Raw genomic sequence first — 72,089 nt, 5'->3', positions numbered from 1 at the left:
TCTCTTATAATTACTAACATTGGTTAAACTGAACCCTAATAAATATCACATTAGCTATTGAAAAGTTCATTTTCGTCAGTGTCACTAATCCTGCCCTCAAACATCCGCATAAATTATTTCTCCGAAGCGGAAAGACTCTTGCTCTCCTTTTTCCTACAAAAAAGGTCATTGATTGATTCTTACAACAAATAACTTTTACGTGTTTATATAAATAGCACAAAATTATCCTCAATATTTGAGGTCATACCATTTAGTTGTAATTCTATGAATCCAACCATACTGATAATGAGTTTTTAAAATGACACTTTAAATTTAAAAGAAAATTTGTACCTGATCTTAATGCCATCTTTTAAAAAAAGCAGCTGGGAAAATCACGTCCTCTGAGCTGAAGTTTGAATTAACTACAGGCAGCATTATAATATCACTCATCCACTTGCTGCCTGATTTTGGCCTAATAAATGTCCAATTTATTTTTTATATCAGAAATAGATATTTCTAGGGTCTGATGAATTGTATTTAGGAAAGCTAATCTCAACAGCATAGAGTCAAGAACCTCACATATGTGACATGTTTCTGTGTGTTCAAACCTCATTCAGAGGTTTACATTCAGTATTTTTGCCGGAGGAAGTCCAGTAACATTGGCTGTGGCTAAAATAAAACTTAAACCCAAATATTCTCTAGAAATTAGCAAGTTAGGATGATATCACATAACAAAAACTATCCCTGCTATTTTTCTTTGATGAGTTCTATGCAGATTACCTCTTAAATATTTCAGAGCCATAGTATCGTCTGCTTGTTATTGTCTGATGGTGGTCCCAGTGGTTTTACCCTTATAATATTTTTGTAAGTGTGCTTGAACCACGAGCTCTGTACAGCCACAAAAGAGAGAGTGATAAAACATCTCGAAGACTCTTCTGATGCCACAAAGTTGTTCTTGGGCTATTTCTTGATCCATTATGCAAATATTTCAGCTTATTAATAATTAAAATAGCAACACATTAATAATTAGGATCTCCATTACAAATCTGACCTTTAATTGAATTCTATAAGAATCGCCTGAAAAATGAGCCTCTTGATTTATGCTCAGAATAAAGGTTAAACACCGTTTTCCTGGTCAGTGGAGGGCTCCTCCTTCCGCCCAGCGCAGAGCCTCCGAGGGAAGGCGTTTCTGCAGGCATGTCTTCTCCTCGCTACGCTCCGTTTTACTAATGAGCCAACAGCGGGGCAGGCTTGAGGAGCTCACTGGCTGTCTTCTGCTCTGTGGTCTCACCTTCCCAGGACAGTGCGGGAAGCTAACCCGTCCCGAAGGTTTGAAAAACAGAACTAGGTATGAGTTGTGTCTGCACGGATCTCTCCATGAGGCATTTTAAATGAGCTCAGTCAATTCAGACACAGGCCTGGGGAATCCAATCAATCAATTTGACTGCGTTTTTTTCTCATTTAATTAGTCATTGAAGTACAGTGATTGACTGGATCCCGTGTCTGGACACAGCTTTCGTTCCAAACACAAATTCATGCCTGCAGACCCCGCGGAATGGGGTCATAATCTGAATTTAGTTGTGCACCTATTAGGAGATAGCATCCGGGGCCCCACATTGTCAGGACGTCGGGGCTTGTGTCCTGACAGGCAGAGGGACCCAGATGGGCCTTGTCTTTCTTTGTCCTCCACTCCGAGAAGCCCCGCGGTGTCAGCCCAAGCCTCCGGCTCTCCCGCATCCGGCCGTGTCTCCGCACGCAGAGGGCACCAGCTTTGGAACAGTAGGACTCCGATGGAGGAGGGTGTTTTTTAAGTGGGGAAGAGGTGACGTCCTCATCAGTTGCACCAACAGAATGCAGATCTGCTCGAAAAGCAACGCATCCCACAAAGACGAGCGGAAGGCCGGAGGATGGGGAGTGTGCAGGCCCGGCCCTCCCGTCGCTCCCGCGGACCCTGTGCCCAGGCACCCAGCAAGGCAGCCGGAGAAACTCCACCACTGCCTTGTCTTTCTTCCCCATGCGTCACCGGCAAAATCATTCATTCCGTGCAGATCGGTGCTCAGGAGACAGAGTCTGTAACTTAGAGAATACTGCTGCGCGAGAGAAGAGCCCCTGTGGACCAAGACTGGGCTAAAGAGCTCCGATTCTTGTCAAAGAGCTAAGAACGCGGGGTAAAAACTCAGCTCACAGATGTGTTTTGTTTGCTTGCATAGCTCTTATTAAAAAAAAAAAATAATAATAATAATAATTACCAAGTTTAGGTGTGAAAATTACACAGTTATGCTATTTCTAACAATTTGGGGTTTTTAAAAGATTTTTAAAATTCATTTATTTGAGAGTGAGAGAGTAGGAGTGGGGGCAGGGGAGGCAGAGGGGGAAGCAGGCTCTCCGCTGAGCAGGGAGCCAGATGTGGGACTCAATCCCAGGACCCTGAGACCATGACCTGAGCCAAAGCAGATGCCTCACTGACTGAGCCACCCAGGGGGCCCTAACCTATTTGGTTTTTAATTTTTAATCTGGAGCTGCAAGGGAATTACCCAGCACCATTACAGTATTAGAGAATTCGCCTCTGACCTAACATACTCTAGCATATTCACATCACCAGCGAGTTTTACACATTCCTATGCTTTTGTGATGTTAATTCCCCTCCTTTGATTTCTGCTGTAAGAATGCCCTTGGATGGAGCAATTTCACTTCTGTGTATTTATGCAAAGGAAATCAGATCAGTATCTCAAAGAGACAGGGGCCCTCCCATGTTCACTGCGGCATTATTCACAAGAGCCAAGACCTGGAAACATCTTAAGTGGCCTTTGACAGGCAAATGGAGAAGGAAAATGTGGTGTACGTATACAATGAAATATTACTCAGCCATAAATAAAAAGAAGGAGAAACCCTGCTATTTTCAACAATGTGGATAAAACTGGAGGGCATTAGGCTAAAGGAAATAAGTCAGTCAGAGAAATACAATTACTGTGTGATCTCATTTATCTGTGGGATCTAAAAAAGCAGAATGCATAGAAACAGAGAGTTGGTTGGCGGTGGCCAGAGGCCGGGGTGGGCACTGGGGGAATGAGTGGAGGGAATCAAAATCTAGTTCTAGGATGGGACAGAAGAAATGGTGGCTGTAGTTGATAATACGGCATTGACGTTTCTCAGAGAGGAGATTCTAGAAGCTCTAGCACACACAGAAACAGATGGCAGCGACCGAGCCGGGCGCCATATTCCACGTGTAGAAAATCACTACACAGACGCCTTGAATCATACAATGTTGTATGTCAGTCACACCTCAATGCAGCTAGAAGGAATTTTTTTAAAAAATGAGAGAGAGAAAGATGACACAGTGAAATGTGGATTTCTGCATTCTTTGAGAGCAGTCAGGTGATTCGGCAACAGTAGACCCTCGTCTCTGCATAGACTTGACCCAGTCTGCGTGGAGGTGTGTCTCTCCTAGAAGGCTCACAGCAGGTGCACTTGGTTCATTTCATGCTGTCTGTGTGCCTTCCTTAGATGCCTGGATTCGGATCTAGAGTACCGGCTACCAAGCTCCGTGATCTGCCGGCATGCAGACCCGTCCTGCACCACACACGATGACCGTTGCTATCTCTCCTGGAAAGCCATCAGGGAAGAGACACCCCCTATGTCTCCTTTCCGAGATTATCTCGCAGCCTCGGGCATCTACTCATGACGGAGACTTCACTTGGCTTCTCCTCCCTGAAAGGACTGCATTCAATCAAATTCTAGGAAATGCAATAAATTAGTTTTCTCCACGCCTGGATGAAAGAGTCACACATGTCGCTCTTACCTCACTCAAAGAGGAACTTCAGAGTTTACTTGAACAAATGATTGGTTGGTCTCCCTCGCTGAGGGGGACATGGAGAGCTGGCATCTTGAACATCATGCCCTTTCTCACCGCTTCTCAGTGTAATTCCCAGAGACTCTCCCGTTCTGGTCAAAGATCCCTTGAAAATGAGTCTTCCCCAGCTTTCCACCCATTCTATGAATACTTCATTATTATAAAGTTATTAATACTAATGTGGCATTTATTGCACACAATCAACTTTAGATGAGGCCACTTATCTATCGTCCCAGACGAATAATAATTCGTGTTGAACACACAGATAAGACCAGTCATTTGGTTAAATGAATGGCTTCTCTGATGTTCCTCCCAAGAGGCAGGGATGGCCAGGCTGCGGGAACACAGGACTAGCCTCCGGTATGTCTCCCTGCCTTTCTGGACAGGAGCGTGCTAGCCCGTGCACACGTGGGCGGAGGCGCGGGCCACCCCGTGGGCGCAGGCTGGCCTGACCTGTGGTCGTCAGGCGGGGTGGCCCACGTGTCGGCGGTTTCATTACTGTGTTCACATTCTCTACAAAACACCTTTTCCTTTATTCCTGTGGCGCAGGGGAGCGCTCCGACTGACTGCTTCTCCAGATGCTGCTGGCCCAGAACTCCTGAACACGGAGGGCGAAGGGGGCTCAGGGCTCGTGCCCTGCTCTATGCAGTGGTGGTGGGGACGCTGGCCATGGTGCTGGGGGGTGGGGGTGGGCAGGGCCACTGGACCTTGTGTCTGTGACACAAAGCAAGAATACAGCCCCCGCCCTGAGGCTGCTTTGAAGATGTCAGGACACACCATCCATGGAAATACTCTAAATACAGAGAAACTGCACAAAAACTGGGGCCGATATTTGCAGGGTCCGTGCAGGGTGCTTACCATCACGAATCCGTTTTACAATTAACTCATTAATCATGGTATCTGGTATACATCGCAGACACAGCTACTGTGTGTGTGTGTGTGTGCGCGCGCGCGCGCACGCGCGTGCGTGCATGTGCAGAGGGGGGAGAGAGAAAAAACTGCAGGAAATAATCCTTCTATAAAATAAACAAGAAGGGTCGTGCGTCATCAAGTTTCCGTTGAGAATATGTTGTAGGACACCGGGAAAATACCTGAAGATTGTTTCTGAAAAGTCTTTCTCTTACAGAACCTAGGCTGAGCATGAACATAACCGAGTTGTTTCCAGGGCCAGTTAAAAGGTCACCCTTGAGATCAGCAGGTCACAGTGTTCTCACGAGCTTTCCACAAAGCCTGTGGCCCACCGTGTGGGGTGCGTCCTTCCCGCCAGAGCCCCCCGTGCTCCTGGATCCCGCAGGCATCGGCAAGCCCCCGTCTCCCCTCCGCAGGAGCTGGAGCCCAGCCGCCCTCCTCCCATCATGCCTCCGTGGCCTGGGTATCCTCCTGCCTGATGTTTGCTTTCATCACTTTTGCCGAAAACACCAACTGAAAGTGAGACTGGGTAGTGAACGGGTCCAACGGGACCGTGATACAGTCGGTTGTCACCGCACATGCATTGAACCTGCTTTAGCTCTTGTCCTGCTCCCTGTGAGTCTCAGAAACGATGTGGCAAACACAGAAGGAAGCAAGTTCGCCTTCTGTCTTTCACTTCCTACGCGGGCGAATATTTTAACAAACGTGATAGGAGAACCTTGTTCACTTAGTTATCTATGTACATGATGGCAAGTGAAAAGAAGTTAAGAAATTATCCAATTTTTTAAATGCATGAATGCATTAATTGATCCCAGTATGGATTTCTGTGGTCCTACATTGCATTACAAGTTCTGCGTGTAAGAATGCAGGGTCTAAATTGGCTGGATGGCTATAAACATATTTAGTTCATGTTTTGTCATGTACTAATGTGTTTAATTTTTCTTGCTTACTCCTACCAAAATTCCTACTGAATAAAATGTAACCCAAATGGTCATACTCTACATTTTCGAAGTGAGACAAGCAGGACGAACATTTTTACGTCCAGAGGACCTGACCCTCCTACTTTTTTTTTTTTTTTTTTTTTTCCCTCAAGACACGGTCTTCTGCCTAACTGGGGTTCTTCCTGAACCAGAAGAGTGAACGTCTGCGTAGACCCAGCGTGTGTCCTCGCACATCTCGCTGGAGGAGGAGCGGCGGGCGGCCGGCTGGGGTGGGCGTGGGCCTTCCCTGGACCAGAGCGGTGGGGGAGGGCCCGCCACAGGCCGGTGGCTCCTCTAGCGTCAGCCACGGCCACACTCCTCCTCCAGGGCACGCACTATGCCTTGCATCCCCTGTTGCTTGTTTGTTTTACTTATTTTTTCTCTAAGAAAACATTGTTTCAAAAAATTTTATTTAAAACTCAGTTTAATTAACATACAGCATATCATTAGTTTCAGGGGTAGAATTTCGTGGTTCATCGGTCGCATAGAACCGCCGGTGCTCATCCCATCACGTGCCCTCCTGAATGCCCGTCTCCAGTTACCCCACGCCCACCCACCTCCCCGCCAGCAACCCTCAGTCCGGTTCCTTGATTAAGAGTTGCCTATGGTTTGTCTCCGTCTCTGATCTCCTCTTGTTTTTCTTTCCTTTCCCCAATGTTCATCTGTTTTGTTCCTTCAATCCCACATATATTTGTCTTTAAAACTTTCAAAATCAGCTAACCTCAGAATTTTAATAGTTCATAAACAGTTTGCATAATTTGAATTTAAAATAGTAAAATACATATTTTATTCCAAATCTGTAGCATAGCTAAGGAGATTTCCAACATCTGAAAATACTTAAAAGTCCAGTTTTACGTGGCAATTTTTACGACTTTCTCACTCCTTCTTTCTTTGAAAATCTGTAACTTCATACTTTGTCTCAGAAACAATGAACTGCCAATACATCGTACTCGTCGTGTTGAATTGCACATTTATCACCAGCATGGAGTGCGAGAACTGGTGGTCCATGGAGGGAGTGAAAAGCTATGAAGCTTCTGAGCACATCAGTTGGTGGAAGACAGCCACAGAAGATCCGAAGTAAGCTTATGAATAATATAATTTCACACAGGCACAGGTGAGTTTGCAGGAGTACAGATCCAAGAGTCCCGCGATCGCGATGACGGGAATGAGCGAACATGTCTGGCACTGCTACGCGTCACCTCTCTGACCCCCAGTAGCAGTGCTGGGGAGTACGATAATCCTCATCACTACCTCCAGGTTCTCCCCAAAGCTCATCCAACCCGAAGGCTGTGCTTCTGAACTTGGGCCCCAGGGCTCTGGCAGTGGGGCCCAGGCATGTAGTTCTGAAGTAGGGCGCTGCTTAGTAGTGGGCTCGTGGCTGGAATGGATCTCGAAGTGGGTGGGCATGTGTGGAGGGAAGCAAGGCTCTCCCTCTCCTGCATTATAGAATCATCTTCTCTTAAGCCCGTGAGGACAGTGCTCACATGGCCATCCAGACTCTTCTTACCGGACTGCAAACTTCTGGTGCTCCCCGCTACTCTCCCCACAGGATGGCTCCGAGCAGGTCTGTCAGAGAAGCTCGACTATGGGGCAGGTGGGGTTTATGATCTATGCCCCAAACTGTGGGCAGTGCGCGCATTTCACACAGCCGCTCTGTATAGGGTGCGACTTGACGGGAAATCAGCTGGACTCAAAGAACAGGTGCGTCCCAGTGCCCCGGAGCCGTTCGAGGTCTCGTTGGCATGGAGCGCTGCCCCTCCTGAAGCCCAAACCTGAACGTTTCATTCTCCTTTCTCGCCCTGTACCTGGCGGCACTCACATACGAGCGCAGCTTCCTTCCCCAGGTCCTTCATAGAAAGTGCATTTGTAGACAGTTTCTTCACCAAGCCCGCTCTCAACGAACATAGGACTGTCAGAAGAACAGATGTGGGAAGAGTGTCTTTCCACGTGGACTCTGTATTTATGGACGGTGTTATCCGAACACGGTTTCAAAGTAAGCTGTGTTCAGCAGTCACCTGTTGAACGACGCTTTACCTCTCAGAGGCCAGCCAGTATGGAGATCTCAGAACTGTGACACTCATCGATTTGTCCGGCAACTGCGGACGGCTGTGTTCAGACGGACCCACCAGAACCACATTAGGAGCTGGCATAGGGGAGAAATGAAGACTCGTGGCCTCCGTGCTCTGTGTTTTGGGCAGATATTTCTATAGGCAGAAAAGTTGCTGGAAGGAGGTGATCTTCACCGAGACTTCATCAAAGTAGATTATTTCAGAACATCCGAGGGGGGTGGGGAGACAGGACAGCGCACAGCGCCGGGCCTGGCAGTGACATCAGCCACCGCGGGGGCTGGAACGTGGAAGGTCACGCTGCCGCTTGCACAGCTGGCGGTGTCGACGGGAAGTTACATGCCTGCAGCTGGGAAAAACGTGAAATTCCCATAGATAGGTAAACCTAGAGAGTGCTCTTAGCCATGGCCATTTAGCATTCTGATTTTGGTTTTAATAAATGGTCTCCAGATTCAGAATGCAAAGAAGGAGAAATCGATTTTCTCTGACATCCAGGGAAGGTGATTATTTCTTGAAAAAGGAGTTGGAGGACATTTTGTCGACCACCTGACAGATGGATGTACACGTGAATTTAAGGGACAAGGACTTAATAAACTGAGATTCTAGATTGTGTTTGTTAAATATTTCATTTTAACCCGTGTTTACCATGGATCCAAAAATTTGAGGACAGTGATCTTCTGCTCAGCTGGAGGGACCCCACACCCCTGCACTCCTGCCCAGGGGGGACTCCACTTTGCTCACTCAGCAACACCATCCCTCACGCTGGGTCACACACAGCCTCGTGCTGGAGACCCCCTAGAATCCCTTCCCTCAGAAGGTCCAGTCCAGCCTTACCTGGGGAGGAGAGGGAAGGAGCCCCTCTTGCTTCCCAAAGCACAAAAATGACAAGCAAGCAGACACATTGTGATGGGATGTGGGATCCTTTGAGCATGGAGAATTGTGTGAGTGTGTGAGTGTGTGTGTGTGTGTGTGCACGCGCACGTGCACCTGTGCATGTGTGTACATGTGTGGGGCTATTCAACAGTCTAGGACAGCCAACTGGTAAAGAAAGCCCGAGGTTTTATGATCGTAGCCAGTGATTCCATTCTGCTAATTTCAGTCCTCACGTCTCACGCCGGGCAGTAGCAGGAGCTACTTCATCGCTGGGGAAGGACAGGATGAGTCCATCACAGCAAGCCCCTGGAACAGAGCCTGATGGACGGTCAGTGTTCAATATTGCTTAGTTTGGGTTAAAACTAAACTCTGAGAGAAGTCTGAGCATGCATTTCTTTAGACCAACTAAGCTACCACGGTTCAGCTGGGCTTGTATAGGAAACACGCATATAAGGAATACATGTGATGTGTGTACACACGCACCCCACTGGAGTTAGCAGCATTTGTATCCCAATTTTAAATATAGTATCACCTGTAGCTCATGAACAGCAGCTGGGACATGGACTGATACAGTCTGGGCCTTTATGTCTGCTATAAATAAGAAAACTTAATCATTAATATACCAGCAAATTTTTAACGACAACTTAAATGTGTATGAGACAATGATTTTATTTGCTTTTGCATGCCTCTACAATTTTTATCATATTTCATACAGCTGAGAAAATAATATAAATTATCTGAAATAATTTGAGATTCAGATAGTGTAAGGTTCATTCTACAAATAAAACCATGGGATCCAAAAGTAAGTTATCTGAAACTTGCATTGCTGTGTTGGCACTGACATTCTCGAGCTACTTACCCTTGAGCCATTTCATTCGACAGAGAGAAACGTAAGGAGAAGGAGGTAAGGAAATGTCAGATTTTATGTCGCACTGGTAATGGTTCTTCCTATAAGCAAACTTGGATTCTTGACTCATTGATTATTATTTGTGTACCTACTGTGTTCGATGGTGTACTGAGTCTCTGTGTTTCCAGGTAAGAATGTCCTCCAGCTCTGATATTTCTAACCCTTATCAGAGTCCATACATTTCTCTGTAGGAGTTACTTTTTTTTTTAATTTTGGGGGGGAAATCTATCACTTTCTTTACATGTCTTAAGACCACCCATGGAAACCATGCAAGTTTTCAGAAACTATGTAAGTATAGTACACTTCTCACCAGAGAACCACAGCTTTCATCTCAATCAACAGCTCTCTGCTCCCTTACTGATTTTGAGAGTCATAGTCACTTGAGGACAGAAACTATGGCTTCTTGCTCTTTTACTCTGAACCCTAAGCGGAGTGGCCAGCAGCTTGTAGTAGCCCCAGATGTGTGTGTGTTTCAGCTGCAAGAGGACAGCCCGTCTATACTTTGATACAAGGCAATACTGAGGCATTTGATCAGATATCAGATCAGCATCAGAGAAACATGGGTATCAGGCTCATGTCCTGAGCTCCTGAGAGTAATAAAGAGCAGAACATGGTTTTACATAGACGTTTAATGATAACACATGGTTGTTTTATATATATATATATATACATATATATATATATATATATATATAGAGAGAGAGAGAGAGAGAGACATAAATATATATAGGTCTCTCTGTCTCTCTGTCTCTCTCTCTCTCTCTATATATATATATATATCCATATCTATATCACAAATCCTCCCCTTAAACCTAAAATACGATCAAATATGTAATATCAAAATAAATAAAATCTTTAAAAGATATATAACATCAATGATAACTGAAGTCATCATAAATGAAGTTTGAAGAGGTATTTTCTTTTAATCGCTTCTTGTCACAGTTATGAAAGCTATTCCTGATTTGTTGTCTGTTTCAGAACCGAAATTACATGCTAACTAACTGGATTCTGACATATGCAAACTAGTCATAGTCTGGTTTTTTTTCTTTCCATAAGTTGATTTTTTTGAAAAGTGGGAAAATTCTGAATATTTGATGGGAATGTATTACATTTAAGTATCACCAGTCTTCAATAACTTTGGATCATGTTATTTGTCAGGCAAAAGTATCGCAGGTGTGGAGGGAGGGCTCTATGATCATGACGTACGAAGGCCAAGTAGGGAATCCTGGAAAATGTGCACTAATCAGCACAAGGTGAGCTGGGAAGGCGGACGGGCCCGAGATTGATGACACGGTCACAACCGCAAATGCCACAAATGCATCCTGACTTGGAGGACACGATGGGGGAGAATTGCCACCAAGAGGGGGACGCTCTCGCCTGCATAGAACCGAGTAAATGTGAAGCCGCTGATTTGGCTGCTTTATATGCCCTTATTCCTTCATTTCCTTAATTCTAGATTCCGATGCCTGTAGGTATAGCCACAGACCATTCTGGAAAGAAATAAGAATTTAAATTGCTTTTTTGAATGTTTGAACATCTTTTCTACCTTCTCTGGGGCGATGTCCATTTATAAAAGCAACTTAAATGATGCGTGGTGTTCTTTATTATTGATGAAAATAATAGTGACAGAGCCAAAGAGTCTGTTTCTGACTGAAGGTGGGGCATGTGCCTTAGAAGATTTGCTCATCAGTGAGGTCCCTCAGAAGTGAGGTCAAATGGAACTAAGATTTTTTTTCTATTTTTAATATTAAAATTATAAGATTATTTAATTTGAGGAAATGTGACTTTATAAGTACAATTCCTACACCAGATGCAGAAACCACACTTTTGCCAGTGATCCGAGCAGCGCCCACTGTGTGCTGAATGGCGACTTGGAGAGCGGATTTAGTCATTCTTCCACTTGGATCTATCAATTCCACTAAGCTTTGTAGGACAGAGAATACAAAATAATATTTTAAGGAAATTTGATTCTTGAGGCTGTTGTGCTTCCTTCTACATAAATTACCCTTAAACCACAGTGGTTATTGAAATAAAAAAATCCATTTCTCTTACACTGACAGTTCCTTCGGGGGGCAGGGACATTTCCTTCACCGACTTGGATAAGCAGAATTGGCTGTGACACCAATGTGATTATTACAGTCGCGCTTTTTATTTTTAATATTTTCCTCTTGACAGATTTATTTCTTTTCAAATCAGAAATATTTCTTCTTAGCAAAGAATATATAGCTCCCTTATATTTTCTGATACTGAAAATTACCACATGCCAAGATGCGAACATAAGGAAATTGAAGACCTTTGAGGGTGACCTTAAGAACCACAAAGGTGGAGAATTGTGATATAGTGGTTTAGGCAATTTCATTGTAGCTGCTTGGTTCGTGAAAAATGAGAAATAGGTTTTCTATTACTAAATATAATGAATTTCCTTTCTACCTTGTCACAAATTGTCAAACTTCATTAAATGGAAGAAAGATCTGGACCAAACATTTATAGAGGAGTGGTATGAATATCCATGTTGTACAGTGGATAAAAGCGACATAATTTTAGATAACTATTTCATTTTGACCTGAAACTTTAAGCTAATGAAGTTAGTCAATGAAGTCACATTGGACACACTCTGACCTATAAATAGAATATTTTTAAAAGCCCTGCACTAATGGTATAGATGTACACATTATGTCATATATATTAAGTATCACATCCAAGTGGTTCCATGAAGAGGTTAATCATTTTCTAGGCAATCACAGGGGTTTTATTGAGTACCTGCCATGAAACAACACCGGCAATTTCATGGGTAATTACGTACGATCCAATGATCTATAATACCATAAGGAAGAAAGAGATGACAATGTTAAGTACCTGGTCACTAGATGATAGACGCCATTTTATTCAAAGGTCAATAATGTTCAGTGAGTTAAAATATTTGGATCATCTTTGTGTTTCATATCCTCTAAAGGTTTGCAAATTAGCCTTAGTGAAAATAAACCTTCATATTTACTTTTGGTCACTTCATACTTTCAGAAACATTATGTTTTGCTGTTAACTTTCCATCTCCTATGTGATCACCTCTTAAGAGAGGAAGAGTGCTACTGGAATCGGATGACCAAAGTCCCATCCTTGGTCTGTCTGTGACCACCCTGGGCGTGTGGCCAAGGTTCTCAGAGCCCCAGCTTCCTCCTGTGAAACATATGGGAATGACAGTATCTTTTCTTACTTGAAAAGCAAATGAAATATTGGCAGAAGCTCCCTACAAAGTTCCTGGCACATAAGAGGCATTCACTTGTCTGTTGGGTATATACATGTTGTCGTTGAAATCAGAAGGGTTAGAAGAATTCTACCGAAACAGTAGAGATTTGAAAAGCAGATCTGATGGAGCCGTTAAGATAACCAGTAATTCTCAGAAGATGGCCCAGAAGACTGTTGTTACTCTTGGACAAAAAAATGACTAAGAAGTGTTTGGTTATATGATAGTCGCAAGAGACCTGGAAGAAATAGATTGTGTCCCCAACTATTAGTTATGCCGTGAATGTTAGATTTAACACATGTACCTGAGCACGAGACTTTCCTCAAGGCAGATGGTACGAAGTCTAGAGAGCATATCAAGCTGGCTTCACGTCCGAAGGCTCTTTAAGAAAAGACAACCTATGAGCCGAAGAAAGACTAAGGGGGCGGGGGCAGAGAGAGAAAAAAGTGGTTATAGAAACTGAAACGCACACAAACACCACAAATGAATGAAAGGTAAGGGAGGTTGTCCAAGAAATCAGTAAAGCAATAGACGGACATTATTTCGTGCACAGACTTTAAAAGGTCTATTACATAAACATTGTTTCATCTGATCCACAGGTGAGACACGAGTATCTTCAGCTTTTTACAGATAAGATCATAGAGATGTCACGAAACCTGAACTCACTCCAAGGCAAAGAGATGAGCCATGGTTAGAATGGACTGTAATGCATCCATCTGGTGCCAGGTCCAGTAGATGATAACATATTGTCTTCACATTTAAAAAAAAGGCAAACAGAGGAACACAAAATTAAAAATACATTTGAAAATTTAACACTAACATACCCAGTACTGCCATCCATATAGTTAAGCTTCCAATAAATTCTAAAAGCCCAGAATGTCAATTAGCGGCCATTTCAGGAACTGGATCTATATTTGGATTCTGGTATTTAAGGAGCTTTATGAGTCTTTTAGTGTCTAAAATAGAGGCAACTACTTAGCATTTTAAAATTTTTATTTATTTTATTTTATTTTCGCCCTCCTACTGGACCTCTCTCATTTTTTAATCTATTTTTTTAAGACTGTATTTATTTATTTGCGAGAGAGTACATGAGCAAGACAGAGCTCGAGAGAGACCAAGGGCCAGAGCATGAGCAGGGCGGGGAGGGGGGCAGGGCAGAGGGACAGGGAGAAGCAGACTCTGCTGAACAGGGAGTCCAAGGCAGGGCTCAATCTCAGGACCCCAGGACCTGAGCCAAAGGCTGACACTTAACTGAATGAGCCACCCAGGTGCCCTGGAACATTCTCCTTAAACGAGAGCCTCAGACAAAGGACTCCAAGGCTCATGGTCCTATCTCCCAAGTTCTCATTCCTAGCTCACCTACCTCACTCTCCCAAGCACCCATTTTTAAAACTTGACGTCCCTCTCTGTTCATCGTCGGTGACTGGCTTCATAAAATGAGGTTGGAGGCAAACCTTCTTCTTCAATACTTGGGAAGAGTCTGAAAAGGATCGTCATTCTCCATTAAATGCGTGGTAGAATTCACGGATGAAGCCAACGGATCTTGGGCTTTTCTTTTTGACATGTTTCTGATAACGATTCAGTCTCCTTACTTGCTGTTGGTCTGCTCAGGTTTCCTCACTTCTTCCTAGTTCAGTCTCGGTCTTACCTGTGGGTCAGTATTATCCAGGATTGTATCAGTTTCTTCCTGGTTTTCCAGCTGATTGGCACATACTTTTTGATAATAATCTCTTATGACCCTTTGTATCCCTGTGATGTCAGTTGTAATGTCTTCTCTTTCATTTATGAATTTATTCATTTGAGTTCTTTCTGTTTTCTTATGTCAAGCTCAAGGTTTCTCAGTTTTGCTTATTTTTTTCAAAATCCAACTCAGTTTCATTAATATTTTGTGTTTTCCTCTGTTCTATTTCATTTTCTTCTTCTCCGACCTTTGTTTTTTCCTTCCTTCTGTTACTTCTAGCGGTGTTTGTTCCTCTTTTTCTAGACCCTTAGGTATAAATTTATGTCATTTACTTGAGATCTTTCTCTCTTTTTTTTAACATAGGTGTTTATGACTCTAAAATTCCTCTTACAACTGCAGTTGCTGCAACTTGTAAGTTCTGTTACACTTTGTTTTCATGATCTTTTATTTCAAGATTTTTTAATTTCTCTTTTAATTTCATGTTTGAACTATTGGCTATTCAGGAGTGTGTCATTTAATTTCTACAAATCTGTGACTTTTACAGTTTCTTTCCTGTTACTGATTTCTAGTTCACACTGTCGTGATCAAAAGGGATGCTTGATATGATTTCTTTTTAGATCTCATTAAATAACAAGATAAATTATTAAATAAGATAATCTTACAAAAATTATTATGACTTATGGTGATCTAATATTTGATCTATCCTAAAAATGTTCCATGTGCCCACGAGAAGAAGATAGATCCTGCTGCATTTAGGTGAGATATACTGTGTGTGCCAGTTACTCCATTTGGTCTAAAGTATAGCTCATGTCCAAATTTTCCTTAGCCAGTTTTTGTCTGGATGATATCCCCTTTGTTGAAAGCTAGATGTTAAGGTTGCACAGTATGATTACATTGTTGTCTTATTCCTTGCTTTAGACTTGGTGTTATTTGCTTAATATATTTGGATGCTTTGACATTGGGTGCACATATATTTTTGATTGTTATATCTTTTTGATGAATTGTCTCCTTCATTATTATACAATGACCCTTTTTGTCTCTTGTTACAGTTTTTTACTTAAAGTCTTTTTTCTCTGGCATAAGCACAGCTACTTCTGCTCTCTTTTGGCCTCTACTTGCATGGGGTATCTTTCCCGTCCTTCACTGGGAACCTATGTGTGTACTTGAAGCTGAAGTGACTCTCTCCTAGACAGCAGAGAGTTGCGTCTTGTTTTTGTCCATTCAGCCACTCTGCCTTTTGATTGAAGAATTTAATCCATTTACATGTCAGGCAGTTACTGACGGGCGAGAGGTTGCCGATGCTGTGATCGTTGTCAGGCTGGGCTGCGGTGGCTCCCTCTTCCTTCCTTCCTCTTCTGCTCTTCCCCTTTGTGACTTGATGACTTTCCGCAGTGGTGTCTTTGCTTCCCTCCTGTCTTTTGCACATCAACTTTACCTTTTCCGTCGTGGTTGCCATGAGTCTTACATAAAGCATCTTATAAGATACCAGCCTATTTTAATCTGGTAACAACTTTGATTGCATACAAAAGTGTGACCTGTGGATGCCCTTATATTTTGTTTTTTATTTCCACAGTTTAAATCTTTTTATATTACGTATATATTAAAATTCTTGTAGATACAGTTATTTTTAATACTCTTGTTCCTTAACCTTTACACTGGAGATAAGTGATTAACACACTACCATAGGACAGTATAGGAGGAGTGCGAATATGTACTGACCTGACCAGTGTGCTGGGCATGTTTTCACGTCACTGGTCAGCATCCGTCAGCTGGAAGAGCCGTCTTGCTGCACTTCCTGTAAGGCAGGTGTCATGACGAACCCCCTCAGCTTCCGTTTGTCTTAGAAAGTCTTTCTCACCTTCATTTTGTAGTAGTGCTTTGCCAGGTGAAGTACCCTCAGTTGGCAGCTTTTGTTTGTTTATTTTAGAGCTTTGAATACATCATGCCTCTCCCACCTACCTGCAAGGTTTCCACTGAGAAATCTGCTGATAGTCTGGGGGGGGGGGCTCCCTGCTATGTGAGACATTTATTTTTCTGTTGCTGCTTTAAAAATTTTTTTTTTTTCGGGGCACCTGGGTGTCTCAGTGTGTTAAAGTCTCTGCCTTCTGCTCAGGTCATGATCCCAGGGTCCTGGGATTGAGCCTCACATCGGGCTCTCTGCTCAGCAGGGAGCTGCTTCCTCCTCTCTTTCTCGCTCTCTGCCTGCCTCTCTGCCTACTTGTGATCTATCTATCAAATAAATAAAAATCTTAAAAAAAATTTTTTTTCCTTTGATTTGGGATCCTATATTATGTATCTCAGAGATTTTTTTGAGTCGAAACTTTTTGAAATCCTTTGCGCTCCATGAACTTGGATGTGCAACACTCTCCCCACATTTAGGACATTCTCTGCCATTATTTCTTCTTCATTTTTTTTAAAAAAAGATCCTGTTTATTTACATGTAAGCAGACAGAGGGGAAGGGGAGGGACAAGTCGACTCTGCACTGAGCATGGACGCTTATGCAAGGCTCAGTCTCACGACCCTGAGATCAGGACCCAAGATCCCAACCCTAGGATCATGACCCAAGCTGAAACCAAGAGTCAGATGTGCTGAACTGATTGAGCCACCCAGGCGCTCTCTGCCATCATTTCTTTAAATAACCTTCTGTCCTTCTCTCCCCACTTCTGCTTCCAGAACTCGAACAATCGTGGTCGTTTCTTTCATCAGGGTCTGTAGTGCCATCCTCTGCTTGGCTGAGCCTCAAGCTCTCTGTTGAATTCTTCCTGTCAGTCACTACGTTGCTCAGCTCGGGGCCTTGTGCTTGGTCCCCCCCTCCGGTTTTGTCAGAAGTCGGGGGGTGCCACTGACCTGACTCCATGCTTGGCTGACTCTGTGACCAGGCTCCCTGGGCAGGCTTCCCTTATTTCGTTTTCAATATTTTCTCCGCAACCTTCGCTCTCATCTTTCCTTCTGGTGCCGTCAGTATATGATGTCGATATACTAACTGTGCCCCGTGTGTCTCTGAGGCTCTGTCCATTTTCCTCTCTCTTTTCTTTCAATTCTATACCTATTGACCTATCTTCAGGTTTGCTGAAGGGGTAAGTCTTCTTCTTTTATCTGATGACAATTAGATAGGATCTACCATTCAGCCCCTTAGTGAATTTCTCAGGGCAGTGATTGCACTTCCGAAATCTAATATTTCCATGTGTTCTGTTTTTTATATCATCTGAATCCCCTCATGTTGATATTCTCTATTTGATTATCACCACAATCTCATACATTTCTTTTTATTTCTTTCAGCACAGATGTCTTAAGTTATTGGAATGTATTTATAAGTCCTGCTTGGAAACTTTGTCTCTCAGTCCTGAGGTCAGGTGTCTCTGCCAGGCAAGAGGTTTCAGCGCTCTCCATGTCTAGGTAACACTCTGCTATTTCTGTGTATACCTCATATTTTTATTGGAAACTTCATGTTTTAGATAACGTAGTGTACTAACACTGGGTACTGACCACTGTCTCCCTTCTGTAGAGCTTGTCACACCAACGGCTAAAATCTAAAATCCTCTTTGCTCACATTCACCGATGGGCATAAGGAAGAGCTGAGGTTTACGTAAAAACCAAGTACCTATGAAGTCCACATCACATTGTTCTCTGACACTTACAATTAGATGGGAAGGCAGTACTGAAATTTGTGTGAACGAGTGCAGATCCCATTCTAAGAACTCATATTCTGTGTTTATACCACTATTAATACTTTTCTAAGTCTTCTTGGAGTCCCATGGAGTTTTGAAAGAGCTGAGTGTTGACGTACCAATAAGACACTGGCTCATCAGAGAACTTTAAATCCGAGAATAATTAGTGCTGACTATAACTCCTAATAAAGAAAGAAAAGGACAAAGATTTATTACAGTATAAACGTTTCTCAGAGCAACTATTCACAAGGCAAAAATTCAGGGAAAAAATGTAGAGATATTTAGACTTTACTACTTCTTAGTTCCATAAAAACAAGATATCTGTGAGTATTAAGCTAAGGTCACCAAGAGAGTAGAATTGGTAAGATGGCATACATTTGGAATAGCTTCAAAAGCTTTGATTTTATTTTCTCTTACCCACGGGGCCCTCTAGTGGGAAAAGGGCCACCAAGCCTGAAATTGCAGAAAAATCAGGCTTTAGAAAGCCGCATTTTATTTCCAATGAGTATAAAATCTGGGCTTGGGAGAACTCTTTAGAAGAAACCAGTCCTGGTGCGTCTTTTTCCTTCTCAACAATGCATTTGTTTAGGGGGAAAAATCAAAGTTTAGGTAAAAATTATAAAAAACTGACATGTAGGATAAGAGATGCTGTTGCTACAGCATGTGAACATACGATGACAAAGGTCATCATAAAAACAGGTTTACATCTTCAGTTTTCCTAGAAATCTTAAAGTTGTAAGTTGTCTGTTCATGAGGTTTTTTTCTTGTGTTTTTAAAAACAAAGGATATTAATGGCATTGAGCACACATAAAGCATGTCTCCTACATCATCGGCTTAAGATATTCTGAGCCCTTTAAAATTATTGAACAAATATTTGAATTTTCTGTCAGATTATTTTCTCTTATATCTTTTGCATGTATTTATCTCTAACCTGTTACTGTGGAAAATGTCCAACAGGTACAAAATTCCTCCTATTCATTAACTGACTTCAAGAATGATCAGATCATCCACTCCATCTCTCCGTAATAATTCGAAGTCTTGCTAGAATTCCTCATTGGCTGATGAATGAAAATGATTTTCTCTCCTGCTGCCCCACTGCGTGCTGTCCCAAGACCGGAGGACCCGAGTTCTAGACTCGGAGCTCCCTGTCGCTCGCTGGTCCCTCTAGTGGTGACTCCCTGCGCTTGCACATTCTGCCCACCCTCCCCTGCCTGGCGCATCCCTTCCTGGTCTGGCTTGACTCTTCTCCGTGGCTACACCGGAAGGACAGAAGCGGTACCCCACGCTGCTCTCCATGCCCCACGTCTGCAGACGTCCGCAGGTGCCGGGCAACCTGGGAGCTACCGGAGGGACCTACTCTTTTCTCCAGGAAGCTGCCAGAAGGTGCTTCTCATCCTGCTTTCAAGCGTCTGTAGGTCCACCCAAAATAGAGCTTTTTTCTTCTGGAATCCGAGAGATACTTCTTGGCAATGAGGCTCCAAGAGGCCCTTTCCTTCCCGGCAGCATGAGCTCACTGACTCCAGCAAGGGGATGCCCACCACTGCACAAGACCCCAGGTACAGGCCCAGAGGTTCCCCCAGAGGGAATCTGCCCTTGGCCTCCAGCCAATTAGACAGAAGCCACGCAGAGAGAGGACTGGTGGGGAGAAAGCGCAGAGCGCGAGTTCACTAGGGGGTCCTTCCAAGGGAGGCGGCTTCCTTGAGGAAGGGAAGGGCACAGCCGCTCTGGACTGTTCCCCAAGTCACCCCCTGTGCTCGCAACTGGCCCATCTCTGAGAAACCACTGCAGACCAGCCTTGGATCTGTGACTTGGGCTTTACGGCATCTTGGGAACTACAGCCCATGTTCCCCGCTGTGTGTGGGTTCAGTCATGCTCAGCAAATTCCTTCCCTGTCTTCATCAAGCTCCAAGATAACGAGTTCCTGGGAGATCCTCTCAGAACAGAGCAGATGCCTCGCCAGGCGTCCCTCCATGCTCTCCTCCCGGTGAAGACGCTGGGAGACTCCCTAGTCCACGGGCAGCAGGTGTGTGGCGGGAGGTGAGCTCAGGCAGGGTCAGTGGGGTCCCGCTGTGGGGTCGGCGGTGGTGCTGGTGGCTCTCGCCAGCACTCTCCCAGCAGGACCCCAGTGCAGTCCACGAGATGGCGGTGGCTTTCCAATACCTGGGTCAACACAGCAGGGGAATGACCCCAACCTCTGCTTTCCAGGTTTTCCAAAAACCTTGAAAGAACCCAATCTCTACATGACACCTTGCCTAACACTTGTGTTGTTTCTGTCCCTGTGGGGGACACTCTACACTGCAGTGGCGGTTTGTACTGTAAGGTTCACTGCGCGCGAGTGCGGGAAGGAGCGGAGGCCGGTCGGAGGAAGGGAGAAAGGCCCGCGGGGAGGTGATCCCGAGTCCTGGTAGGAATGGGGGCGCTGAGGAGGGCCGGGTTCCTGGGCCACCGGCGGACAAAGTCGGGGTAAGCTGGGACTGACTGGGCGTGGGCACGGGCCGGGCGGCTCCCAGGTGACTGCTCGTCACCCGACAACGGAGGACGAATTCAGCTTTCCTCCTGAACTTCAAACTTGAGGTTTTGTTGAGTCTTCAAAGTGGAAACGTCCCCTGGATAGTGCGCTTTGCCCGTTTTCCTGGCCGAGGGCAGCCGGCGGTGTCTCCTCAACGTCGGAGAACGACCACCGGCTCGGGCGCAGCGAGCGGGGTAAGAGCAGACACAGAAGCAGAGGCCGACGTGGCCGTGGAACGAGCCAGACCCGCCGCCCCGGCGCTCCCCGCGCTTCCCCCGCAGCCGCCGGCCTCACCGTTGGCCGCTCTGCTTCCTGAGACTCTTCTCGGGCCGCTCGCAAGCTTTCAGGGCGCGCCCCGAGCCTGCTCTGCTCACCCCCGAAGGGCTGCGGGCGCACCCGCAGGGCCTCCAGACGGGCGCGAACTCGCCTGCCCTCCGACTCCGCGGACCTCACGTGCTCGCGGCTGCAGGACCGCGCACAGCCCGAGGGGCCGGGAGAGGCTCTGACCCGGGCTGTGTCCGGGGTTCCGCCGTGGAGCGAGTGGGGCAGGGTGCGGGGGAGGCGCACGGGTGCGCACTGGCCTCTCCATCACTCTACCTGCCACAGGAGGATCTGGACAGGGCCCCCGAGGCAAAGCAGGGGTTCCTAGCGCGGGTCAGCAGAGGGAGGCCATCTGCCTGTCGTCTCCAGAGCAGCCTTGCCTGGGCTGATGCTCCAGGTCCCGGACCATCAGAGCCAGACGGTTCCCCAGCTCCCAGTGTGCCACAGACCCTCACTGCCCGGCCCACCCCTCCTGGGGCCGACTTGCCATCTGTGTACAAGGCATTCTAAGCCACTACAATGGGTAGGTCCAGCCTCACTTTGCAACACTCCCCCCCCCCCCCCGCCCTTGCTTGCTCTTCCAAAGTCTACATCTCAGAGAGAATGGGTCACCGCAGGTCCCCGAGACTGCCACATGGCGCTTGACTCTGGAAGGGCAGTTGCAGACACGGGCTGTCTGGCTTCTGGCTGCCCGAGCCTGGGGCGGGTCTTCACACTCCACTCACGGTGTTGGCAGCCTTGAGCCCCGTCCGGCAGGCTCGCTCCTGGCCCCCGGCCCTAAATGCCTTTGCGCATTGTGCGGGGCCTCCTTTGACCGCTTCCCGCCTCCAGGTCGGTCCACACACACCAGGTAAAGCCGGCTGCTCCGCCCACACCCAGCCCCTGTCCCTGCCTGGGCCCCGCCCCGCAAGCCCTTGTGTACCCTCTGCCTAGGTCTCCGCCCTGGGCACGTAGCTCAGGGCGGCAGGGGCGGGAATGGCTCCTTGTTTCTCTGTGTCCTTCCACTTAGAACACTGCCTAGCTCGTGGAAAGTGCAGAATAAAATAAAACTGCTCGCGACCAGGAATGCTCTCCTTCAGGACTTCAGTTTCTGAGCTGGTTCTACTCAAATGAATCCCGATTTCAAACTCTGCGAGTCTGCCCCCACCTGCCTTTCTGTACCTCCAAGGCCTTTCCGCCCACACCCCGCCTTCCCGCAAACTCCAGCCCTGCTCCTTCCCTGGCTGCCCAGTCTTCGGGACGTTTCTCATGGCATCAGCCCCAGTGTCCTCTCCTGTGACACTGCCTGGCCCAGCATCACCGTGTCCAAGAAGCCCTCCTGGCCTGAACACTCTCCCTCTTAGCATCAAAAGAGTCCCGCCTTGAGATGAACCCTAACTTCTCCTGTTTCCCTGACTTCTTCTTACTCCTCTTTGCTCAACAGGGAAGAAATACAGAGTGTAATGAGTCCTTCTATGTTTTACAACATTTAACCCGATATTTAACGCGTATTAAACACCTTCTAAGTACAACACTTCATATTAAAGTTGTGAGAGTGCGGTACATGACAAGTCCCTTCTGGTCTTATGTCCCAGCCTGTGTGATGACGATAGGGCTTCATCAGGCTGATCTGGGGTCTACGGGGTTACAGAAGTGCCTTCTGGGCCATCAGCACACGTCCCTGGGGGCCAATATCCGTGCAGTTTTTAGCTTAGTTTCCGATGCATTATATGTTTATATTCTTAGAAAAATTAATGAAGGCCACAGTGTTTGGGACCAGGCTTAGACTTTTCCAGAAGCTAAATAAAACCTAAAAGCACATTTATTAAGGACCCCAAGCCAGCAGATGGCAGTAGGTTCACAGTTTTGGAGGGAAGGCCCGCGTCCATCGGGATCAGAGCTGAGATGAAGCTGCCGTTTTCCAGAGAGCTCAGGAGCCACTGATGCTGCAGCTAATTTTTCTAATGGAGTCACGCAGCAACAAATGACGGACCAGCGCCAGTCAAACTGGACCGCCGTTTGTTATGTGTTCAATTTCCATTATCGGGGAACAAAATTAAATGATTAAAACCCACTTATCTTCTAACTTTGCAATATTTACCATTAGTGTCTGCATGAAATCGTATTATCTGTCCAAACAGGCAATTGGACTGTATACCGCAGGGTGTACCGGAGTTGTTTTCAAACCCACTTCTTAGGCCACTGCATATTTTGTGCAATTTGGAGCATATGTGTGTGTGTGTGTGTGTATACATATACATATACATATATACGTGTATGTATGTGTATGTGTGTATACACACACACACATGTATATATATATATATACACATATATCTTAGTGATGATTACAATAGCAAGGTAGGCTTGCTGTGATCATTTGCCTCAGCAATGAGGTCTTCAGAGTCAGATAATCGTGACGAAGTACAAGACCTCTTAGAGGGCAGCAGTTCATACTCACTGGAAAGATACTCGACAGCGGCGGCGCTGCTCTGCCCTTGAAGCCTTTGCCCTGTGGAGTGACGAGATCGCAGAACCAGAAGGCAGTTCTGGTTCTCTGGGCTGACAGTGCATTGGCCCTGAACTGTGGTGAGTCTTTGTGCACCAACGTCCCTTCTCAGTTCCCTGGAACAGCGCCCGTCCCCCCGAAAGGTTGGCACGCATAAGCCTTGATTTCCAGGCTTCAGTTCTCCTCAGCTCTGTGCCTTCCCTGGTAGGCTTGACTCACCTCTCTAGCTTGGGTCCCAGCTTAGCTCAAAATGAACCCAATTCTTTTTAATTTGTTCATGGTTTTTTTTTTTTTTTTTTTTCTCCAGCAATGAGGTATATTTGTTTTGCTTTGTTTTGTTTTAGGAGTATTTAGGAGTATTTTGTTTTACCAGACCTCTCATTGCCATATGACCAGACACAGAAAATCCTATTATTTTCAACCTGTCAGTCTGATCAGAGATATATCTATCTACACTAACTGCCTTAATTTTCTATCTCTTTGTTGATGTAGAACTTTAACCTCTTGCCCTGTGCCGACTGAACCTTTCTCTGTTTGAATGCATTTATATTTCAATGTATCTCTGACACACTGATATTAAAATCAATGGTTGATTAAGCAGAAAATGTATCTGAATACAGCTCTACGACCACGACACAAAAGAAATAAAAAGGGAGGAAAACGATAGAAAGTTGAGACTCAAAGACAAAGGACAGAGTGAGGGGATCCGACACGCGTCTCGTCAGAGCTGAGGTGCTGACGGGGAAGATGGACATGGGGAGAGAGCACAGCTATTTATTTATTTATTAAGATTTTATTTATTTGACAGGGATCACAAGTAGGCAGAGAGGCAGGCAGAGGCAGAGAGAGAGAGGAGGAAGCAGGCTCCCCCCCGAGCAGAGAGCCCGATGCGGGACCCAATCCCAGGACCCTGAGATCATGACCTGAGCCGAAGGCTGCGGCTTAACCCACTGAGCCACCCAAGTGCCCCAAGAGAGGATATTTAAAAGAATAATGCTGAGCGTATTCCAGAATTAATAAAAATACTAATTTTCAGATGTATCCATGATCTGACTTCACTGGACAAAGCAAAAGAAATCCATAACCCTGGATGTCTGGGTGGCTCAGTGGGTTTACTTTTAAAAAGACAGTTTTCTCAAAAAAGACAGTTTTCCCTAAAAAAGAAATACCCAACTGCTGGCTTCTCCGTAGTAAATAGGGACATTAGATCCCAGTGTAACGGTGTCTTGAGAAGCTGAACCAAATAAACCAGCTTATGAGTCTAAACCCAAAGAGAGAGGATGACAAAAACGGCATGAAATAAACATTTTCTGGTGATAAAAAGGGAGACCATTTGCTGCCATGAACACGGTAGACGTTTGAGGGTCGTCCTCTAGGAGGAAGAAACAGAAGCCCAAGGCCGACGTCTGAGAAGCAAGAGCGGACGGTGAGCAAGGAAGGTGAGTAAAATCCAGGTGCAAAGTTGCATCTTTGTCTGTCGTGTCGAGCGGAGACTACTGCTGACAGTCAGTCCTACGTTCCGATCCCTAAATGTCCCGCAAGGACAGGGCAGTTCTGGGCAGCAGGTGGTCCCGTTCCCCGACCGTGAACCAGGCGGTCCGTCGTCGCCACTCCTGTGAGCAGACAGCGCGAGGAAACGGAAGAGTCCTGGCCGTGCTGGATGAGCGGCGTCCGAACAAAAGCAGCGTGTGGACAGCTGAAAAGTACGTCCACCCCAGGACCATGATTATGGTCTTTATTTGGGAGAAGAGAAAAGATACTTCCCGACCGAGGAGGAGTCAGCCCTTGCGTCTGTCGAACCCCTTCTCTGAAGGTTCTAGGTTCAGCTCTGCCAAAGACAGGCAGCCCTGCCAACCAGGACCAGCTCGTGGGTGTGTGCTGCCTTTTCTCCGAGTCTGGGATTATTTACAGTTGCTAATTTCCGTAGGTCCGTGTCCTCCTGTCTCGGACATGCATTATCTAAATAATGAAAAATGCAGTTTCCATCTGTGTGTGCTCGTGGCGTAATTAAATTGTGCAGAGTGGTTTGGAAATCCATCCTGAGTCACTCTCTTGGTCGATAAATTTGGACTTCTCTCTACCGTATCATGCTGTCATCTACACTTGTCCCCGTCCTGGCTGCTTCTTATGCTCGTTGTTTGCTCGTTTCCACTTGATTCGGTATTTTCTTCCTTTTCACCCTTCAGGTTTGAAAGGCGTACATGATGCTTAAGGTATTAGAAAGACACACCGTGTCATGTCTCCACCTGTAAGATGGTCTGTAATGAGTCGTCATCTCTCCCTGAGAAGATAACAGTCTGATCGCCTCCTCCTGCCTCATAGCAAATACGCTGGTATGTCAGTTGTCTCCTTCCAAAACTAGAACTTATGAGATAGCCCTAGGATGGAATACAGGAAAAGTTCTCTATGTTCATTGTTCTATTTACTGATTTCATTTCTCATCATTTCTCCTTGTTTCCCGGATTCCCTGATGGTCATCAGCTGTTTCCTTTTACGGGTATTCACTTTAAGGATTAAGGGAGAGAAGATTCCTTCCGATGAACTCACAGACTTCAGCACGGCCTCCTCAGCGTCCGGTGCGCCCGTCGTCCCGCTGCTGGGTCAGCGTCCGGTGCCCCCCATGTCCTGCTGCTGGGTCAGCGTCCGGTGACCCCGTCGTCCCGCTGCTGGGTCAGCGTCCGGTGCGCCCGTCGGCTGCGTCTCTTCTGAGTGTTGTCCACGTGCTTTCCGTCGCTGTGACATCGACTTGCTGTCCCAAACTCTGTGAAGCTTGGCTACAGCGTGTACACATTTGGGTCTCTTTGGCCTTACTTGATGTGAACTTCACTCTCCGTGTGTCAATGGTGCCCACAGATCCCGGCCAGGCTCCAGGGAATGTCGCGGGCGCCCTGCTCTGGCCCCCTGCAAGCAGGGGTCTCCAGCCTCCGTCTTCTCTGCGGCCCTGCACGTCCTCACGGCCTGTCACATGGGGCAGGCCCCTTAGACCTTGCCCCCACCCCCATTCTCTGATTCCTACTTCCTCCAGCGTGTGTGTTGGGTTTCTCGCAGAAGCAAGTATGGATCAAACATTGTGTATGTGCATTTCATCATTAAAGATTTTCGTTTCATTGTTTCCGATATTCCGGCTAATGTCTTATACTTTTGCCTCTAGCTCATTTTTATGGATCCTGTCTTTTATTTCTTTATATATTTTCCATAATTTCTTCATACCCTTAAACCAAGCAAGTGGAGAGTCTGAGGGGGAGAGTGATGCTGGGCGCCTCTTCTCCCCCCAAGGGCGCTGTTTCCCATCTGTGTGGCGACCCGGTCTGTGCACGGAGCTGCTGGGGATGTGGCTGGATGGATGCACAGGTAGACGTCAGGGCACCCCCAGACCGTGGGCAACAGGGCCGTCGCCCCAGCATCCTGGCCCGGGCTCCCCCTGCCACACTCCACCTGACTGTCCACAGGGAAAACGCCCTGTGCTTTCAGCAGCTGCGGCCACAGCACAAGCTCCTGGGCTGTTTTGTGGCTGCAGTGGCCATCCCCCCCGTGGCCCCATGTTGTGGGCCCCGTGCCCGTAGCGGAGGTCGGCTCTTCCTCACTGCAGGAGGGAACAGGCCTCACAGTGCCGTGGGCTCCATTCTCCCCGGTGGCCGTTAGAGCTCAGGCTCTGCCTCTTTGACCCGCACCCTCTCGTGGTCCTTCACCGAGCGCCTGTGCACGTAACACACCTGAACATGTCTCTGATTCGCCCTCGCCGCCAGAGCGCGGGGCTAACGGTGAGCAGCACTGTTTCTAGGATGACAGCTGTTTTCCACGAGCGTTACAACAGAGCTTCCACTTTTTCCCGGCATTCGTCGTTGCGCGGAAAAGTCTTAGCACCTTAAATGTCCCCCATTTCCAACTACAGACATTCTCTTACCGTGCGTACCCGAGGGTTGCCGCGTCTTGATGCCTGTCGGATTTCATATGCTACCTGGGTAGCCACATCTCCCACCAAGTCCAGGAAATTCCCAAGGGCCATCTCCCAGATCCCAGCTTGCTTTCTTCCTTCTAGTTCTCCCACCAAAGTAATTTGGAATCTTTCCTTTGTAGTCACTGTTGCTCTTAAACTTTCTCCCGTAAGTTAATCTCCCATCACATTTTATAGTTGCACACTTTGTCCTGGGTCGTCTTCGCCCACTCGGGCTGCTCTAACCAAACACCACAAACGAGGCGTCTGGGACGACGGAACTCCGGGTGTCACAGCCCGGAGGCTGCAAGTCCAAGGTCAAGGCTCTGGCCCCCCTGGCTCCTGGGCGAGGGCTCTCTGCCTTGCATTGCGCCACGCGAAACCTCTCTCCTCACACTCCCGCCTGCCGTGTGCGGGAGCTGCGCTCAGCTTCTCTGGTCCTCCTGCTCTTGTGGTTTTCTGGGGATGGTCTTTCATTTACCTACATACTCGTGTGCGTTTTCAAATGTGTGTTTTCGATATGATTTCTAAGTTTCTGTCATAGAAGGGGCACATCATGGCCGATTCTAAGCTCTGACTTTGCTCTGTAGTAAGACATCCTTTTTACGCTGCCATCCGCGACGCAGGTACACACACGCGCACAATGGGCTGCGTTCGGGTATGTGACATTTTCTTCCCCTTCCTCTGCACTAACGCGGTTGCTGCCGATCAAACTAATTTTATAGTCCATTCGCGGCTCCTGACCCACAGACTAAAGAGCACTGATCCCTCTTGCTGGTCTGCTGTTGTGTAATTCGCTCGTTTACTGTCTGCTGGAGGCTCCACCAGGAAGAGTGGGAAGCAGAATTAGCCAGAAGGAAGAGTTAGCCAGGTGGGAATCGGACTCAAGGAGCAGACAGGGAAGCCCTTGGTGGCAGGTCTCTGTGAAGTCGATCAGGACAGGGGGCAGAGGAGGCTGAACTCTCCTGTTTCTGGCCGGTGTGGCTTGAAGCTTAGAGGCAGTGAGGCTGATGCTCAACCTTCAGTCTTTGCTCAGCCTTGAATGACAGACACAGAAGGAAAGTAGAGTTCTGACTATGTCTCCCCAAGCAGCTGAGCGGTGGTGCTGCTGAATAGAGGACTCCGTGGACGATCACTGGACCTCTGACGGGCACGGAGGCACCCGTCTGACCTCCAAGGATGCGGTGCTCGGTTCTCTGGTGCCACATGATACGTGGATCTCACAGCCCATGCAGAAAACAGCTGCGTTTTCCATGGGCACCAGAATCACTAGAAAGGTTTGCTCGTGACGGACAAAGATCAGCCACGATTTGGGGAGCCCCAGGCTCAACTCAACTGCTCTCAGAGCTGAGAAGATAGAAGCCGCACAACTGAAACACATTCAGGGCGCTGGGATGTTGTTGGGTGGGGCGTTCCGCTGGACTCCGAGCCTCGTGCATGCCGGATCTCTGAAAGAGCCCACCCCGGGCTGGGGAATGTGTTTTTCCTGTCCTGAAGTTAACAACAACGTTATAATTGGTTCATTTTATGTCAGGTTTGTTCCAGAGGCTTTTGTGGCATTCCGTATGGTGTTTACCGGAGTTTCATGAAGGAGTTTCCACTCCGCCCTCTCTCACAGTTGGAGTGTGAAGGACAAAGAGTTTAAGACAGTCTGTGGCATAGATCGGATGAAAATTCAGGTCATTGAGACCCAAGGAGAGATACTGAATTCTAGGCTAGCCTCCTCTGATGGTGTGATCTTCTCAAGTCAAAAAGTCCACACCAGCAACGTGTTCTTACATGTCCAGAGAATTGCAATGCTCTACTACAGAAGTGGTTTGAACAGAAGTCTTCAAAGATGCCCTTCCTGGCTATGAACTGACCCGCACTTCCTTCCTGGGTGTCTGGAGACACTAGACTCACGGCTGAGCCCATGCTTCCCGCAGCTGCTGGGGGCTTTGGGGAGGGTCTGCCGTGGCTTGCCATGCCCGCCCCCTACCAGGACAGAGGTCTTCACAAGATTGTACAGAACAAGGATCACAACAGAGGACTCAAACCAGACTGACAGCAGAGCCTGGACAAGGGCTTTGTGGACACCCTAAAATGGGCTGGTCAGCCACACGTGGGGGTACTTGTCACTTGGCAGACTATCCTGGATTTGATCTTGGCATTGACATTTTAAATAAAGTCTCCAGGGGTCTGATACTCATGGTTTACAAAGATGCGCGTTATTAATCTTCATAGACATTAGAGCAGGTGTAGCTCCCCGTTATCAGTCATCATGCCCAGCAATGGAGGCGAAATCATCGGCTGCATTTAAAAAGAATCACATTCTACACACACACAGATATTTCCACAGAAGGGCAGCTTGCCTTATTGCCATCACGAACGAAGAGAGACGGGTCCCAGCCCCAGGAGTCCCAAGCAGCTCTGGGACAGTTGGTGGCCTCCACTGGGGAGGGCCGTGTCCTGAGGCACCCATCTGCATCTGAAAGGGGGGAGAGAAACAAAGTGGTGCATTCACTTCTTCCATTTCCCCCCAAACTTGGTCAGCTTGATCCTGTTGGGGAGGAAGTGACAGGCACAACTGCAGACGAGACTCCAAGTTTTGGGTTTATTTTGAATGGTTGTCTCTTTCTTTTTAGTATTTTGTGCTGCTTAGTGTAATGGTGCCGGAGAGCCATTAAGACAGTCATTTGTGTCTAGATGTGAGGGAAGATGGCATAATCATTTTACAGATGAGAAATCTATAATAGAAAAAGAATGTGATTTGCCTAAGGTCACAAACCGAGCCCGAGCTCCAGTCTGAGGAGCTCATCTGCGCTTGTCAGAGAAGCGATGTCCGTGTTATGGGAAATGGAAGAATGCGCATTAGCGTTCCTTGAATTGACTCAAGAATATATTCAAATTCTTATGCTTAGTCAAATCTGTAGCTTGGGGAAATGAACGGGCGGTTTGCAGGATTCTGTGTTGGGAAAGTAATGTCTGAATTTGTTTTCCTTGTGGTGTTTTTCTTCTCCATGTCAAGTCAGTTGCCCATTTTCGAGCTAATCATCTCAAAATGTTATTCATTTAGGACGGAATTTAAAGTTTTGATGGGGAAAATAATCGTAATTTCTAATGTTTTTGAAATTTTCAGAGTTTCTCTTCAAAACATAGCAGATTGAAAATACAGTACAGGCTAAACTCTGTGTTTTCTTATCTTTCATTGCTCAGCGATCACTGTTAAGTGGAGGGATTGGTTTCAAAGCTATAAAATTACCATAGATTTGAAATGCAAGTGTTTTAGGTTCCAGCACTCAAGGCCATCCCCCTCCCAGGCCCATAATAAGTGTGACATAAATGTCAGTCCACGTGGCCAACAGGCCAAAACTAATTTCCGATTTCTGTTGCCTCCTGCCTTGGCCTGAGCAGAGGATGTGATTGCTGCCCTCGGGCCCAGGAGGATGTCACGGGCAGACAAGAGTATAAGAACTCGCCACGAGAAAGCCGAGTTTGCCGTATGTGTGTTTGGGATATTCCAAGAACAAGAACCTATTTATATCTGGACAACATGAAAACTTATGTTCCCTCATACATTTTAGGATTAATAAGCTTAAAATAATTTCTAATGGGTTTTACTACAATAAGAAAATATGTATCAATCATATCCTTGTATTTTCCATTATGAACCAAAGATGACGGAACGACCAAAATAGCCCATTTACCTGGCATGTTCGTGACTTCCAGCGTCCCTAAGATTTTAAAGGTTTTGGGGAATGGGTTTGTTATTAAAAAAAAAAAAAAAACATACAGGATGTAAGTACAGATTAGAAATTACTCTTCGCCCATTTTTAGTGGTCTGGAACAATGTCCGTTTTATCATATCTAATAGCATCCTTGGTCAAAAACAGGGAAGGCTTATATAGTCACTCAGTCTAACTCTCAAAACCTGAGGAAAGGGTTGCCAGAATTCACTGGGAAGTGGTGTAACATTGCTGAGTCTGGAGATGCCTGGACAAGTCCCTTCTGTCCCCAAGTCCAAACTGTACACTCTCGGAAACTTTTTCTCACATTTCATATGCAATCTTCAGGAAATCGTGTTTCTCTGCCTTCAAGGATCATCTGAAATGTCTCCGACTGTTTCCACGACAGGTGGACAGAGCCACAGCCCCTTCTGCCGGGCTAGCGCCCACCATCTGGAAAGTTCCTGGTTTCAGCCCTTACTGTCCTACTGCCTCTTCCCAAAGGCCAGCCCGAGAGGTTCCTGGAAAATGTCAGCCGAATCCCGGCACTTTCCTGCCCTCCATTTCCGAGCTAGAACAAACTTGTGTTCAACGGGGTCTGACGGTCTCTGGCTTCTGACCTCTAACCTCGCCCTCATGTCCCCATCACCCCTCCCTTCTCCAGCAAAATGCCTGTTTTGCCATTTCTCAGATGTGCTGTCCTCTCTCCCTCTAATAACTACCTTCTGCGAAACACACTCCCTCCAATATTTGCACGGCTCACTGCCTCAGACGTCGCGTCCTGGGCCTAGGTCCTGTGTTCATCACTGGTGCATCATAAGGTCTTAAACAGTGAAGCTATCTGAACCGTGTATAAGAGGAGGGCGGAATACATACTAGCATTGTTAGTAAAAAAATATGTCAGTAGTTTTTGGTAAAGTCAAACCAGCTTCTAGCCTGTAGCATTTGTTTCTAAAGAGTATTTTAAAACCGAACTTCGAAGAGAAAAGTTTGAGAAAAGAAGGAAACCTTGTCACGACCAGCTCCAGGCGGCAAGGGGAGACATGAGCTACAAGGGACCTTTGCAGTGTTCCCGGATGAAAGCTAAGTGCAGAACAGGCAAAATTAATTAATTAATTAATTAAAAAATTCATGATTGGCTTATGCAAAAGGCTATTCACTGCCATCTGTTTTATTGTAACAGGGCTGAAATAGCCCCATCCGTAGGGGACAATGACACGCTGTGGCTCTGGAAGTAAAGGAGAGGAGATCCCTCCTTACTGGGGGAGAGGGACGTCCAGGACACCGCGCTATGTGAGGGCGGCCGGGGCTGAACGGCGGTTAGTGCCTAGAGTGGGACCCGTTCCGCGTCTGCAGCCTGTTACGTCTGTGCACACTAAAGTAAGACCTAAACTGGTGGGTTGAGAACAAGAATTCTATTTATCTACTGACACTGAAGAAAATAAAAATTAATGAGAGAAACCAAAACTGTGCAAATGTTCACCCATAAGGAAAGAGAGGAAATAGTGGAGAATAGACACTTTATTGTCTACATTTTAATATTTAGAATCACATACCTGATTTACATATTTAAAACTATGAACATATTTAAAACACACACACATATATTTCAACATATATAGAGAGAAAGCAAGAAAATTAATATGAAATTACTATAATACATTACGTTAGGAACAAGCCATTTTCAGCAGCATGGAGAGTTCTGTAAAGGAAGACCCAGCAGGGGAGAGTGAACGCAGGTCACAGCTCTCGCGATGTTAATTCAACCCGTGACTTTGCCGGGATGGTCCCTTCCTTTCCTGAAGATCCATCAGTGTAACCTTCTCCGCTTCTCATAAGCCAGAATTCAGACCTTTTGTTTTTTAAAGAACCTTTTTTTCACTGCTCATCAATGTTTTAGAAGACTAGAAAATTAAGTAATTATGTATGTTGTATTTTGTTTTGTTTTGCTTTGCTTTATTCGTCACTCTGTGTTTTTGCAATGATTTCTCCTCTACCTATTAGCAAGCTCTTCTCGCCACGTCAGGGAACAATTCCTTTTCTCCCTGTTGGCCTTATTTTTAAATGTTCTATGTTCAAGTGACTTCCTCCTAACAAGAGAGGTTCAAACACACTTGGCTTCTACAAAATCCAGTGAGTCCTATAAATACAAGGTCCATAAAGAGCCCTGTTGCAACATTGTGTCAGTTAATCAGAATCCGAACTCATGCAGCCAATCCGCAAGGTCACTATTGCAGAGACACGTGCGCTACAGTCAAAGGTTATTGTAAAAGGAGAAATTACAGTTTAAAGTCTGTCTGAAACTCTTAGCAAGGTCTTGCGGACACAATAAAGCAAATTAGGTTAATATCACACATCATAAGGAGATTAAGTTCCAAAATGTATAGATGGATTTCTTTTATAAATCTTTCTTTGAAATCTAGATAAAACCGCCTAAGATATAATTATGATTTAAATAAATAATCGTATTAAAAATGTGACATAAAATATTTGCAAGATATCCCAGATCTTTCCCATTTTGTGCAGATTTCTAACCCAATCTGTGATTATCCTCTCCGACTTCTTCAGTACGAGCCACAAAACAAAATGGAACAGGAATCAATGTGATTGGGAAAATTAAAGTGGCCCTTTTTCAGAACTAAAGATGAATTTTCAGTGGGAATGGGAAAAGTGCCACACCAGAAGCAGGGGTAGACATTTGCAGATCAAAGGAAACCGGTGATTGAAAGCTTGGGGGTGGGGCTCTCTGAGTCCACCCGCGTGGACGTGCCTGCCGCACAGGTGACAAGCCCCAAGACCACATTAAGTGGAGAGTGTCCTGGGGGCTCTGGAAGGAGCAGACACGCAGCCCCAGCCAACACTTCCATTTCCTCCGGCGAGGGAGCGTGTATGAGTCAGTGCGCCACGGGCACAGAAGCTCCCCAGCCCGCTGTGTCGTTAATATTATTTCCCATAAACCTGCTCTGTGGAGAGCTCTGATCCATCGTCCGGCTGTGGAGCCCTCCTGGGGCAGACACGACTCTCCCCTCGCCACCTGCTCGCTGACTCCCTGAAGGACACCGCGCCTGGCACAGACGGGATTAACACAGCTGGTGACGGAGAACTCGCACGTCTCTCACGCAGGGACTCCAAGTTCAGAGCCTTGCTGACAAATCACCCACAGAACTAAAGAAAAAAAAAAGAAAGAAAGAAAACTTCTAAGACAATGAAAGCATCTAAAGCGTATTTGACAAATGTGGTGTGCTACTCCGACACTCAACGGTGACACTTCACTTAATATTTGAAACGCTGTCTCTCCCGAGAGCTGTGTCCTCTGGCAGATCGCGTATCCGCATTTCTGTAAAATCCTCTTTATGAATAATATTTCTTTTTTGAATAATATTTTCTGATGAGAAGATAAGTATATGCTTATTTCAGGATATTTAGAAACATTAGGAAAATATAAAAAAAAATACGTGATCGAACATTAGGAATCAACAACCATAATTAGCATCTTTGTTTTCCTCAAATCTCCTTTCTTCTGTTCGAATAGGTACATATCTGAATGATTTTGTGATTCTGAAATATGAAAGTGAAGTGTATGTTTTTCGTTTCTGGGATCACGAATATTTTCTGTTGTTACTGGAAAGCATTTTAAAATTTTTTTTTTAAAGATTTTATTTATTTGACAGAGAGAAATCACAAGTAGATGGAGAGGCAGACAGAGAGAGAGGTGGGGAAGCAGGCTCCCCGCTGAGCAGAGAGCCCGATGCGGGACTCGATCCCAGGACCCTGAGATCATGACCTGAGCCGAAGGCAGCGGCTTAACCCACTGAGCCACCCAGGCGCCCCTGGAAAGCATTTTTAAAGGACTGTTTAATATCTCCCTATGAGAGGAAAGACTTGCTGGTGTTGTAAGGGATAATGACGGTGCGATAATTCAACTTCAGGTGTTTTCACCACTGGAGGTGCATATTGGAGCAATGTTCAGTGTTCGATGACAGCGGATTTGCTGGAAGAAACATGAGAGACAGGATGATGAGGGACAAGTTTTCCCAAATGTTCATGATCGCTGAGGCTGGAAGGTTGACTCCCGTTCTCCGCAGATCTGTTTGCGGCAGTATTTATGCGACGTGAGGATCCAACTGTGTCCGTAAATACAGTCAATTACGCTCCTGCTTTAAAAAGAACTTTCTGTTTTTTCATGTCTAATAAGTCACTAATCTGTAAATGATGCACTGATTTCTAAAGTAAATTCCTGATTCTCTACCTGTTCTGTTGACTACCTACGTCTGCATCAACACTGTCCCCTTTCAATGGGACAGATTTGAGTTAGGGTTAATCTGATGAGGATAAGCCTTGCATCACCTGCCGCTCACGCTCCTGTTTGGTCTCCGCACAGTGTCCTTGGGCCTCGCCTCTGACCTTCGGCCTCTGCCTCCTGACTTTCCGAGTGACGCTTGGTGAGTTCTCCGGCGGGGAGAGAGCCGTCTCCTCCTCCTGGTTTTCTTCTCACCTCCGGGGTGCTGTGGCCTCCTCTATTTGGCAGAAAGACGGGTCGAGTAGCACTTGCTTTCAGTTTGCTCATAACTGAACGAGGAGTGTCCCCTCACGCCCTTGGCTTGCTCGGCACCCAAACGCGCGGCAGGGGCCTGGCCTCAGCCTCCCCACCCTCCGCACGGCACCTGTCTCTACCACCGGTGCTCTGCTGACTCGAGAAGCTCCCCAGCTAAACCCACATCCCCGAGCAACCTTGCCGGCAGTGCTCTCGGATGGAGACGGTGTCTGATTCCCCCGTCTGGTTCTCTTCCACTTCGGAGTAGGACCCATATTTGTGAAAACCCATATCCCCTAAAACCAACACGCTTGGTGCTTTGCTACAGAGCGAGGTTTAAAAAGATCGCCCTTTCCAACAGTCTGAGAACACTCAGGCCTCCCTGCCTCCCTGTTGTTTCTGGGAGTCGCCGTTTTCAGTGAGACTCTCTGTGTGTTGTTGTGAACGAGTCCTCACACGTTTAGCAACTGCCAGCGACGCGGGAGTGGGTGCCCGGGGCAGCTCGGCCCTCTGAGCAGCGTGGAAGGGGAGGTGGGATGCCGTCTGCACGAGCTCTCTGCCAAACCCAGTCCCGCTCTTATAGGAATCTGTCCCTTAAGGTGGTAGGACCATCGTCCCCACTCCCCTGAGGCAGTCAGCACGCTATGGCTGCCACACGCCGTGCCACGCCACACTCTGTGTTCAGAGCCGGACTCGGGATCCTTCTGACTCTCGGGATCCCCAGCTTCCCCTTCTGTTAGCAGCCGGAGAGAACCCATCCTAAGTGGCTCCCGGGCACAGGTCAGGCCCACTCAGATAACCCCCCATTGTACATCACATGCCTTACGACAGAAGTCGGTCACAGGACTGATACCCATCCCATCGCCCGCCCCAGCGACATCGTGCAGGGTGAGCACGTGCACGGGAACTTCGGACACATGGTGGGATCCCGAGGAACAAAGCACCCGCAGGGTACTGGCTGAGTCCGTAAGCGGTGGGTATGAAGGCAGGCTGCCCGAGAAGTATTTGCTTCTGGAACTTCTAATTCGAGCTTACGGCAGATTCACACGCAGTGGCAAGAAGTAACACACCAGGACTGCGCAGACACAAATGCCCAAATCCTCTTCTTTCTGTTTCGCGACCTGCTGCATGCACGTCTGGAGCGAGGCGCTCCAACCTGCGCCAACAGGGCAGGGGCGAGGTAGGAAGGGAAAGCAAATAGGACGAGAAGAATGCGTCCGAGTCAGACCTCGCTAGGGCTGCTTCGGAGCCGCTTGCCAACGTCCATTTCCACAATAAGCTCCGGGCACAGGCTGGGCTACAAAGTTCCAGGAACGTCCCCCGTTCCCCTGGGCCATGAGGCTGATCCAAGCAGCGTGGCCGCTCGGGGAGGAGCTAGGAGAGCTCTGCGGGCGAGAGGAGCTGTTTGCACCGAAGTTTCCAGGACTCCGCCGCGCAGTGTCCACTCGAAGCTCCCAGCCATCCAGAAAGAGTAGGAGATCGTTTCTGTCATCTTAAAAATTGTACAAGTTATGTTTAGTGATTTACTTTGTAAGGTTTGGTGAGCGAGGACAGAATAACACGGATAAATCTTCAAACATTTATTTCAGGATTTCTGTTTCCATTATAATTACATATCTGCCAAAAATTTTATTGTCCTATAACATTCTGAAAGTAAATCATTGTCTTTACTGTGGAAAATTAGAACAATTACTAGATATGGTCTCTTGAAGGGAAAAGAAACAAACGTAGTGTTCTTTGGAATAAAGAAGACAGCTACAAGAAAAATAACTAATAAACATAAACGCTCGAGCTCATGAGTGTTAGGAGAGCCAGGGTTCTCCGCCTCCTTGGCACCGCGGCGGCTCCGGGGCCCAGCACCGCGCCGTGTCTGGTGTGCAGATACACAACAACGTGTGTGTTTGGGGTGAATTGTGAAAGAAACAAAAATGTTTGAGAACAAATCGTAATTACAAATTGAAGATCTAATAAAACAACAGAAAACTTCATAGAATTCTCTCAGTAAGATATAGAAATCGTTAAAAAAAAATTGTCCACAATGATGCCGTATTATTCTGTTCTTTTTTTTTTCCAAATTAAAATGAATAAAATCCAACATAGAAAATGCATTAAAGTCTCACCGTTTTCCAATCTAATATATGAAGAGGAGAGCTTCTTCTATTTTGTTGTTGTTGTTGTTGTTGTTAATCCTTTGGACACAAAGTTCAATAAATATTTAATTATTAATCATTTTAAGGTGCAGACTTCGAGCCATAAAATTCTGACCTCCCCTTTGGATCGTCTCACCCTGAAAGCATATCGAGTGATGGTTTTGCCGCTCCCGTCGGGTCAGGGCACCTCACAATGGATATTGATCACCATTGGCAGAGCTGGGGAAGAGCCCGGAGTCATTGTAGGGCCATTCATTTGGGGCTTTTAGAAATGACCTTCAAATAAACTTGGGAGATTGGCCGTCAGCTACCTCCAATTGCTATTCTTCCGAAGAATCCGCTAGATGTCCCTCTGTCAGTTTCCATGGAAACAGCCGTGCGGTTATTTCTCCGCAGAATCTCCCACCGTCCACACCGTTTCCATCACACGCCACAGGTAGATTCTCAGTAAGACGCATTGTTTTCATAACTGTGGAATGTACGCCTCGTAAGAAATCTGTGAAGTCCAGGAAACTTAAGTATTTTTTTTTTTAACTTTATCATATTTTGCCGATGCTTAGATGGATACCCTCCCACGGGCGGCACGTGGCAGACGTGTGAGAGGTAGCGAGACAGAGAAAAACGGACACTGAGACAATGAAAACACAGATTACTTGGGATTGGTTTTCCTCCCCAGAATCCTCCCAGTGACAGGAAGAATCTCCTTTCATTCCTGGTACAAGCGGCTAATCGATTTTCAAGGGTTACAACTCTCCCCAAACAAAATAAAAATACTGCAGATAAGAATATCACACACTTATTTGTTTTATTTAACGGACACAGTATCCCCCAGTGCAGTTACAATGTACTCTTGGAAACATCTGGCCTTGCCCAAAGAAAGCAATTCTCTCGGGCTAAGGAGGTTGAGCAACCGTTTATTTACTTATGTTTATTAAACTGTGTTCCGTGCTCAGACCCCACCAGGCTCTGAGACAGAAGCCTTCCACTGAGAGCGGATTCCCTCTGGGACCTTGGGAACCAGCTGGAAGCACGAGGGCCAATGAACAAAGCGTAGACAGCAGAACGAGTGGGTGCACGGACACCGTGACTTCGGCTGTCCTCAGATACTGTGCAAACAGAGAATGCGGTGATGCATACCTTGCGGTCAACGCCTTCTGTCCTGGGAAGGAAAGAGGGGGCTGCCACGGTGTCGGAGGAGGAGGCGGCAGCGCTCCTGCACCCAGGAGACGAGCATCCCCGCCCTGGGCCGGCAGGAACACGGTGGGGTTGGGGGAGAGCAGGCCAGGCTGGCTAAGGCAGGGAGCAAGTCAGGAAGTCAGAAAGGGAAGGGGCTGCCTCGCATTTTCAGTCATTTGGATTTTATTTCCGGCGTGGTGAAAAGAGCTTGGGTCTGTCTGTGGGACTTTCTGAGGGGACAGGGGGTGAGTGTTCCCGCAGAAGCCGTCTGGCCGCTGAGCGGAAGTGCGCTTGCATGAGGCAGACGGAGGCAGTCAGTGCAGCTTGGTCGTGCGGGGACGGGGACTGAACCAGGGTCGGGGGAAGAGGACGTGAGGGCACATGATGGCTTGGTGACATTCTGGAGCAAAGGGTGACAGAGACTGTGGGCGGACTAAATGCAGTAGGGTGAGAGGAACAGAGGGAAAGGGGGCTCCGGGCTCCTCCGCGAACGCTGGAGAGGTAGCAAAGGCGCCTGCTGGGACCCTAAGAACATCCGTTTGAGGGTGTGCGCCCGCCCAAGCACCCACCACGGTGAGGGGCCGACACCCCAGACAAGGGAAGCTTCTGCGACTGACTCCTCCAGACGCCGGACCCTGTATTTCAGCCACACACGGGCACAAGCCTTCGGTGTAAAATGGTGTTCGTGGAAGCAGAACACACAATCTCCGAGCCCCCGAGGTTGGAAATGAAACACCTGGTGAACACGAGCACACACAGAGCCACAGAAGAAGCCACCAACGTGTCAGGAAAGTCGCAGGAAACCAGTCCTTCTTGTAGAGAAGAGCACAGTCGTCAGGAACATCACACAAAGGGCTCGGGGAGAAAGATGATGCGTATATGTGAGCTTGCGAGAACCTCGCCGGCCACTTGGAAGACTCACCCACGGGCGTTTCTCCAATGGCAGAAGCAGAACAAATCACTAAACCATTTGTCTATTCAGTTCCTTCAGAAGCAGATTTCAGGGTTTAAGAGAGCTCCATGTCCACCTTTTTTGAACGTTGAATTATATTCCATGACGAGGTGAGGAGGATTTCAGATGAACTACTCACGGTAGCAGCAGGGTCCCTGTCCACACAATGACGCTGCAGCAGGGTCCCTGTCCACACAGCGGTGCTGCCGGGAGTGCTGTCGGCCCTGACACAGGGGGAACCAGGCTCACGCGGGGACACAGGAGGAACCCAGGCTCACGCGGGTGCTGTGCTCCGACGTCTCATTTGCTGGGCTCAGCTATTTTAGAACAAACTCATCCTCTCTCTCCCTCCTTCCCTCCGATCTATCTTTCTATCATTTCCAGTTATCTGGTGAAATGAAGAACCCTTTAAGTGGGAAAATGACAAGCGAGGAGCTTGAAGGTACGTTGGCTTTTACCTCGGGCTGTCCGTCCTCCCCAGAAACCACGCGTCTCCCTAGACCCACTTCCTCTTTACCCTCACGTGCTGCTGCAAGCGTGTGGACAATTTTCCAAGGTCCGTCGGCGGCCAGTGCCTTAAAAATGCAAGGAAAACCAAAGTGGGAAACACCTTTTCTGCCCGGAAGCAGAGGGTCCCTGACGGCCTCGGCCCCGAGGGAGACGAGAGAGCGGGCATTTCTGCAAACGCTCCCTGAGTATGGCACGATCGTGGCAGGAGCAAGTCGGGGGCAGCGCGCGAAGCCTGGGGCTCCCGGCAGAAACGCGGCCACCCAGATGCCACGGCAGCGTGCGTGTCCCCGTGGACGCCCTCCTGGGTCACACGCCTCCTTTGTCGCATCGGTCCTGGGAGCACCTGCTCCTGACGGACATGGTGTTCGTAAGCCCTGGCATCCGCAGCCAGGCTGGACTGCCCGCGTGGATCCGCTGCCTTCCTGGAAAACGACGTGGCTGCCTGTATTAGTTTTCTGCGGCGCCGTAACGAATCGCTGCGAACCGGGAAGCTGAAAAAAAATCTCAAATTTTTATTCTCCCTCCGTCTGGAGGACAGAAGTTCAAAATCCGATGAATTCAGTGATTCCGTGAGATAGGACGATCTTACAGCTTATCAACCAAACGTTTGAGGGTAGAGGTGCCCCTACGAGTCACAGGCACACGGAGATGCGCCCGGACCGGCCGGAGCAGGCCGTCATCATCTCGGCCCAGAAAAAGTGTCTTCAGAGTTCCGCACGTTTTCCTCAGGGTCTTCTTATAGCGCTAGTGTTTCCGGTATTTGTGAGAAAGTTGGAGTGCCGTGATGTGGAAACCTTCCCACGCTGGCACGTCACACGGGAGCGATGCTGGTTGTCTGTCGTCGTGTAACGGCCTCTGCCAACGCAGGGAAGGACAGCCCTGTCCTTCATGGCCACGCGTCATGGTGCTGGGTGGGACCTGGGCTCAGCCAGTGCCTCCCTCCCTCCGTCCGATGGTCCCCGCGGATGCGCTGCTGTAGCAGAGCGTGAGTCACATCGACGACTGAACTCACGCGCCGCGAAGCCTGGGGGACCAGCAGCGGGGGCCGGGACAGCAGGAGCCTCCGTGCCTGTCCTCCCGCCTCCCCAGCTCTCCCCTTCCTCTTCCCCCCTCTCCGACCCTCCGTCCCACCCTTCCCCGCCCCTCCCGAGCTTCTTCTCACGCTGCTTCTCCCAGGCACTTCACAGAAGAGGTCCTGAGCTGGACACAGAGTGATGGTGGACGCGATCCCCAACGAGATCCAGGAGAAATCACGGTGAGATCTCGTGCGGCACAATGACGTGCATCTTTTTAAAAGTGGAACGACATGCAGCGCTGACCGTGGCGTAAGGCCATCATGTGTTCTCACCCGCGTCGGCTGGACGTCGTATAACGATGAACAAGGCTGGGGGACAAGGACAAGCGTTTCTGTATGCGTCGGGATCACTCTGCTCTGGACACAGCTCCAGCTCTCGGGGGCTACCCCAGCTGCGTCCGGCGGGCCTGCAGGAAGGGGAGAAAGAGAAGCCGCCGTTCCCCACGCCGCCCCGGGGGCTGCTTTCCTGGGGGCACCTGAGCAGACACTGGGCCAGCAGGTCAGGAAGGAGCAGGTGCAGGGGACCCGGCGGGAGGTCCCAGCAGCCTCGGGCCAGCCTGGCCTGGGCCAGACGGTCTCACACCCGTTCACACAGGTGCGGCGGCCGAGACACAGCGTTGCCTAGGCTACACCCATGAGGGTGTCCGTCACTCTTTGCTGCATACACCCATGCCTCAAGCATTTATTTAATGCCTACTGTATGCCAGGCACTCATCTAACATGGGAATTACTAACAGATGAGATGAAATAATGAACATAGAACCAAAACACGCCGAGCACAGAGGCAAGTCGCAAAATAGAATATAGCGTGTTATCCTGCTGGTGGTCCCCTCAGACACGGGCCCGTGCGGAAGTCACGGGGTAGCTCATTTGTACCGATGATTGACAGCGTTCCTGTCTCACGGATGGGCTCCCGCTTCCTGTGTTTCTCTATCGTTGGGTTGTTCTTTAACTGAACAAGCAGAAGTTCCGTCTGTGACAACCTGACGGTGACCGAAGAAAGCTGAGCACAAGATGAGGGAGCCAGGGCCGGGGGCGGAGCGGCGGGTCAGACAACAGGGCTCTGCGCAGACGTCTGGTCCTTCCCACAGCCCGAGCCTGGGGGGTGGGGGCAGGGCAGGCAGCCAGGCTCCGGCCCAGGGGCTCCCTCCCCACACAGCCCCTCACGTGACAGAGTCTGCCCAGCCCCTCAGAAACCGTGTCATGGGCCAACAGGGGATGCTGAACCTGGAGATCCGGCCTTTTACACACCATGTTTTCTTGTTTCTGATCATTATCGTGATGTTTTCATGAATGGAAACCTCCTGATATTCCCGCTCCTACAAATAAGGAACGAGGCTTCTCCGGGATGGTTTTCCTACTTTCTCAGTGTCCCTGAGGCGGAGCCGGAGGGCAACTCTCTGGAATGTCAGGGACCGACCTGCCCGGGGCCGCTCCCCGCTCCCAGCACAAGCGCGCCAGGTTCAGGCTCAGGCGTGCCCTCCTGACCGTGTCCGCTCATGTTTACATTAGAAACCTCTCTATCTTTTTTGCTCTTGCCAAAATTTCCATATTTTCTAGGTGTCCTTGGAAAATGTGCGTTGGTCCGAGAACTCTCAGTAGTTGGGTCCAGTAGCTTCTGAGGCACGGACCCGACATGGCTGAGTTGGGATTCAAGGAGATGTCCCCACAGCGGGAATCCGTCCTCGCTCATGCCTTGGTCCTGGTGTGTGGCACCCGCGGTGGTGATGGTACTTCTCCGATGTTTCTCAGAGCACATTTCTGAGAGCTGCAGTGTTAGCTACCATCCCTCCCGCTTCAGAGTGATGTAATTGGGACTGTTGAGACGTTTGAAATATGGTCCAAAACCCAGAAAGGAGTCATTAAAGCACCTGCCAGGGCCACACACTGTGTCAGGTGCAGGAGACCCAGACAGAATGAAGGCTTGTCGGGCCCCGCGGAGCTCTGTGTGCCCACGATAGAGCAGACGGGCAAGCCAGGGCTGCGGGTTGAGTTCTACTCATCCTTATAACAGATGCGACAGGCTTGGGCAGTGCGGATGGTTTTCGGAACGTCTTCTCCGTCTTTCCGTTTGAGAAGTAGTTATGCTGCTGGGGGAGGGAGTCTTAAGGCCGGTGGGTGCTGGCAGGTAACTGCCCCCTTGCAGTGGGGACGTCCCCAGGGTCAGATGCTGCGGGCCAGTGACACAGCAGCTTACAGGACCCCCTCCCCCAAACCCAGGGCCATCTAATCTCTGAAGGAAAAGGTCCCTAAATAGGTAATTTGCCCCACAAGGGAAAAGGGAGTTACCTGCCTGAAATCCTCCCCACCCATGATTCTGCCCGAGGCCCCAGCCCTCAGCGCCCGTTAGGGTGACACCGTGGAGGTCTATGGCAGAGGAAAGCCAACTTTGTGAAGGGCCAGAAGATGGCTCGCAACAGGCCCGTGTTTCGTACGAGGGAAGGGGTGCCCCAGGAAAGGCTTCCTCCCTGTCTCTGCGGAACCTGGTGATAGAGCTGCGGGTGTGCAACGGATCGGGACGTCCTCCAAGTGCCGCCAGGACGCCATCGCCTGTAGCCGGCAGAGTGCAAGACCAGAGGCAGGGTTTGAGATGGTCACTTGGACGGGACCTAAGGCTCTCTGTGCAAGGACTGCCAGCAGCTCTCGAGAGCAAGCCCAAGAGGAGAGTGTGGCCGGGTCCCAGAGGGTCAAGTGGGGGGTGGGAGGTCACAGACAGAAGATGCCCGGAGCGGGCAGAGCCTCGTTTCCAACTTGTGAGAGGGAAGTCCTTCCAGATGTGAGACAAGTGTGACCGTTTGCTAAATAAAACGAAACCCATGGCTGTGAATATTTATTTAAAAACTGATTTCTACTTAATATTATTTAGAATTTTATAATGAGAAAGGGTCTTATTTGTATAGCTTTTACTAAGAGCAAATAGGCTTTTACAATTCTTTAAAACCATCAAACAAGCAGTATTTCTCGGTACAATATTCAACATTAACTGGATTTCATTTCGCTTCATTCCCTTCTACTGCTGCTTCATAAAACTGGAAATTCCTCTGCTCTGCCAGCAGGGCCTGCCCTGCCCTCATCCCAGACAACTCCACACGACTGCTCCGTGTCCACTCCTGTCCGTGTGTCCACGCACGCCGGCCTTGGGAACGCCCGTCACTGCTCATTGCTCGCTCCTCCTTCAGGTCATCCACGGGGACATTCCCCACGAGCGACGCAGTCCCTGTGAAGGGCTCCACGCCTTGCCCACGGCTGCGCACCCCCAGCCCCTCACCCCCACTGGCCTCTGGGAAAGCCCGAGTTTGCAAGCAACGTCTTATGACTTAGTTTGGTCAACAGTTTTATTCCTTCCTTTTTGGAGGCTTCATGGTCTGACTTCCAACTTTTGGTTCCCCTTTAAAGGATATTTTAGAATATATTGCCACTTTAATACAGCATGTGCCAAGTTATTGTTTCAAGAATTGGCCTCAACCTCAAAATCTTTCTGAAGTAAGTCTTGCACGGACCTGAGAAGCGCAGGGGGGATCCCGCAAAGATCCCCTCAGCCAGCCGCTCTCTCCCTCCGTCACCTCGCTCTGTGTGCTGCTGCGTCTCTTCACGCTGTCTCTGTCGCTCCGCGGGGACATCTACTCATCTGCTGTCAAGGTCTCAGATCCTTTCCTGAGCCAAGGACAAGTCCGGGGCCATCTCCGTTCCGGCTCCTGTGCGCGAACCCCAGGCTTCCTCTCGATTCTTGGGGTTTCCGTCCCTCCGCTTCCATGGCCCGCTGGCTCCCGGGTGGGGTCTGCGGCTGCGCCAGCCCCGGACAGGTCAGTGGCGGCTGCTTCCATCGACCGTCCTCTGACTCCGCTTTCCCTGCTTCCTTGAGTCAGATTCCGACACCGCCCGTGTCTTTCCAGGATGTTCTTTCTTGCCCTTGGCTCACCTTGCAGGCCTGGCTGGGAGCCAGGCAGGCCATGTTAGCAACGGGAAAATAATGTGTGTGGCTGTGGTGTGTGGTTTTGTGCGAGTCTGGCGGGGAGTCTGGCCGTGTGAGGTCCCAGGGACCAGGGACCTCAGACCCCAGCAGGCACTTGCCTCTGCCTCCCAGCTAGGGGCTTCCCTCCCTGCCCTCCCGGGGCACCCACCGTCCCAGCCCAGCAGGTGTGACTGAGGGGAAGAGTCGGGGGCATCTCCCTGCGTCTCCTGATCAAGTCTCAGTCCCTCGGCGGCTGTTGGCGCCTCCAGCCAAAACCCCTCCAGGAGCCTATCCACTGTCCTCCAGCCGTTTCCTGAAAGCCCTGCACCTGCACCATCCGTGCTCTCCTGCCGGTGGGGCGGGAAGGTTAGAGAGTCTCACCGGGTAGAGACCCCTCCCCGCTGGGAGAAAGTTCCGGGAAACTAGCTTCCCTCCTCCCTCCGTCCAGTCAACCCTCTGCTCTTCTAGCTGCATTGTCGTCCCTCCGGGAGCCAAACGCTGCATGTCATCGCCTAAGCCCACTGAAGTGCAGCTCTCCAGGACGTGTCCCGCCCCCTACAAGGGCTCACAGCCGTCCTGTCAGGGGTACTTCACCGCAGACAGAAACATGACACACAGTCCGTGTCCCATCGCTTCCAGGACCCCTGACGGGCAGAGCTTCCTGACACTACAGCTAGTTGAAGCGGGAATTGAAAACCTGCGAATACACCTTAAAAATACGGACAAGGGTGTATTGATAATTCCACAACCAAATTCCATCGGCTTGATTTTCTGTCACGGTTTTATGTTACACTCTTGGAACTGTGTTATCTGTACCTCATCCTGTGTTTCTTCTTTTTTCTTTTTCTTAAAACAGGCCAGTGGCATCGTCCATGTGATGAAACAACCCTTCAGGGCTCCCCTGGCGGCCCGCGGCACGCAGGCGAGGGCTACTGTCGCAACTTACTGACGAGGAGCCGCGGGCGGTCACTCGGCCGGCCCCAGGTCACCGGCCAGCGCGAGACCCGCGTTCCTGCTGGAAGCGCGGGCTCTGTCCCGCCGCGCCCTCCGCGGGTTGTGGCGGCTCCTGGTCTAGCACAGCCTCGCGCTGAGGCGCTCGGGCCTGGGCCTGCTCCGTACGTTTCCTGTTACCGTGATTTCAGGGGGAAAGGTCGTACCTATTGGTGCCTGGAACACCAGCGACCCCTGGATCGCGGCCGGCTCCCCTGTCCAGCCGGAAGCCGGAGGCTGCCCTTAGGAAGCATGTGGTTGAGGACGCAGGTTGATTAATATTTGAAATAACAGGGCCGTGCTGTCGTCTGAGCGGTTGAGATGCACCTGTACTGCCCTACTGACTTCCGTGCCTGACTTCTCGGACGCGAGCGGCGCAGGGGCAGAAATCCAAGCAGCCACCGAGACCGCGTCCACCTCCCAGGGGCAGAGCCAGAAACCTGCGCTAACTTCTTGCTTTGTTACATCTGCCTCGTCTGGACCTTATTCTGCATTTTCCGGACCATGCGGAGGGCTCCTTGCTCGGAGCGACTGGTGACCGGAGCAGGAGGCTGCGTCCCCAGCCCAGCCCCGCGTCCCCCGCCGAGCCCCATGTCCCTGCCGCGGCTTCTTACTGAGTCTTGTGACCAGGTCCTCTGCCGCTTTGTATTAAGAAGAACAAAAACCAAATGTAAGCTGAAGTCCCTCTCGATATTCCTTAATAAGAAGTTAAAAAAGGAAACCCCAATCCCTGCTCTGTCTACAAGGATCACTAAGACAGGCAGCAAAAAGTCACCAAGGCAGGCTTTGGGCTCAGGCTTCTGGCAGGCGGTGGGAAGCGACACATGCCCGGAGGGAGCATCAGGGGGCAGAGCTGCCAGAGGACAGGCTTCCTCCAGGCCCACCGGACACACGTCCCCACCCAGCGCAGTCCCCGTGGGATTGCAGCTCAAATTGCTGCAAAGTGCACCAGGTAATCTGGGGGGAGAAAGACAGTTTCTCTTTACACACAGGGAGAGATACTGATATGCATCGAGTGCTAAATTCACATCCGCACAGGTGCACTGACAGCTTCCACGCATCCAGATAACGAGCGCAGAACTGGAGTGGTTGGGCTTATAATTCAACCAGGGGAATCTATTCATGCTTGTTGTCGAGGTGGTGACTGAAATCCACGTTCTGAGTCAGTATGGACACTTCTCAGCGGGGTTATGTAGCTCACCTCATTGATTCATTTTCCCCTAGCTTCTCAAGGAAATTCTTGTGAAAATGCAGAAAGAAATACAATACAACAAACACTACTGATACAGCAGGGTCTACTCACCCTCATCGGGCCAGTGAGAAAGCTGCAGCCATCAGGGAAACACAACGCCCGGGGCGCGGCTTCAGGGCTGACGGAAAACACTGTCACGGACGCAGGGGACCCCGGGGGCTCACGGCGGAGTGCTCCCAGGAGCCGGGCTGGGTGCTGGGCTGAGCCAACGTCCAGGGAGCGGACGGTTGTCCCAGCTGCTCCGGGGCGGGGAGCAGAGGCAAGGCTGACACAGAACGCTCACACTCAGGAGGTGGGGTCACGCGCGCTGATGGATCCAGGAAGCACTTACTTCTTGCCAAGAGAAGAAAATCAAGGTTCTATTACTTCATCGAATGTTCCACCCATCAGATTCCCCAAAGCCAACTCAAGTCCAGCAGAAAACATCATAAATGTAGAATAGAAAAGTTCTAGTGGAATGAGCTGTGGTTGTCACACTTCACACACACACACAGTAACCAGCTCCTGCTATTTCGGGGACAAAGCTCATGCTGACATTGAAAGGAAGAACCCCGGCGCACTTCCCCTCAGTGTTACTCAGCATCACACAGATCTCAGAATGCCTGAGCTTTTGAAGATCTTTCTTTGTCAACCAACCCAATGTCCTGCAGTGACTGTGGACATGTTTTAATTGAGCCCCTAATGTCGCTGTCATTTTGTTCAAATTAGTTGGAAACTTTTAGTTGGAGTTCCCAGAAATGACATGACGGAAAGCCTCTCCATGGAAACTGGATCTCAACAATGGCTGTGCCTGCGAAGCAGTGCAGACACTGAGCAAACCATAGTTCAGTGAGATTTAACTTTGAAATTCTATAATTGTGCTTTGAAACATACCAACATAGAAAGAATCTTTCACTAGATCTCCCTTTTATTTTATTTTATTTTATTTTGTCAGTGTTCCACGATTCATTGTTTATGCAGCACACCCAGTGCTCTGTGCACTCCGTGCCCTCCTCAATACCACCACCAGGCTCACCCCCCACTCCCCTCCCCTCCAAACGTTCAGTTTCTTTCTCAGACCCCACAGTCTCTCATGGTTTGTCTCCCCATCTGATTCCCCCAATTCTCTTCTCCTCTCCTTTTTCCAATGTCCTCTGTGTTATTCCTAATGTTCCACAAGTAAGTGAAACCGCATGATAATTGACTCTCTCTGCTTGACTTATTTCACTCAGCATAATCTCTTCCAGTCCCATCCATGGTGATACAAAAGTTGGGTATTGTCCTTTCTGATGGATTCAACAACTCAAAAAAACAGAAAATCACGTCAAAAAATGGGCAGAAGGGGTGCCTGGTGGCTCAGTGGGCTAAGCCTCTGCCTTTGGCTTGGGTCATGATCTCAGGGTCCTGGGGTCAAGCCCTGCATCAGACTCTCTGCTCAGCAGAGAGCCTGCTTCCCCCTCTCTCTCTGCCTGCCTCTCTGCCTCCTTGTGATCTCTGTCTGTCAAAAAAATAAATAAAGTCTTTTTTAAAAATGGGCAGAAGACATGAACAGACACTTGTCCAATGAAGACATACAAAAGGCTAACAGACACATGAAAAAATATTCATCATCAGGGAGATTCAAGTCAAAACCACACTGAGATACCCCCTTACACCAGTTAGAATGACCAAAATCAAGACAGTAAACAACAAGTGTTAGAGAGGATGTGGAGAAAGGGGAACCCTCTTACACTGTTGGTGGGAATGCAAGTGGGTGCAGCCACTTTGGAAAACAGTGTGCAGATTCCTTAAATTAAAAATAGAGCTTTCCTATGACTCTGCAATTGCACTTCTGTATATTTGCCCCAAAGATACAGATGTAGTGAAAAGAAGGGCCATCTGTACCCCAATGTTCATAGCAGCAATGGCCACAGTCACCAAACTATAGAAAGAGCCAAGATGCCCTTCAACAGATGAATGGATAAAGAAGATATGGTCCATATAGATCTCCCATTTTTAATACTTTTTTTCTTATCAAAGTATAATTACATACAAAGTATAATTCACAAAGTATAATTAACATACAGTGTCCTATTAGTTTGGGAATCCATATGCTTCAACAGTTCTATCCATGACTTGGGGCTCACCACCATCAATGGGGTCACTTTGGTTACCCCATTGTTTGGTCACCCTGCTCCAATGAGCAGGGAGCGGGGTTCTTATTTTCCACTAGAAAAGTTGAACTTGGCATATGTCTGTTCTATACTAAGTAGGACCAAATTGAGAAGGTCTGTGATTTTGCAATGTCTACATTTAATGAAACATTGAACAAACATAACTAAACATAAATATTTGGGAACATTTTCCCTTATAAAAAAATCAAAGATGGGGCACCTGGGTGGCTCAGTGGGTTAAAGCCTCTGCCTTCGGCTCAGGTCATGATCTTAGGGTCCTGGGATCGAGCCCCACATCGGGCTCTCTGCTCAGCGGGGAGCCTGCTTCCCCCTCTCTCTCTGCCTGCCTCTCTGCCTACTTGTGATCTCTGTCAAATAAGTAAATAAAATCTTAAAAAAAAAATCAAAGACAAAAGGTGCTTTTCATGGGGGCAAAACATTTGACCAACAAATATTTCAGCTAAAATATTGACATATTTCAATAAAAATATTGAAAACACGTAGAATTGGAAAGGTCCTGCTGTGGGTGGCCTGGCGCCCCCATACCCAGCGGGAGAAACTGCTTTTATTAAAGTCAATTCAGTGTTGAAAATGGCCAAACTGATCCCTGGACTAGGTAACTTTGAAAAGGAATGAGGTATTTTAAGAGGAAAAAAAATTATAGATGAAATTACAAAAAGTATGTATTTTTTAAGAAAAGAGAAATGACCCAGTATCTGAGCAGACACAGCCAGAAACCTTTAAAATTAAGTGACTATGTAAGAAGAAACATAATTCTGAATGTTTTTTTACTTCTCAAATAATAACATAAGGAAGCAATTTTTATTTTGCTTTAATCTACCTGAATATGTAATACTTTTTAAAACAAATACTTCAAATTATATGATTTTTAAAATTTTTTATTTCTTTTCAGCGTAACAGAATTCATTATTTTTTCACCACGCCCAGTGCTCCATGCAATCCGTGCCCTCTTTAATACCCAACATCTGGTTCCCCCAACCTCCAACTCCCCACCCCTTCAAGACCCTCAGGTTGTTTTCCAGAGTCCATAGTCTCTCATGGTTCACCTCCCCTTCCAATTTCCCCCAACTCCCTTCTCTTCTCCATCTCCCCATGTCCTCCATGCTATTTGTTATGCTCCACAAATAAGTGAAACCATATGATAATTGACTCTCTCTGCTTGACTTATTTCACTCAGCATCATCTCTTCCAGTCCCGTCCATGTTGCTACAAAAGTTGGGTATTCGTCCTTTCTGATGGAGGCATCATACTCCATAGTGTATATGGACCACATCTTCCTTATCCATTTGCCCGTTGAAGGGCATCTTGGTTCTTTCCACAGTTTGGTGACTGTGGCCATTGCTGCTATAAACATCGGGGTACAGATGGTCCTTCTTTTCACTACATCTGTATCTTTGGGGTAAACACCCAGTAGTGCAATTGTAGGATCATAGGGAAGTTCTATTTTTAAGTTCTTGAGGAATCTCCACACTGTTCTCCAAAGTGGCTGCACCCACTTGCATTCCCACCACCCCTTTCTCCACATCCTCTCCAACACATGTTGTTTACTGTCTTGTTGATTTTGGCCATTCTAACTGGTGTAAGGTGGTATCTCAATGTGGTTTTGATTTGAATCTCCTGATGGCTAGTGATGATGAACATTTTTTTCATGTGTCTGATAGCCATGTGTATGTCTTCATTGGAGAAGTGTCTGTTCATAAAACTGGAGGCATCACGCTACCTGATCTCAAGCTTTATTACAAAGCTGTGATCACCAAGACAGCATGGTACTGGCATAAAAACAGAAACATAGACCAGTGGAACCGAGTAGAGAGCTCAGATATGGACCCTCAACTCTATGGGCAAATAATCTTTGACAAAATAGGAAAAAATATACAGTGGAAAAAAGAGAGTCTCTTCAATAAATGGTGCTGGGAAAACTGAGCAGCTATATGTAGAAGAATGAAACTCGACCATTCTCTTACACCGTACACAAAGATAAACTCAAAATGGATAAAAGACCTCAACGTGAGACAGGAATCCATCAGAATCCTAGAGGAGAACATAGCCAGTAACCTCTTCGACATCAGCCACAGCAACTTCTTTCAAGATATGTCTCCAAAGGCAAAGGAAACAAAAACGAAAATGATCTTTTGGGACTTCATCAAGATCAAAAGCTTCTGCACAGCAAAGGAAACAGTCAACAAAACAAAGAGGCAACCCACGGAATGGAAGAACGTATTTGCAAATGACAGTACAGACAAAAGGTTGATATCCAGGATCTATAAAGAACTCCTCGAACTCAACACATACAAAACAGACAATCATATAAAAAAAACGGGCAAATTATATAATTTTAATAATCTTAGCCCTTTATTTAGCTCTTGGCTTGGTTGTCCAGGTTGGGACCGTAAATTGACCCATCACTGTGGTGACAGGGCAACAGCCCAGCCGCAGATGAAGTGGTGCCCTTCAGGTTTTATGCTCTTGTTCCCAAGTGGACGCTGCAACAGGGCTGAGACCTGAGTTGGACATTCTTGGTCCCTTGGCCACCGTTCCCTGCTGTGAAAATCCAAAAGAAGAAACAGATGCCTAAGGCCACTTACCTTTAAATTCCAGAGAAATGAATTTCTAGGAACGTATTGTGCAAACCTGCACACTGGGAGATGCTTCTCTGATTTCCCTCCCAATGGAAAGCATGGGACCACGTGGTGGGATCTCCGCAGAGCTGCTGGTCCCATTCCGCGAGCTCCGGACGCGTCATCAGGGCCTTCCACGCTGTGTCCACACTCTCGACCCCCAGGACTTCATTTCCACATCGATTCTTGTAACAATGCATTTAGCACTTGGGAGCACACAGGCCTCCCCTTACTCTTCTGACCACTTTCTGGGCGTCCAGAAGAAACCCACTCCTACTCAGCCAGCACTGACGGGAACGTGAAATCCCCCACTCAACTGCTGCTGGGGTCTCGGCTTCCGGGTGGTAAGACCTCACGTACGCTGGAGCTCCGGGCTTGGAAAGCATCTTTCACAGGAATGTCCCGTTTTCCCATTTCACTGCCGCCGATGCCCGGGGAATAGGAGAGGTGGACGCGTGCTCGCACAGACACGCCGTGGGCAAACTCTCGGGATCGCAGCTTGGTGTGTCTGCCTCTGGTTAGCCACGTGTCCAGCCAAGGTCGGATCCAGCCCAGAAAGTCCTTAATTTTAGTCTGGGCTGTGCCCTTTCCAGATTTCCATGCTTCCTTCCAGGCCTTTTAACAAGCACGCAAACCCACTCTCTGCCCCTGCCTTGACCTGCGACCTTCCCGCCTCACCCCGCGTGGATCTTCCGACGCCGTAGGAACCCCGTGCCCCTCCTCACCCCTCACGTACACATGCCGTGTCACCTGCTTTGATACCTTCTTTCTCTCCTCTTAAACTCCCTCTCAAAAATTTGGCTCAAAAGCTATGTCCTTTCCAGAACCTTCCAGAACCCCCCATCTGAATTGCTAAAGCAAATAATATCGAGGGACTCAATTTGGCCGTGATTTAAAACTGGATGGCGACGTGTTTTGTTATTTTTCTCTCCATGCATTTTTATCGTGTTTCTTAGATCAATCCTAAGCTTTTCCTCAGTAGGAATGTTTTGCATTTTCTTTGAATTTTCAGTGACCGCAATATACAATGTGTAATGTATAAGTTATCATAAAGGAGCAGAGGAGGTGCTCAATAAATCTTCACTGATTTTATTTAACATGGAAATGAGATTTTTCTCACTGGAAATAGAATTTCCTAATAAGATGCTGGCGTGCTTTGATTTTTTTTTTTTTTTTTTTTAGATTTTATTTATGTATTTGACAGAGAAAGACACAGTGAGAGAGGGAACACAAGCGGGGGGAGTGGGAAAGGGAGAGGTAGGCTTCTCGCCAAGCAGGGAGCCCGATGTGGGGACTTAATCCCAGGACACTGGGATCATGACCTGAGCCGAAGGCAGATGCTTCATAACTGAGCCACCCAGGTGGCCCATATGCTTTGATTTTAAAAATATGTCTCTTCTAAAACTTTCTAAGATCAGGTAATAACCGCTTGCAGTTATCTAAAAGACAAAAACTCATCTCTTTCCAAAAGTGGAACAGTGTAAAATGTAGGCAGAACTTAACCTCTGTTCCCCAAATGCCACGATCAGAAATCGAGCCGTAGATAATCCGACACCTGGTTGCTGTAGCTTGGATGTTTCCAGTAGACGGTTCTCAGCAAATCGAGAAGTAAGACAATGGAGACTCATGGACCAAAATGCCCCCTTTCCTGCCGATTAAGGCAATCTGGAGGACGAAGCTTAGCCACGGGCCGACGGAGTCCCCGCGGCCCTGAACCAAACCCCCTGTCCTTGCTGCTGTGAACAGCCGGGTGAGGCGAGGGGCGTTGCAAATGGCTCGGGTAGAGGCGAGGGGCCCGCGCGGCCGGGAGCCGTCACAGGTGTCGTCGGTGGCGGAGCAGCGGGAAGGGCACCACACTACACCTTCTTTCCCGGGAAGGAAAGGCCTCTGGAAGCCAGCGGGGTCTGGAAGCACAACCACAGACAGGTTCTGGGGCTCAGGGAGCGACTCACAGACGGATGCGGCTCGGCGCAGCCCCCATGGCCCGTGTTCTCAGGGACACTCCAGAGCCAGCTGGACACTCCGGAGGGGCTGGCTTCCCTGCCACCCTGCTCTGCCCTCTCTGCCGCTCCCTTCTCTGCACGCTGTGGGCTCCCCCGGCTGCCTGCTGCACTGTGCGTCTGACGGCCTCTTCGGTAGACGCGCATCTCCTGTGCGCTTGGAATGGACTAGATCACCGGGTCACAGCTAACGGAAGAGAATTCGACTGAGGACAGAGCCACGGCAGCCCTGAGAGCTTGTCTCTGCCTACTCAACTGAACTTTCCCAAATATGGAACACAGAGAAAAAACCTGTCTTACTGCAGATCAGGACATTCTGCGTGTCTCGTAAGGGAAAGAAAAACCAAGTCATAAACGCCAGTTTCCACCCCAAACGTATCCTCACGTCATCGTAGAAATCTGGAGGGAGAACGAAATGACTCATTGCAGAATTTCTAAATATACATTCTTCATGTAGCGGCCCCTGGACGTAATACAAATCCTGATACGATGTGAGGCAACCTGAAGTGTGCATTTGAGAGAGAAACCCGTTCTCCCACCTCCGTGCCCACCACGGACCTCCCTGGCCTGGTCTGTGGCTCGCGGGGCTCCAAGCACTGCGCGACCTCTGCGCTCTCTCACGTTGGACGTGCGGCCGGCAGCCTCCGTTCAGGCGCTGAGGTGAGGAAGGCGAGCTTCGAAGTCCAGCTCGGGCGCTCACGAGCTGCGGACAGGATGCACAGGGTATTCGACAGTAAGACGGAACCACGGTGTCTGTGTGGAGCCCCGCAGACGCCCCCCACACCCTTACTTCACCAGCCGTGGTCAAGGACGTGCCACGGGGGAAACGTGTCCGCGCCCCGCCGGCTGCTGGGGGGAAGCGACCCCGGCGCTCCCCTGGGGCCTGCTTTGTAGACCGTGCTCTGTTCGTCCCGCACACACCGCTTCCCGATGGTTAAACAACAACAGTTTCCAGTGAAATAAAACACAGACACGCTCCCCGTGGTCACCTCTTCTTAGCAGCAAGGGAAGGAGCAGCGTCTCTTTCTCCTTGAAGCACCGAGTCCACGGTCTCAGCACAGGGAGGAGGGAGAAGGCTCGGGTTCGGCGGGCCGAGGGCGACAGGTGCAGGAAGCCTGGGACACCGCCCGGGGAAGGGGAGTCCCAGGGTGTCCGGGCTGGGCATCTTCTGTCTCCCCAGCACGGCGATGAGCCTCTCCCTCCTAGAGGGGAGATGCCGGTGCGGAGACCGGCGGGAAGAGCCACTAACGCCCTTGGTAGATCCAGCGCTCAGGTCGGGGGAGGTTTTTCTCGCAAGTGTTTCTTGTGTCTGCCTTGAGCATTTTGTTGTTTCCGAGTATTCCTGAGACGGATTTCTCAGTCTCACGCGCCTGCTGCATCTGCGAGAGCTTCTCCTGTCCTTCACAGGGTGACCAGCATGGGTGTGCGTCCGTCACATTGCTTTTTGCTTGGCAGGGTTCCCAGGGAGCCACTCTCCGCAGGGCACACGCGCCAGCCCTTCCCCTGGCGCGGAGGCTAAGTGGGGCTCAGAAGGGTCGCACGGACTTCCCGGTCCAGGCCGGCCCTCCTTGGCCTACAGCCCGACTCCGGGGTGCATGTGGTCGGTTCCGTGCCCGTAGGAGCTCAGATGGTTTGCGAGGAGGGACGGTGAATGTAAAGGCTTGGTACAAGCAACAAGTATCCTAGGGTAGATCTCACTTTTCCTCATGCCCCCTCCAAGCCCTCCATTGTCCTGTGGCCTGGATGGCGGCTCTTCCAGATTTGTGGAACCTTAAATAGAGATCTTACAGGGAATCTTCAAAAGACAAATGCCAGCAAATGTAAAACACAGACAGACGTGTTAGCCAGCTTGGCTGTGGTAAGAAAATACGGGCTGACGTCAGCCTCTCACAGTCCCAGGGGCTGGAGAGCAACACGGGCCCCCCGTGTCCTCACATGGCAGGGACAGGGAGGGGGCAAAGGCTCAGATCTCTTTTTAGAAGGACATGCTAATCGCCATGACCTCATCCAAAGCTAATCACCTCTCCCAAACCCCCCTCTTAATACCAGCACATTTGGGATGAGGGCGCGTGTGAAGCTGGGGACACAGACCGTCACCGATCACACACAGATACTTGATGTTAATTTTGGTTGAAGAGAGAACACGGCAAAAGAAACCGACTCTTCTTCATAATCACACCTTTAATAAGCTGCACTTGAGCTGATCCCGGGACTGTTTCTGTCCTGAGCCTGATGTGCTGTGCCAAGGGTTTTGAACACATTCCCCTTCAAATTCTCGTGAGCACGGGAGAGGCTGGGAGTAGCTCTCAGCAAGCGGCTCCGGACGGCGCCTCTGTCAGTGGGGCCGGAGAGGCTGCTTCTGTCTGCCTCCATCCTCGGCCGACAGTGCTGTAAAGTTACCGCAAGGAAACAAGGGGAAGCCTGACGGGCAGGCAGGACACCTGCTGGGTCTGGCGGGACAGACCACAGGGACACCCGCGTGCCCCACTGCCGGACCTCCTCTCCAGAACGTGCACATCTTCACACTCAGTGCCTCTTAGAGTTTGTGCAAAAACATTTCTCCTCATAGGAAACAGACAACAGAGTTTCAGCGAGTAATTAGGATTTACCTTCCAAATTATCAAAAAGATGGATGGAAAGGAAAGAGGCCAGGAGGAAGGGACACGGTGTCCTTGGCAGGGGAAGTGACCCCAGTTCTGCAGCGCAGACACAGCCATCAGGGGCACGACGGCGGTGGAGATCTGCCTGCTTCCTTCTCTGCATGCCCAGCTCCCTGGATGGCTCCGAGGGCATGCGGTTGCCATGGCAACAGCAGGGCTCCAGACCCCGTGAGAACAGGCTACTGACTGTGAAATCAGGTGGAAACTCCATCATCCTGGAGTTGGGTGGCAGGACACGTCCTATGGGAAGCCAGCTCGAATGATGCCCGTCTGCTCTGTAAGACTCATGTCTTTCTGCTTGTCCATCACAGACCCAGGCAGATTACAGAGCACAAGGCCAGAAAGTCTGAGCTGAGTCCCGGTCACCACTGCCAGCTTGGCCCCGGTGAGTGGTTGACCCCTCTGCATCGAAAAAGGGGAGGTCGGGCTGTCTCTGCTTCCTGGATGGACGACCCAGGGAGGACTTTCTCGCCATCCAGACACACTGGCATGCAGGTAGTGCGCGTACAATTCTGCCCGAGGTGAAGGTGAAACATCACTTCTTCAAAAAACAAAACAAGCAAACAAGCAACAACAATAACAAATCACCTCTTGGTTCTTTGGAAAGTTCGTATGGTGAGGAACCACATACCGAAGGCAGAGACACGCGGAAACCCGACGGCCCAGGGGGACAGGCCTGCAGGAGACACGTCTTCTCCAGGACCTCTCTCCTTCTTCCCAGCCACAGGCCAACCTCATTCGCCCAATGGCCTCCTTCCACAGGACAACGCTCCGTCTCTGCTCGTCCACAAAGCTCTAACCGTGTCCTAAAACCCCACCTCAATGTGACTTGCTTTATCAAATTCTCTTTCTGACTAGGTGCACTCCCACATTCCCTGTGCCCCCAGCCTGCCTGCTGACTGGCGACAGTCTCCTGTTGACATTTCACTCCGGACTGGAGGTAATTCATCCAGTTCCACCGCTCAGGCTGTGCCAGAGCCGCCGACAAAGCCAGTTCACAGACCAGCCCAGTGCGCCAACCCCACGACAACTCAGCAGTGGCTCTGTGTCCCCTGTTCCTCCAGGCAGGTCTTGGGACTCTTGCTGGTTGACAAGAGGTTCTGTGCCTGCTGCCCCACCCCCCCATCTTAACCGCGAGGATGGATAGAGTCAACTTATTCTGCAACGGGGACCTCAAACCCCCTTTCCTGCACGTCACTCAGCAGGATGGGCACAGATTTTCTGGCAACACTGGGGCACAGATTATAGAAATAGGAGCAGCCTCGGAAAGTTCAACAGAGTCACGCTATGAGCATATGGAACCAAGATGTCAATGGTGTTGCTGTTCAGAATTCTTGGGCTCCATGTCCCAAGATTAACCCATTGTTAACAGACTGAAGTTGTGATGATTCTGGAACCTCTGACAGGGAGAATGTGGAGGAAGAGAGAGAGATGTCCGGGATGCGCCAGCCGTGGGACCTATGCTGCTGCTCCTCAGTCCCCAAATCTTGAGTCGGGAGACCCTGGTGTGGCCTGGGGTCTGGAAGGGATCGTCCTCTAGAAAAGTCCTCTGACTGGAAGTGGTGTTGGAAAGTCTAGGCCTTCACAAGAAGAAGAGTCATGAGTCTGGGCATTGAGGGACTGGAGGGCAGGGTGTCAGTTAGTAGTTACGAAACTCATAGTAAAATAATCACATCAGATTTAGACGACCACACGCACCACTATGCCAAGATTCGCCGGCGTTTGACCCCTGTCAACAGAGAAATAAACGATGTTGTCTTTGACTTGCCATCTTCTAAAGAGCTCAAGATAAAATTGGGAGATGAAAAACGTTCAGAATGTAACTGTTTTATATTTGATTTTCACAAAAATGACCAAACTTTCTATAATTAAAAGACATGGACCAGCCCCAAAATCTAGGTATGGAATCATTCCCATTTCAGAAAGTTCTGGGCATTTCTCCTGGTCACAGAGTAGCCAGACTGGTCCATGGTCTCATCGTGAGCAGGAGTCCTCCTAAAGGTTAGAAGAGACAAGATCAGAAAATGTCCCACTGTGCCTGAAGCGAGGGAGCCGAGGCTGTGGCAGGCTGTGGCAGGCTGCCAGCAGGGCCGCCATGAGGCCGGGACCCGACAGTCCCTGCGGGAGGAACGAGAGGTAGACAGCCCAGAGTATCACAGTCCACGACCCGGCCCCTGCCCCTCCCCAGTGCCTCCCACCACGGTGGAGCGAGTTCACAGCGCAGCTGCTCAGGGCACCCGAGCCGACCCAGCTCACACCTGGGCCCCGCCGCCCCCAGCAGTGCCGGCAGCATCGTTGTGACCAACCACCCGAATGGCGGGAACGTCCCCCGCATTCCATCAGGACTGGGGATGCCCGGGTCAGGACGGTCCCTCTGGGGCCTCGACTAACCCCGATGGCCACACAGAGAAGAATCGCGTGCTGAAGAAGTGACCCTGCCCTCCCCCCTCCCAGCCGGCAATGGCATCAGGACAGTCATGTTGCCACGGAATGTCATTACTGTAGGAATGGGACGTAGTTTCAGAGGGCTCGGATCTGTGTCCTTGGCAGTGTCCAGGGAGACACAGCACTTACCAAAATCAGAAAGTGTTCATGAGATGGGAAAGGTCCACGTGGTAAAGGATGATAAAAAATGTGGCCACGAACCCACGAATCTCGGTGGAGGGACGATCAGAAGCCAGTGAGGAGAAGCCGAAGGGAGTCCACCAAAGTCCGTCCGGGAGACGGAGCCCTGAGATGGCGCACGGAGGGGCTCACAGGGGAAAAGAGGGGAAGGTTTTCACAGGAAAACAAACAAATCCCCTAATCAATTCTTGATAAAGCGATTGAAACTGTCAAGTCTAAGACTAAGTTAGAGAAACGGTGACGAGACGGCGACATGGACACGAGCCGCTGGACGGCCTTCGCGTGGGCCGCGCTACGTTCGCTTCAGTGTCTGTGAAGCGGCGCGTGCGTATGGGAGAACCTCGGCGAGGCGCGGGCGCGTGGTGTGGACTCCACCGTAGCGAGGAGAACCGTCCACGGCGAAGCCACGGAGTGTGGCAACGATGCTGGCTCACGGTGACTAATAAAGGAAATTGCTAATAATGAACGTAAAGTTTATTAACGTTTGTGCACCAGAACAGAACACGGTCGCACCGTGATCCGAGGTCGCACCGAAATCCCGGCCGACGAGCTTCATGTTCACGGCTCCGGGAGAGGAAAGCCGGTGAAGTGAGACGGGGCTGGTGGAAGACACGGCCTGTACACGCGCTCGCCACACAAATTCCTCTCCTTTCTGGACGTGGGGAACGTCTCCTTCTTCACAACTAAGAGCAAGTAAATAAGTGAAAAGATCATCTGCACATCAGGAGAAAATATTTACACATTTACCTACCTACTAAAGGTGTTAGTCCCAAAATACATACGGAATTTTATAACTAAAAGATAAGACAACAAACTACACGTAAGTGGGCCAAAGAGTTGAACAATTTACCAAAGAAGATATGTGACCCCCCCCCCCGTACGACAGGAGAACTGGGGTCACCAGCGCCGTTGGACAGAGACCTGACGGCTGCAGTGACGCCCACAACGGTGCCAACGGGCTCGAGGGTGGGACACTAGTGGATATCTCACTCATGTTTAGTGGGAACAGAGGAAAGATTTTTGGTTTCTTGTGATGTTAAACACGCACTTACTGTACAATCCCACAGTCCCAAGCTTGACTTTAACTAGAGAAATGGAACACGTGTACACAATTAGTACACAAATGTTTATAGTAGCTTTGTTCTTAATACATAAAAACAAGGTACAGGGCGCCTGGGTGGTTCAGTGGGTGACGTTCTGCCTTCGGATCAAGTCATGATCCCGGGGCCCTGGGGCCGAGCCCCACAATGGCTCCTTGCTCGGTGGGGAGCCTGCTTCTTCCTCTGCCGCTTCCCCCAACCTGTGCTCTCTCTGTGTCTCTGACAAATGAGTAAATAAAATCTTTAAAGAAACAACAAAGTGAAACCAGACCTGCAGCTGAACCACACTTTCCGGTGTGTCCGCCCACAAGCCGATGCTTCCCAGCGACGTGGAGGACTCACGAGGCGATGCTTCCCAGGAGCACCGGGAGCCTGAGGGGTCTCGAGAGCGAGAAGCGAAGTGAAGAACTCTGCGACGAAGACGAAGTGTCTGTCTGTCTGTATGTCTGAGAGACACAGAGAGAGAATCCTAAGCAGGCTTCACGCCCAGCATGAGCCCACTCGGGGCTCGATCTCCTGACCTGAGAGCCTGACCCGAGCCAAACTCAACCAGCGGAGCCACAGCCGTGTCCTCGGGATCCTTTCTCTCTGGAATTGTAGATCAGCCCACGTGCCCGGGACAGCAAACAGACCGTGACTGTCGGGGTTAGGGTGAAGGACGAGGGAACCAGGGTGACGGAAACAGGCGGGTCAGGACGCAGGTGCCAGACACACGCCGCACATCCATGGAAACACTCCTTAGTCCATAAACTGAAAAATGGGGATTTTTATTATATGCAAATTACATCTCAGTTGAGCTGACACGAATGGGACGTGAATGCGTATCGCGTACGTTTTAGACATTGTCTGTAATTGTCCTTGCATTTCATGTCATAAACCCCAAAATTACTTTGCTAAGGAAATACACATGCCTTATTCTCAGGGTGCACAGCCGTGCCACAGAGCGCGACCTGAGAAATGGTGCACGAAGGCCTTGCGAGACCGAGAGCAAGCTGGGAGCGTCGCGCACGGCCGGTGCCGACTGCTGATTCCAGAAACCCAAACACGCGTAGATGTGCTCGAGACAAACACGCCAGAGACCCGGCCGAGGGCGGTGGGCGGAGGCTACTGTGTGCAGCAGCTAGGATTCCCCACCGATGAGCCTGCGGAGCCGGCGAAGGCGGTGTTGAAATGAGCAGTCTCGGAGCACGTCCGTGCATGGGACGCAAGCCACCCCCCACGCGCAGCGACCAGGGGACGGAGGTCTACACTGGGAGGCCAGACCCGGCTCGTCTGCATCTCAGCTGAGCTGGATTTAAGACGGGTTTTGGAAGTGAGATCATGTCTGACAGGCCAGGGCCGGTGACAAGTCACCTCCGGAGAGCGAGGCTTTCCCCTGGGAGCATCGCTGGGACAGATCGGCCCTGGCACATGTTTGTGGGAGGGAAGCCGACGGGGTGGGGGGGCACCAGCTTGCAGAGCCACTTTCCCTCTCTCCTGCTAACTCCTGGACGCGCAGGTGGGCCCGAGCCCTGCAGTGTCCCTCCTGCGCAGGGAACCCACCGCCTGACCGAGGGGGGCAGGCAAAGCCCCACGCAGGGCTGAGCTTGCTCTTTCGGAGAAGGAACAGCGTCTGACGACAGGGCGCTGCCTCCTCAGGGCGCCGGGCTCTCTCTTCCTGCCGCTGAGAGCAGGTGCACCGAGGGAGCCCTCACCCGCCCACACGCTGTCTGCAGGGGCATAATTTCTTCCTCGAGCACTGATTCAGTTTGCGAAGAATTATTTTAATAGGCAAAGGGCAGCGTTCTCTCCCTCTCGAGCCCCAGAGCCTCAGCAGGTCATAAACTCACGCACCGAATGCAAGGGCAGGGCGGTCACTGCTAAGGATGGGGGTGCCGTAAGCGACAGAGCGGCCCCGGGTCTCTCATTACGGAAGCTGGCTGTCGGCGGCTCTGTCGGCGGCTCCCTTCAGCTCTCCGCAGTGGACCGCTCGCTCCCATGTCCTGCACGGGGCTGCATTAAGAATGAAGTTGGATTTAGGTGTTTCCTGGCTGAGATTCTGAGTCACGTGACTGAGCCACACACAGAAATCTCATTTACGCAACTGACGAATTGATGGAAATAAATGACTAACGAGAAAACGCTCAGAGGCCTGGGTCAGGAGCTCTGTCCCACCTGGAAGGAAATTGCAGGAGGAAATGCAGAGCTTCCCCGGCCCGAAGCAGAGATTCTCGTTACTTTAGCCCGGCAGGGAAAGAGGCAGGAGGAGTGTGGCAGGCCTGCGCCCGAGGTCCTGGCAGAGACCCTTCGCCAGGCAGCACCGACGACATCCTCCGGGCACAGCAGGCTCGGCTGCGGAGACACCGACAGGCCATGTGTTTGGCCACAGGTTGGCCGCTGCTCCCGGCCACGTGGACCTCCATCAGCACGATGCTCTCCGCGGGGCCGGCACGCAGCCCCTCAGCCACCTAACCAGAGGCTTCTCTGGCCGCCGCATGCAGACACAGCTCTGCACTCAGGCCTGATCAGAGCTGGTGCTTGTGGCTAGAAGGCCAAGGTCACCGGAAGTCCTTCCTCCGACTCAAGGACGCCCACTTATCCCTCGCGGTGCATCTCCTCCTGGAGCGTCAGCTCCCGGACAGCGGAGAGACTGATGTCCGTGCGTCCTCGAGGTGTGCTGGCCCGTCTGACCCTCTGCTGCAGCACTGCTCGGCTTGTCTGGGCAGCGATGTAGGAAGTGGGGGGCAGCCCCCGCCCTCCACAGCCCTGAGCCCACTCTGACCTCACTTGCCGGGAAGGTGAAGCTTCCTCCTCCCCCTTCAGAGGTTTTCACTCACCGAACCCCGGGGCAGGCCGTAAGCATGAAGGGACAGACCTGCCCTCAGCCCTGGGACAGTCCTGCCCTCCCCCTGGGGCCGTGGCCCACTGGGCTGGGAGTTCTTGAGGGATGCTCTGGAGACCCCCAGAACAAAACCAGGTGAGTGTCCCTGACCCTTGAGAGACCGAGTGACATCCTGAAAGCACACATTCGAAACCTCCGGGGTGAAGCCTGGGCCCTGTATTTACAAGAACCGTAGGTGAGTCCTACAGAAATTCGCATCTGGGAACGTGAGCACCTGCCTTTGGCCCCGAACTCCCTCACCTGGTTTTAACACTGGCGCCAGCACTTCGCCAGCTGGCTCCGTGTGTCCCAAGGTCAGCTGCACATTGCCGTCACCCAAGGAGCTCCCAGAAACCTGGGAGACCTGCCCCCTCCGGCACAGCTTCTGGGGTGACTGGCCTGCGACGCGGCCCCACTCCGGAAGGCCTGCAGCCGGCGAGAACGCTGATGGGATTTTACGTTTATCTTCAGCCGGTCGTGGCTTTTACGCACTCAGGCAAGTTTTATCTCTTCCTATTTTGTTTAGAGTTTTGTTTGTTTCTTTGTTTTTGTTTTTGTTTTTTTTACAAATGCTGTGAATTATAGCGCACGCTTTTGGCCACCAGTAGATAGAATCATAATCTCCCGTGTAACGTGCCAAAGCACAGAGCGTGATGTATTTTCTAATACTAGAGTATACCCGCCTTCCACTGAAACTTGCTGTATGGTCTGTCCCGGGTGGCGGCACGGACCTGGTGGCCATGTGTCCCACATCCAGAACCTCCCCTCCGGGTGCTCTGTCTCCCTGTGGCAGCGTCGTGGACGTGGATGCTTCAGTTTCCGAATTCCAGCTCAGAGGGGACAAGAGCTCTTTCTTCAAAGCCCTTTGAGGAATTTACTTGAAGCAGTATAAGGAGTTTGGGTCGGTGCCGGGCACGTGACAGGACCCCAGGAAATGGCACTGTGGCCCCCATCCCCATGGAATGTTGTGTTTCTTCTAGAAATCCCACAGGCAGGTTTCCCCTCACGTTCCACGGAAGGCTCTTTGGTCTGGTGCCTGCCCTCCCCCGACCTCACCCTGCCCTCCGCCCTGGACCGCAGGTGCTCTGATGCCCCCATGGGCCCGTCAGGCGGGAGAGGGGTCCCGGCTCAGTCTGTGGGGAGTGCGGGCAGGGACAGGGTCGTGCGTATACCAACCCTGCCACAGCTCCACATAGCCATGCTGGTGGACATCCGTGGCTCAGGGGCGAGTTCACAGCCAAGGGGAGCCATAACTGAAAATGCACGGGGTAGACAAGCCAGGGCAGACGCTTCCACTCCCGAGATAAACGGAGAAAACCAGTAGCTTTGGGCAGAGGCCTGGAGAGGGCTCTGTGGCTCATCCCCCGGAGGAAGCTGCATTATGTGACTCGAAGGAGTTTAATTCTCTGCATTTCCCGCCATGACCAGGAGCATTATTTTCTTCTGACCATTTTAAAGGACTTTCCCAGCCCATTGAGGACAAGGACGTTTCAGCCTGTCTGTTCTCCTCGGCGTCTTCACGCACAGGGAGGCTCCTTAGGAACCAGGAAAATTCAGCGGAGCCTTTTTGGGGGGAATGTTCCCGCTGCCATCTGCTTACCTCGTCTGTCACCGGCCCGTCGGGTGAAGGCCACAGGGGTGTAGTGTGCCGAGAAGGAGCCAGACGCGTAGGGGTAGGAGAGCCTAGAGTTTCAGTGGCTTATAGTCCACGGGAAATGAGGAAAACCGCACTTTTCTATGTTTACAGTAACGAGATTGTCACATAATGAGTAGATACCGTACTTATTTTGTTAATTAAGTCACACATATACTTACGCATTTCACACAACGGGCAACGGATTCTTTGTAAGAACTCAAATTCGCAATTTCGACTTGTTCAACCCACAAGAAATTTGGTACAGTTTTTCATGCATTCCCAGGTAACATCTACAAATATCCGTGGCCTGCGTGAACGATCGCTAGTAACAATGCTCCGTGTTCACAAAGGCCCGACGTTCTGTGGTGAAACAGTTTCCCAGGTAATCACGGTCTGGGCAGGAGCGGGCTGCCCGCTCCGCTCAGACAGGAGGGCTGTCCTCTGCGCACGCCGGTCTCGCTCTTCATCAGAAACAACGCACTCGCTGATCGTGTGGCGATGGAAATGGAAACCTCAGGCAATTCTCGGGATGCTTTCCCATGAGATACGGGTCTCTGTCCTTTCGCGCACGCCGAGAATTGCATTTCTTGGGTCTGCAGGAGAGAAAACATTCCCATCGCGTCAGGAAGCCGGTGGAGCCCCGCTGGCGACGAAGTTCCCACCTCCCGCGTGTCCCGTGAGCACGTGAACAGAGGCTCTCAGTCCACGCGGTCACGTTGCAGAGGAAGGCCAGTGTGCTGAGCAGGGACACGTCTGGGGGAGCGTGAGAAATCACTCGGCGTCTCCCTCGTGAACTGGAGGTGACCCAGGCTCCCACGACTTCACATCCCCGCCTCGTTCCTTTGCACTCACCAGACGGAAAGCAGTGAGTCATTTCTTTTTCTTTTTTTCCTAAAGATTTTATCTATTTATTTGACAGAGATCACAAGTAGGCAGAGAGGCAGGCAGAGAGAGAGGAGGAGGCAGGCTCCCCGCTGAGCAGAGAGCCCGATTCGGGGCTCGATCCCAGGACCCTGAGACCATCACCTGAGCTGAAGGCAGAGGCTTTAACCCACTGAGCCCCCAGGCGCCCCGGCTGAGCCATTTCTGCTCAGACTCTTCCGTCCGCCCTCCCGTCCCCATCTGGGCGGTCATCAGGATCTGCCAACAACGGCCCATCTCAAGTGGGTTTTCTTGCTCGCAAAATGTCAGTCATTTCATGTGAAATGTAACAGCTGCGTAGTCCATGGGTTTGGGTAAGTAAACCATGGCCTTGAAGGGGAATATTAACGATTTTCATATGGAGAGTTAGAATTGTTGAATACGCTTGTGTTCTGGAAGAAACTAGTGGACTCACAAGCAGTGGTAGACGGGGTAAGCGCGAAACGGAAGCACGAGGACAGTGAAGCAGAGAAGAACGGGCCTATTTCGGAAGATCAGCCCTTGGCCTGCTTCTGCCCCAGTGCCTTGAGACGCACTCCTCCCAGCCTCCACCCTTCTCTCCTTCCAGGGACAATCCCCAGGAGCCCGAGGCAGCGTCCTTCAAGGGAAGTCAGTGAATGCTTACCAACACCTGTCCCTCTACGGCGTCACCGGAGATGGTCCTAGAACCCAAGGTCCTTCTAGGGACAAAGCAGACAGAGTGTCTTCCCACAGCTGCGCGGTGCGGGAAACAGCCGCAGACCACGGGAGCCGCCGACCCTCACGCTCCCGTTGCCGCCGCGGCTCCTGCGTCCACCAGCTTCGTGCCCTCATCCTTCTGCGGTCTGCGGCGCTCCATCCCCTTCCACATTCCTCCCCACGGGTGCTCCTACAGATGCGGCACGTCCTACGCATCGTGACTGCAGAAAGTCAGTGGGGGCTACAGTGACCAGGCATGGCCTTCAAAGTGAAGCGAGCACACAGCCTTCCGGGAGCTGGGCAGCTCGCCCTCGGTGCGCTGAGGCAGGACCGCGGGACTGTTCTCAGAAAGCCCCCGCCCCACTGACCCTTCATCCAGCAGAACTCCCTCCCGCGCTATCCATTTCCTCTGCCAGCGGCCCATGTGTCCACACACTCGGGGCCATTGCCGACTCGGGGTCCCCAGACTCAGCCACCCCAGCTTCCTTCCAGCCTGTCCTTCCCAATACTGCCCCGGTGGAGGTTTCTGGACTCTGCCGCCCCACCCTGTGTCCGCCCACACCTGCTCCTGAGCCCTCCCCTCTTAATTCCCAAATCATGGACCAAATGTCTGGCCTAAAGAGTCATGTCAAGAGTAACGTCAGTCCCCCGTTCCCCTGCACACCAACAGCCCGGATACAGCACCACCAAGGTTCCACGAGCACCCTGAAAGGCGAGAAGCGGAAGGCAGCTGGGCCCCCAGAGCACTAGGAAATGGGACCTGGCAGCAGGAGGCCTTTTTCGGAGAGACTCATTGTGCCCCAGTAGCACCGCGGGATGGACCAGGGGTTGCGGGCGGGCCGGAGGGGAGCAGTCGCTGTGCAAGCAGGTGAACGGGGGCCCTACTCCAGCAGGGAACAGCAAGTTGGAGTGGGGAGCTGACCTCCGTGCCCTTCCTGGGAGCCAGGACTCGCCTTGGTGGGAGAGGACACACCTCCTGTCCCCAGGATCCCATTGCCCCTTCCCAGCACCCGGCCCCACTCCTCACCTCCAGTGGGCATCCAGCCGTCTCGGGCTGACCAGTGTCTGCAGCCCCCGGACATGCGTGCTCCTCCCTCACCACGTGGCTCCCACAGCGTCTCGGTGCCTGGGGCCGGGGTGTGCCTGCCCGGGCCTTCCTTCTCGTTACCCACCACCCCTCACATCAGGGGTTCTGTCCCCAGTGGAAAACTGCCCGTCCTGGGCTCTCATCCCTCCTGTGCTGTCCCCCGAATGTACCGAGGTGTCCCAGAGAGCTGTTATGTTTATCAGGACTTAAGCATTAATCACGTTTATTCTTACTAGCTTCGTTACAACACGATGACATTTTCCCATTATGAAATTCACATTTTTTAAGATTTTATTTATTCATTTGAGAGAGAGACAGTGAGAGAGAGAGCATGAGCGAGGAGAAGGTCAGAGGGAGAAGCAGATTTTTAAAAATTTCTTAAAATTCTTCACATATTTCTTTTCCCTTCATCTTCTCTCTGGCTTACCTCTATGTTCCCACTTAAACCTTCTAATGAGGAGCCCTCTGACCCTTAAAACCCCTCAATTACCTGATCTGCTATATCTTCCAAAAATAGGGCGGCTTTCCCACCCCCAGTGGTCTTCCTTCCCAAGCTGCTTCCTGGCAAGTGGATGAGATGGTGAATGTGGCCAAACACCTGACAAAATGTCTGTGGAGTGCCGAAGAATCATGACTCTTACCACTTCTCTAGCTGGTAGGACGCTGAGGAGGCTTGTTATGTAATTAGGATATCTTCCTTTACACACACCCCTCGATTTTTATTTTTCCTACCGAGGAACTCTCTTTTCACTTTAACAGTGAAAACCCATGAATTTCATTAAAAACAGTCATCAGGAAATGACCCTAATCATTTTGCCCCTGGATGGCAAAATCATCCTTTAGTACTACCTGGTAGAAAAGAGCTTCCTAATTTGCATTCAGTGCATTTGTATGCCTTCCGAGGAATATTATTTTTAACAGCAGCAACTTGAAATCCATCAAAATGTTCAATATTAGAAGAATGGTTAGAATTAATTTCATTTTTTGAATTACAGGAAATATATAGCAAGCACCGTGTTAATTTGGGGACTTGCTATGGTCTAGTTCAGAAGGTAAGATCATGTTATCCCTGCAATTAGATAAAAAAGCACTAAGTGTGTCAGACTGTTCATTACCAGATGCTTTAAACTAAACACTGGTGTGAGTGTCACTCATTACTCATCCAGCTCCACACTCTATCCACGTCTGTCTGCAAACATTCCTTGAACTGTGTAAGCGAGGCCCCAGAATGCGAAAGAACCCATTTGTGGACGTGTACTAACAGGCTCTTCTGCCTGCTCCCTCTTCCTGGTGGGTTGTCAAGGAGCTTGACTACCTCAAAACTATGTGTGGTCGCCAAACCACCGGTACCATAGCAGAGTGTCGCCAGCTCCTGTGAGGAGCCTGGCACTTGCTCCCATGTGCGAGCCGGCGCTGCCTCCAACCACTGTGGTGTAGAAATGCATGGTGCCAATAGTGGGGTGGGGTTCTGACAGCAGCCCCCAGAGCATCTACAAACCATGTGACCAAGCCATGTGCCGGCTGCACCGCAGAGTCCTAGACCTTTTTCAACAATAGCCCCATGGAAGATCTGGTGAAGCCTGTGCACGCTTCTAGGAATAATGTGTATAAGTCCATAAACCAAGATGTACAGGATTACAAAAGAAGCCAATTGTATTGAAATCCAGTTATCTATAAAGAGGTAACTCATGGAATGGGAGAAGATATTTGCAAATGACAGTACAGACAAAAGGTTGATATCCAGGATCTATAAAGAACTTCTCAAACTCAACACACACAAAACAGATAATCATGTCAAAAAATGAACAGAAAACATGAACAGACACTTCTCCAATGAAGACATACAAATGGCTATCAGACACATGAAAAAATGTTCATCATCACTCGGCATCAGGGAGATTCAAATTAAAACCACATTGAGATACCACCTTACACCAGTCAGCATGGCCAAAACTAACAAGACAGTAAACAACGAGTGTCGGGGAGGATGTAGAAAAAGGGGAACCCTCTTACTCTGTTGGTGGGAATGCAAGTTGGTGCAGCCAGTTTGGAAAACAATGTGGAGATTCCTTAAGAAATTAAAAATAGAGCTTCCCTATGACCCTGCAATTGCACTCCTGGGTATTTACCCCAAAGATACAGACATAGTGAAAAGGAGGGCCATCTGTACCCCAATGTTTATAGCAGAAATGGTCACGATCGCCAAACTGTGGAAAGAGCCAAGATGCGCTTCAACGGACGAATGGATAAGGAAGATATGGTCCATATACACTATGGAGTATGACGCCTCCATCAGAAAGGACGAATACCCAACTTTTGTAGCAACATGGACGGGACTGGAAGAGATGATGCTGAGTGAAATAAGTCAAGCAGAGAGAGTCAATTATCATATGGTTTCACTTACTTGTGGAGCATAACAAATAGCATGGAGGACATGGGGAGATGGAGAGAAGTAAGTTGGGGGAAACAGGAGGGGGAGACGAACTATGAGAGACTGTGGACTCTGAGAAATAATCTGAGGGTTTTGGAGGGGCGGGGGATGGGGATTGGGTGAACCTGGTATTAAGGAGGGCACTTTTTGCATGGAGCACTAGGTGTGGTGCATAAATAATGAATTCTGGTACACTGAAAATAAATTTAAAAAATAAAAATTTAATTAAAAAAAGAAATCCAGTTATCTATATATAAAGAAAAGTATTTAATAATAACAGATATCGTCTGCCCATTACATAATAAGATCTAGCAATGAGCCTTATCCTCCATGACTACCATGAAATTATCTGCAATTTCCATTAGGAACAAAGGGATAGATGCTGTTTTTAATACTGTGATTTGTTTTCTATGTTTTAATACTGTGATTTGTTTTCTACTAAAAGGAAAGGCTGGATTTTCAGTTGAAATTAGTAAAAACAAGGAGACATTTTTTTCCCCATCCAAGTTCACAGAACCCTCCACAGACTCAGGATGGGGTGCTCTGTGGACACCAGGTTGAGCATTGCTGCCTGCTGAACCACATGTGTGTCCTTTCCTTGAGTTCCTTTATGGTTGGCCACAGCAAGCTTGCCTTGTGATTCAAAGTCTGATAAAGATGTGCTCTGAGTAGAAACCTTTGATTGTCCCAGCTTTTCCTAGGACACATGTATGAGTCCTTCCCCTCTGGCACCATGTTCCTGGACCAAGCCATACACCTGCCCATTCACCAGGTGTGAACCTTGTGGAGGCCTCCTGGCTGAGAGATCGGTGGCCCATCCATCACTTGGGTTCTTCAAACATGTCCAGATGTCTTATTCCCAGGGTTGGAGAGCAAGTTCCAGCCATAAGCCTGACTGAAAACTTTTAAATAACCAAGAAAAATGGATGAAAACGTAACAGAAGGAAGAGAGGTGTCGACCTCAGGAGAGTAATTCTCCAGTGATCTACCACAGGAGGCTGGAAGGACCAACCAACCAACCACAGCAAGACTTGTTTTCGTCTTGAGAATTTGTCACTGTAACTGCACAGCTCATCCCTGCGTGGGAATCCAGAGCTTGGGGAGCTTTAGTCTAACAAATCATCTCCACCTCACGGAGAAGACCAGATTCAAAAAGGTGCCTTCCAAGCAAAGGATGCAACATTTCAAAAGCTCAAGAATCATCCCCATTTTCATTCCCTTTTTGCCTACTTCATTTCTTAAACAACTTCCGATAAACAAGGAGACTTTCAGTATGCTATCGCTTAAGAAGAAACTCATCAAATGACAAATATCAGTGCATTGCCTGATTGGAATCATCAGTCAAGTGGAAATATTTACAGAAGAAAATCAATATGTGTCACTATAAATTGTTTTTTAGTTATAAGAAATGAGCTCAGATATTTTTCTACTCATAATGCATTTCATAAAAGAATGTTCAATAATGTCGCAGCCATGTTGTCCGTCACCATGACTGAGTGCTTTGGATTTAATATGTCAACTTGTCAGATGCATCTTCACAACAGCCATACTCAATTTGTTTTATGGCACTGCATTAAATGTAGCATCACGATGAATTATACTCATAGAGTGCTTTGTT

This window comes from Mustela nigripes, chromosome 8 (genome assembly GCF_022355385.1).
Source record: "Mustela nigripes isolate SB6536 chromosome 8, MUSNIG.SB6536, whole genome shotgun sequence".
NCBI lineage: Eukaryota > Metazoa > Chordata > Mammalia > Carnivora > Mustelidae > Mustela > Mustela nigripes.
This window is presented reverse-complemented; position numbering follows the sequence as displayed.